General features: G+C 38.8%; 2 protein-coding genes and 3 long non-coding RNA genes across 7 annotated transcripts in view; 4 read left to right on the forward strand and 1 right to left on the reverse strand.

Annotated features, from left to right (window-relative positions):
• Positions 1-16,043: 16,043 nt before the first annotated feature.
• On the forward strand, positions 16,044-17,977 carry LOC125475112. 2 transcript variants are annotated; one of them, XM_048579476.1, is made up of 4 exons: positions 16,044-16,303; positions 16,764-16,875; positions 17,362-17,433; positions 17,722-17,858. In XM_048579476.1, the coding sequence occupies exons 1-4, from the start codon at positions 16,170-16,172 to the stop codon at positions 17,830-17,832; spliced, it is 429 nt and encodes a 142-aa protein (XP_048435433.1). In that variant the 5' UTR covers positions 16,044-16,169; the 3' UTR covers positions 17,833-17,858. The 2 variants fall into 2 exon arrangements, with proteins under 2 accessions (XP_048435433.1, XP_048435434.1); XM_048579477.1 differs by having other exon boundaries at positions 16,048-16,303; positions 17,817-17,977.
• Positions 17,978-22,289: 4,312 nt separating this feature from the next.
• Positions 22,290-22,829, forward strand: LOC125475108. Of its 2 annotated transcripts, none has more exons than XR_007256428.1 (3): positions 22,290-22,431; positions 22,526-22,669; positions 22,770-22,829. It is a non-coding gene; the product is annotated as an uncharacterized LOC125475108 (long non-coding RNA). The 2 variants fall into 2 exon arrangements; XR_007256429.1 differs by having other exon boundaries at positions 22,526-22,665.
• A 220-nt stretch (positions 22,830-23,049) lies between these two features.
• Positions 23,050-24,418, forward strand: LOC125475109. Its single transcript, XR_007256430.1, has 2 exons — positions 23,050-23,107; positions 24,148-24,418. It is a non-coding gene; the product is annotated as an uncharacterized LOC125475109 (long non-coding RNA).
• Positions 24,419-51,644: 27,226 nt separating this feature from the next.
• On the forward strand, positions 51,645-53,483 carry LOC103962542 (ubiquitin-like protein 5). The gene is made up of 2 exons (XM_009375257.3): positions 51,645-51,964; positions 53,223-53,483. Exon 1 carries the CDS (start codon positions 51,741-51,743, stop codon positions 51,960-51,962), a length of 222 nt encoding a protein of 73 aa, XP_009373532.1. The 5' UTR covers positions 51,645-51,740; the 3' UTR covers positions 51,963-51,964; positions 53,223-53,483.
• Positions 53,484-64,959: 11,476 nt separating this feature from the next.
• Positions 64,960-72,089, reverse strand: part of LOC125475110 — a 7,184-nt gene continuing 54 nt past the window's right edge. The window contains exons 1-3 of the long non-coding RNA XR_007256431.1: positions 71,882-72,089; positions 70,279-70,349; positions 64,960-65,519 (exon numbers count right to left, since the gene is read on the reverse strand). The exon at positions 71,882-72,089 is cut by the window's right edge and continues 54 nt beyond it. This is a non-coding gene — a long non-coding RNA (uncharacterized LOC125475110). The remainder of the gene's footprint in view (positions 65,520-70,278; positions 70,350-71,881) is intronic.

Below are 72,089 nucleotides of genomic sequence, written 5' to 3' on the forward strand. Positions count from 1 at the left end.
GATTTGGGTTATACAAATCCTTTTCTGAAATTAATTGGGCCAAACCCCCTCCTAAGTGGATTTAATGACTTGTGCCGAAACCTAGGGCCTTAATCCTTAAAATATGCTAAGTTGTAACACTAATTTAATTAACCCTAGGGTTGGCCGAACCTATATATTGATATTTTTAGCCATAATTTCGGGTGAACCCTCATGCCATTCAAAAAAACCCTTGCCGCAAGCCCTAGACACCATTCTACATCATTCATTCAATCCATTCACATCCATCTACAACCTACCGCAACTTTCCACCCTAATCAGCCATTATTCATCATCCTAAGCAAGAATACACCATTCATCACCCCTAAAACCACCAACCACACTTTGTGCCGCAGCAAGGAAGAAGGAGGAGAGCCCTTAGACATGCATGTCATTCGAATTAGAGTTGCTGGAACGTTTTAGGTGTAATCTTTCTTGTGTTTTCAATGTTTAAATTCAATAATCTTTGTTTTGTGAGTATGAGGAACTAATCCCCTCTTAGCTAGGGGGAATTTCGAAACCATGGCTATAATTGCAATATGATTTGATTACTTCCAATTGTGAATTCAATTTACTTATCTGTTTGAATTAAAACTTGTTTGTGTATGTGGGTTGAGAGTGCACACTTAATTTGCAAGCATAAATTTGATGCTAGGATATAAGGGAGCTTCACCTAATCGTTGTAAACTTATATTCATAAGTAGTAAAGGTTGTTAGTCACAATCATGTTAAGTAAATTCCTGGCATAAGTATCATGCGCTTTCATAGTTACGAACGCCTTGTCAACACTTATGATTTTCATAGACATGTTAAGTAAATTCCTGGCATAAGTATCATGCGCTTTCATAGTTACGAACGCCTTGTCAACACTTATGATTTTCATAGAATTTAATGATCTTTGATTGCTTCTTTATTATGCGCTTTCATGTAGAGATATTTTGAGGAATAATTTGATTGCGATGCGCTAATTCCATTCCATTCAATGACTTAAGGAAAATCTGAGGGTTAATTTAAGCGTACCTAATTAACGTGGGGTGTTGAGGTTCATAGTTCATTGAAAAAGCAACTGGAGATTGTTTTGTATGCAAGTATGTCATGTGTGGAGAAAGACCTCCTAGCTAGCCCATCATCTATCTATTTCCACCAAATTCGTGCAAATCTGCCTAGTTTTAGTTCTTGTTTTGATTACTTTATTTTCGTCCAAAACCAAATTCCCCTTTATTTTAGAGTGTCTAACTAGTTAGGATCTGTTTTAGATTGTGTTTCCAAGTGTTTTGTGTCAAGTTAAAACCAAAATTCGTCCAAAATTGTGTTTAGAGTCAAATCTGCCCAGTTTGTGTTTTTAGGCAGTTTTGAGTGTTTTTAGCTTATTTTGAGTCTTGTGAACTTGTTTTGAGTCTTCTAAGTTTAGTTAAGTGTTCTAAAGCTTAGTTTTATCTATTTGTGTCAGTTTAAAGTGTTTTAGCAATCCCTCATAATCCCCGGTTTAAGAACGATCCCTATTTACATATATACTACAATTGTCAAAAAAAGGTTTAATTTGTGTGTTAAGTTAATTTTCGCATCAGTGGAGTTGGAACAAAACAAGAAGTCCCAATCCAGGTATGATTTTGACTCGATCCGAAGGAGGATTTGGTGCTATAAATACAAGACATCTGCGACAATCAGGACCTCCAATTCAACACACAATGGCCCTGCGCAACGCTCTCAAACAACTTGAGATTTTTCATTTTCTTTTTCCGCCAACACATATTCAGTTTGGATAAACAGCACTGTGAAGGCAACTGGTGAGCATCTTCAATTTGGATAAACAGCACTGTCGCCGTAGAATCAGCAGACTGCGAGGCACCTTTATTTTGGATAAACAGCACTGCGTCAAGGCCGACTAATCACCTATCCAAGTCTTGGTCGAGAAGGGTTTTCAAATCCTGCAAAGGTCATCTTATTAGCCTTCTTGGCAAAGCAAGGTGTTACGAGTTACGACATTTGGCGCATTGAACTCCGAGTGATTTTATGATTGGATACTCACAAGTGAGTTTCAGAGTTCGGTATTCTGACGGCCGAACCATATTACCATATTTACCATCAAGACATACATCACCTTTGAATATTTGTGTCCATATAGTCTGGTGTCGATTCGACGTGCTTATACTCTCACGAATATAATCATTGTGATCGAATCCGGCGATTCATGAACTTCATAGAACTAGCAGCCTTGTCTTCAGGCTCGAGAATCCAATGGCCAAGATTTGTTCCTTCTTGAGCTGCAGTCGCAAGATAAAGAAGTCAGCAATGCGCTCAACACAACATCAGCAAATTTTACTCCTAAGTCGACGAGTTAGCACGCCCCACATTCAACCGAATGACGTAGTTAGCTTATTAGTTACTCAACCTGCGCACCATGTAGGTTTTGTAATTTTTAGGGTCAACATTTTGGCACGCCCAGTGGGACCTTGTGCTAGACCTTTGGAGTTCATGACCATTGAGACACGGTCCGTAAAGAAGAAAATAATCATGGGAAAGTCAACAATCGACTTACCGGTACAAGGTCCTGGACAAGATTTGTCTCAGGTGCAAAATCCCCACATTGTTGTGCCATCCAAGGCTACAAGTGCGATACACCGAGAGAAGGAAATTTGTCTCGGCAAACAGCCTCGCAACCTAGAAATTCCTAACCAAACGGCAGGTATTTTCGTCGAAGGAATAGTGGAAGATTACGACGAAGATGGTGGGGAAGGTTTTGATCTGCCAACTAGGTCGTTTCTTCGAAGACGACTTGATGAACAATCTCGGCAGGTCGAGCAGTCGATTGGCCAGAAAATGAATGATTTGCTTGATGCAATACGAAGCAATAGTGATACACAGACCAGGATGCTTGAACTATTAGTCAGTAAAGCCTTCGAAGATGGCCACGTCGGCCAACTTCAACAGCCTCTCTTTAAGAATGTTCCATTACGAGCCGAGAAAGGATCCGCTCGGCTCCAACCAATTGACTTGGAAAAAAGAGGCGGATCAAGCAGTAGATCTGATGGGCCTGACCAGGGAGTAGAAGCAGCATCCGTCAATACAACCGAGGTCCAAAGAATGATCAACTCGGCCTTAAAAAAGGGCCGAAGTTCCCAAAGTTCATCCACCCGTACCCGGCTTATGTGGAAAAGTACGAATACACTAAAGGCTTTAAGATCCCCGACTTAGGTCTTTTCGTCGGAGAGTCATCCTTATCTTCGTTAGAACATGTAGCTCGTTTCACTACGCAATGTGGAGACGTTAATATCGACTTCCATAAACTACGGTTATTCAAATTTTCACTAACAGGTTCAACCTTTGCTTGGTACATCAACCTCCCACCGAACTCCGTCCAGAGTTGGGAGGAATTGGTTGAGATATTCCATGAACAATTCTATCGACCAAAGATGGAAATGTCCATTTCATCGTTGGCTAGGATGGCTCAAGCTTCAGATGAATCGCCAATAGAATACTTAACAAGGTTCAAGTCAGCTAGGAATTGGTGCCAAGTACCTCTCCTTGAAGTTGAATTCATCAGAATTGCTCTAAACGGCCTGGACGTGGAATACAAAAAGAAATTCCTAGGGGCAAATATCAGAGATATGTACAAACTTGCTCAACACGTTGAGCAGTATGATTATTTGCTCCGAAAGGAAAAAATATCAAAGTCCCCATCCCAAGGAACGATATACAAGAATCCCACGGTCAGCTACGCATTGGCCGAAAGCGAGGATCCCCAATACGCCAATGTGGATGCGGTTGAAATAGTGATAGATAAATCATACGTTTGCAAGGCATTAGCTCAAATCAGTCTCAAAGATGCCAAAACCTGCTCGGCTTCTGAAGAGATGATTAAAACATCAAAAGTTTACACTTTTGATATCAATAGGGCCGATGTAATTTTCGACCAGTTGTTGGTAGCAAAGATCTTAAAACTTCAACCAGGACACAACATTCCTAAGGCCGAAGAATTGAAAGGCAAAACATATTGCAAGTACCATAATTTAAGCAAGCATGTTACCAATAATTGCGTCGTGTTCCGTGATGCGATTCAAAGTTGGATTGAGAAAGGTAAGTTAAAATTTCCTGAGAAATAGATGGCGGTTAATGTTAATCCCTTCCCCTTGATGACAATTGGTATGGTGGATGCTTATCTCCATAAAAACAAAGGAAAAGGGAGGGCCGAATTCGTCCCGGTACAGCATGTCCGTAAGCAGGGTGGTCAGCCGAGACTCAAGATTGATCTATTTTCAAATGCACCACCCACGACGTCTTCAGGGCCAACCATCGTTAAACCCATATCAAGTTTTAGTTCAGAAGAAACTGATGAATCAATGGTTTTGTGCGGCCGCTGTAAAACACGAATTGAACCTCAAAAGAGAACACCTCCGGCTCCAACTTCATGTTCGCCGTCCACGGCCGCAGAAAAACTGCTGAGGAAACTCGGTGCCGGCCAACGACGGCAAGTGTTTGAGAGACTCGGCCCACAGGTACAAGCAAAAGACCCAACCCCAATCAGACGACGTCTTGACTTTGACGCGCCATTCTATAATGAGGATTATTACTCATGTAACTCCAGCAGGTCGAGTTCATCGGTGGGTCGAAAAACCTTCAAGTCACCTAAGCCACGTGATTAACATTGGTACAGTTACAATTCTCCGACCGGTATGTATACGGCGTTATCCAAGTCTCAAAAACGTCGTCGGCAGGGAATAGACTGCATGGCCTGACGACAAGAAGCACAAGCTAATTCGACTACCCGGTGGCAGCCAAAAGAGACCGTAGAAAGTGGCGACGACCGACCTACCTCGACCATTATGGCGAATTATTTTAGGAAAAAAAGGCAGTTAATCGCGACTTTGAAACCACCATTGAAGAGTTTGAGAAATGCATCAAGCTCCTTCTTTGGCCCGGAGAGATAAAAACCCATCTTGAGCATTTTAGACAAGAAGCCGAAAGTAAGCTTCCCCCGTTACCACCGCAGGAACCGTTAATAAAAGTACGGCGCAATCTGCAGCCTCCATTCCTCGGTGAATCCTTGGAGTACATGCGAGAATTTCATAAGAAATATTACGCCAATGACTTGTACGGACTGCCTGAGGCATGTCAGGAAGCCCTCGACCTAGCATTAACTTGCCTTGATGCTGAACAGATTATTCAGAAAACCACCGATCTGGCAATAAAAGCTAGGTTCCAGCATATACGTGAGGCTTGGGTCTTCGGCTTTGAGGTCGAACCATACACAGATATAGACACCGCCGAGCTACCTTTTTCACTTGAAAACCTTCAACACCTGTGATATCATTTTGAAGTCTTCTTAGCTATGTCTCTTTTCAGCCTTACAGCTGATAAGGAGAATCGTGTGGCACGTTTAGATGTATACCTAGACACAAGGAATGCCCGAATCACCTATGAAGAAAACCCCATAAAGCATTACAAGAACAAAATCATTCTTCGGCAATAAACAGGCTCAAGGACAAAAACCAGAATGGAGTAGGTTCAGTCAACACGCCCCAAGAACAGGTACATAACAAAGACTGATACCACACCCATTAATCTGGAAGACGACAACCAAGACCCGATGGGTCCTTCGGTCCTCGAGCATATGGAAATCAGCATGGTCCATGTCCTACCGACTGAATTTCAACCAAGAACCCACTAGTCAAATTTTTTGGATGGGGACGTGGTTGCTGAAGAAGCAACATAAGTTGATTTCATTACTACTAAGGAAGATGAGGAAATCAATAACGGCGACAAACTTAGGGCAGCTTTGGCCGAATTGTTTACCCGCTCTCCTTCTGTTAATCTCCAACACCTAAAGTTGTTATACATCACGGCTTATATTGAAGGATACCCTATTTCCAAGGTGTTTGTCGATTGTGGAGCCATAGTCAACATCATGCCGATTTCCATCATGAAGGCATTATGCTGTTCCACTAACGAGCTTATACCGTCAAGAATAACGATGAACAGCTTCATCGGCGACAAATCTCAAACCAAAGGAGTGCTACCGTTAGAAGTAAGCGTTGCAGGTCGAAACCACATGACTGCATTCTTTATAATTGACTCAAAAACTGACTATAATGCATTGCTCGGCCGCGATTGGATCCATCAAACAAGTTGCATTCCTTCATCGATATACCAAGTTCTCATCTTTTGGGATGGCAAGTCGGTAATAGTTCATCTAGTTGATAATCAACCGTTCGAGACCAACATGATTCAGGCTCGCTATTATGATGATCATGTCGACTACATCACCCTATAGAGTTTTAACGAGGACAGACAGTCGACTCGAGTCTCAGTTCAGAAAGCCATCGAGGTAGGTACCGAAACTGTACAAGAGGATTCGGCGAGACTCGGCTTGGCAGATCTAATTACCAACACCGATGACTGACACCACCAAACAAGAAAGGCATCAAGCCGCTATTTCATCCACCATGGAACGTCTGCTGACTCATTGGTATGCTATTGCCAAGTAACCACACTCGGGTATAAACTTAATCGAATTTTTGGCCGAGGGAGATAATGGCCCCGTTTTATCGTTGGACAAAGTTTAGGCCGCATCGGCCGAACTCGAAGACAATTGACCCCAAGTCAAAGACCCATTGGAAGAAATAAATGTTGGCACAGCCGATGAGCCTCAGGCGTTGTTAATTAGTGTGTTGTTGCCGCCCCCCATGAAGGTCGAGCTTTGTACACTACTCTATGAGTTTAAAGATTGTTTCGCGTGGAATTATCATGAGATGCCAGGCCTTAACCGAAACCTCGTTGAACATGAGTTACGCATCAAAGTTGGTTGTAACCCTTTCCAACAACCCCCCCTCGGCCAGTTCTCGACAGAAGTACAGCTCGGCATAAAGGACGAATTAGTTCGGCTTTTGAAAGCTGGCTTTATTCGAACCGTTCGGTACGTCGAATGGTTGGCCAATATTAAAGAAAAATAAAGCCCTATGCATCTGCATCAATTTCCGTAATTTGAATATAGCAACTCCTAAGGATGAATACACGATGCCAATCTCAGATTTATTAATTGATACAGCAGCCAATCATGAAATGTTATCCTTCATGGACAACCATGTTGGCTACAACCAGATCTTTATCACTGAAGCTGATGTTCACAAGACCGCATTTCGTTGCCCAGGGGCACTCGACACATACAAATGGGTCATCATGCCATTCGACCTCAAGAACCCTGGTGCCATATACCAACGAACTATGAATACGATATTCCATGATTTGATCAGAACGATCGTAGAAGTCTATATCGATGATGTGGTTGTGAAATCGAAAAGTCGTCAAACGCATCTAGATGATCTTCGGCAAGCATTCCTTCATATGCGTCAACATAATCTAAAAATGAACCTGGCCAAATGTGTTTTCGGTGTATCGGCCGGTAACTTCCTGTGCAATCATTAACGCTCCACCCCCGACGACCAAGAAGCAACTCCAGTCGTTACTCGGGAAGATAAATTTTCTCTGCTGTTTCATAGCTAATTCGATAGGTAAAATGAAAGCATTCTCTACACTCCTGAAACTTAAGGACTCCGATAAGTTTGAGTGGTGCGAAGAACATCAAGCGGCTTTCATGCAAATCAAGATCTCCCTTACCACGCCACCAGTACTAGTATCGCTTCGCCGCGGTAAGCCTCTCAAACTGTACATTTCGGCAGCCGACGAGTCCATCGATTGCCTCCTCGCCCAAGATAACGATGTTGGGCGTGAACAAGCTATCTTTTCTCTCAGCCGGAATCTGAATTCGCCTGAGATCAATTATTCACCTGTCGAGAAACTTTGCTTAGCTTTGTTTTTTGCCGCATCAAAACTTCGGCATTACATGCTCCCATCAGTTACCCAGGTTATCGCCCAAACAGATGTTATTCGTTACATGCTTACTCGGCCTATCGTAAAGTGCTGAATTGGGAAATAGACAATGGCATTATCAGAGTTCAATTTGCAGTACGTACCCCAAAAGGCCGTCAAAGGACAAGCTCTAGCCGATTTTTTAGCCCAACACCCATCTCCTTATGGATTTGGGGGCAGCAAAGTTGACATCAGTTTAGTGCAAACATGAGACAACTACTGGACGATGCATTTTGATGGTTCTAGCACCTCCACCTCGGCTGGTGTTGGCATCGTTATTCAATCTCCTGACCACTACCGTTGGTATTTCCCTCTCAAGTTGGACTTCAGCTATATAAATAATTAAGCCAAATATGAAGCTCTCGTCATCGGCCTTCACGTCCTCCACAACTTACGAGCAACCCGTGTTCTCATCCTTGGTGATTCTGAACTAGTGATTAACTAACTAAATGGCATTTTTCGTTGCATGAGTTGTACTTTGGTGCCCTATCACATGGTTGCCACCTATTTGGCCGAGTCATTTGAGAGAATTACATTTGAGCACATTTCGCGTGTTCGAAACATTGACGCAGACGAACTCGCCCAAATAGCCTCCGGAGCATAACTCACTAGGGGCAAGTTAGGCCGAGTAACACCCACAGAACTGCGATCTTACCCAGCCTTGGTCAATCAGCAAGTCCACCAACGCAATCACGTCATACACACGAGAGTGATGTCTTTACCATCATTACTAGAGCAAGGAGACCCCGTAGAAGTTTGTGTTGTCGAGACACTACCAGACAATTGGAGAAAGGCGATTTTACGATATCTTGATAACCCCAACGATAAACACGACTGGAGGACGAGGGTCCACACCACGAATTACGTGTCGTACCAGAATGAAGTATATTGAAAGGGTGAGGATGGGTTACTATTATTGTGCCTCAGCCCACAGGAGGCTGGCCAAGCAATGGCCAAGGTGCACGAAGGGATCTGTGGAGCTCACCAATCCGGGCGTAAGATGCGTTGGTTGCTTCATCGACATGGCTATTTCTGGCTGAGTATATTGAAGGATTGCATCGAATACGCCCAAGGATGCATACAGTGTTAAATTCATGAGCCTACATAGAAAGTCCAAGCTGAATTACTCCATTCGGCTACCAAACCATGGTCGTTTAGAGGATGGGCAATGAACGTAATTTGCAAAATCACGCCATCTTCTGGAGCAGCAACACACGCATGGATATTAATGGCAACCGATTACTTCACAAAACGGGTCGAAACAATATCATACGCCGAATTAACGTCCAAAGAAGTCTGCAATTTCGTAGAAGAAAATATTGTGACTCGATTCGGCATACCAGAAATGATCATAACTGACAATGGCACAATCTTTACGGCCGATAGATTTAAAGAGTATACGGGGAACCTAAAAATTTGACTCAAGCAGTCTACGCCGTATTATCCGCAGGCGAATGGGCATAAAGTTTTGATTGGTATTCTTGAAAAAATGGAAAGAGTGAGACCGGGGATGTGGTATGTAAAGCTAAATGAAGCATTATGGGCCTATCAAACTTCACTCTGATCAGCCACCGGAACAACTCCATATGCCTTAACCTATGGACACAACGCAATATTACCGGTTGAGCTTAGTATAAATTCATTGTGAGTAATTGAACAGAGTAGTTTGATCAATGCCGAATACAGTCAGGCCATGAGGCAGGATTTAGAAGATTTGGATGAGGCGCGACTTGACGCTTATAACTTACAAGTGGCACAGAAAAAGATTGATAAGCGAGCCTATAATCAATGGGCTAGATAGAAAACGTTCGACGAAGGAGAATTAGTTTGGCAAACTGTGGTGCCCATAGGAATTAAAGACCCAGGTTCGGTAAATGGTCGCCGAATTAGGAAGGGTCATTCGTCGTACATAAAGTTCTCGGCAAGGGGGTATATCATCTTAGAGACCGGACCGATTTAATTCACAAATTACCAATCAATGAGAAATTTTTAAAGAAATATTATCCAGTCACATGGGAAATGCAGGAATAGAAGTTCATTTCATTAAGATCATAAAAGAGTATACAAATTGAGTTGGTCGATCAATTTACATCCAAATGAATTTAGGGTGATGAAGGAAGAAGAGTTTCAAGAACGACCTTCAACTCCAGCCACCTCACTTCGCCCATTATGATTTCGGCTTGCTGGTTCCTCTTATCCATCTTTAGCTGCTCGATCCGCTTCATGCTTGCTGCGTATTCAGTTAAGCAAGATTTTCCGCTCAATTCAAAGTCCTTTGCAAGTTCAGAAACAACTGCCGACTTTCGATGTTGGAGTTCAGCAATTTGACGGTCAAGGTCGACCAGTGTTGCTTTCTTTACTTTCAAAGCTTCGACTTTCTGGTGAAGAGCTTCTCGAGCGACAGTTGCAACTTTGAGGTCGTTTTTGATTTGAATAGCTCTCTCAAAAATACCAAAATATTCTTGAGTTTGTTCCAGGGTGGAAGATGCTCAAGTGACAGCTTCGGTGCTCAATTGACCCTCAGCAGCAAGGTCGTTCAGGCATTCCCCTATTGAGTTGAGGCCGTTGCATTTGAGGACTCATGAAGCTGAGAGAGACAGGAGCTCCTACAGTTTGACCTGGACGTTCGACTCAATCGTTGATACAGAGGGCTCGGTTGAAGCTGCCGAATGACCCGCTGCTCCTGAAGTGTTCAAAATAAGAGCGTCGAATTCGACCTCCCATGAAGGCTGCACATAAAAATAATTTAGGCAAAGGAGAGTCGGAAAAAAGAATATAACAGAGAATTTCCCTGCTAAAATGAGACTTCGACTATATCTCCTGGTTCATTGCTCGAACCTAGAGAGCCTAATGATCGAGCCCAGTGTTTTAGGCTGCTTCTCAATTCACCGTCATTGGGGTGGCCATGAAATATAGATAACACCTTTTGGCGCCTAGAATTTTAGGTCGAATGAATTTTCAGGCACCTGACATTTAATGTTGTTCGGTTCAGATTCGTTATAACAAATTCAGCAAGAAAGTAATTTGAGTCTTACAAAAGCCGAAGTCACTTCTTGAGGAGGGAGGCTGAGGTCTTGGTCTTGCGGATGGATCGGTGTCTCCGCTGTTGCATCAAGGTCGACAGCAAGCCGTTTTTCGCGATCAGCTGTAGGTGGATCGATCTAGTTCATCGGCCCAACCACAGGAGGATTGATGGAAGGAAGATTAGTTGGTCGAGGGCGACACTCGAGTGGAATCTCATCACTCTCATCATCCTGGCATTAAGATGGTTAGCAATGTTGAATTTATTGAAAGAAGAAAATTACCAACCACATAATTATACCTCTTCCAGGATGATTGCCGACTATTTTAGATTTTTGGAGGAAGTTTTCTTCACCGATGGAGCCATATCCTCCAAGATAGGGGCAACGACCAGCTCCGGAGCTGCCGCTTCCTCGATTGGCAGAGCAGTGGCTGGTTCGGCCGGCTCCGGAGCTGCCGTTTCTTCAACCAGCGGGGCAACTGCTGGTTCGATCATGACTAGAGGGACGGGTCAAGCTTCGGGTACCTGGCCAGTCGGAGCTGGTTGCACGACCGTTGAAGTGCGTACAGCAGGAACAAAATAAGAAGCATTAGGAGTGTTCGTTCTTGTCGACTGGCTAGAGATGACATGGATTTCCCGTTTCACTTTCTTTTCCAATTTCTTGACGTGTTTTGAAGGATGAGGGGCTGAACCTGCCGTTTCAGTCTCTTGGTGAGTTCATTTGCTTGTCTTGGAAAAAAGAATCATTTTTTTCTTGATCACGGCTGAAGCCACCGCTTCTACCCTTTTCGACGCTCGACTGCCTGCGAAAGTGAAACCAAGTCGATAAAAATTCAAATGACGTTTTACAGAGAGAAGGTAAAGGTAGCCATATACCTTGAGTCATCTCTGGGAAGCAGTAGCCCGATTCAGTCAGTCACCGCAATCCCTGAAGATCTTGTTGATGACCTCTTCGACCGAAGCGCTAAAAACGTTCTGGGTATACTCTTCCCACCAATCACCAAAAGTGTCAGTACTGACGATTTCTAGAATAGTTGGTCGAAGGCAAAACTTTTGGCATCGTTCCTGAAACTCCTTCTTGGCGTTTGTGCATTCTCTCTCTGAAGAACTAGATAGGCGTCCTCGGCTTAAGAGAGAACGAGAGGATAGAAGAGGTACCGGGCAACCCTGGAGGTAGCCGAGCTGTCGAGCGGTGAAGTGGGGGTGGTATACTCCCAACTTGATCGGTGAGCATCGCAGCCGAGAGGAAGGTTGCGGGTAAGCACGAACGATCCCTAGGATTGACGGAGATCAGCATCTTCGTCTACATTCCATGTAGATGTGGGGAGGTTGATTGACGAAAGATATTCTCGACGACGGCAGATCAAGAACTCGTCATTGAAAAGAACGTCGAGGCTGAAGAAGTATATGAACACTTCTTCAGCCTGGTGAGGAGATATTGGTCGATAGGCCAGCTGAAGATCGAGGGTTTCAATGGGCGAGAAATTGGCAATCTCTGGCCGAAGGAGGGCAAAGTAGACCTGCAACCAGAGTTGGAAGACCCAGAGGGGGCCGTTTTGGTGTGGGTCGATCTTGTGGAGGGTCATCTCGGCCAGGCAGCTCAAGAGATTAGCAAGAATGGCCGAGCTAAGCGCCAGGGTATGACTGCTAGCCAGGGTTTCGACTACCGCCATGTTTTCGACCAAACATTTATTGGACTTGGTACAACAAATAAATTTATTGTACCAATAGAAAAGGAAGGTTTCATGTTCTCCCTCTTATAGGTTTTCCTCTCCTCGGCCGGCGAAGTGAAGATAAAGGGTGTTGTAGTTGAAGAAGGTTTTTGTGTAGTTTCTGAACTTCTTCCTTTGAGGGTGTTTGACCTTCTCCGCTCCGCGTTTCGAGGGCCCGTTTATCAAAGAGTACCTTCAGGTCAAGATTCGACGGATACCTAGAGAGGGCGGCATCGACTGGTATGCCAAAAGAGGAAGTCCCCAAGATGGCGGTAACGTCAAGAATAGTAAAACTAATAGGGCCAAAAGGGAGGACCATGGTATTGGTGGCCGAGCAGCAGAAGCTTGAGGCCACTATAAGAAACTCTTTGTCCATGATAATTTCCATGGATGAAAGGCGAATGGCGTCGTAAATGCCAAGAGCCTTCCATTATTCGCCGAAGATCCTCTCCATTCGTGCAACCCAAGTTGCCTAAGTTGCAGTGGTTGAAGGCCAGGAACCTTGGGGTTTTGCTGAATCCCACTTCGACCATTCAAACCCTTGTAGTAAGGGTGTTATGCATTCATCCTTGAAAAGTCCGGTGATGGATGGTGGTACTGCATCTTTGAAAAGTGGACCAAGGATCTGGGGAGTGGTGCTCATATCACTTTCAAAGCGTATAGTCTTGATTGAGCATCAATCAATAATCTTCTCGCATTTGTTGCATTTCTTAGAGAGTTTGGAAACGAAGGAGGCCATTGGAGATAGTTTTGAAGGTTTTCTGAGTAGAGCTTGAGGGTTTCTGGTTTTCTCGAGTAAAAGAGGAATTTCAGAAGGATTTGAAGGCGTCAAGCACAAGGGAAAGAATTTTGGTATTTATAGACTTGTGGGAAGGAAGACTGATGATTTGAAATTCGAAATGAAGGGTAAAATTGACCGGAGAATTCCTTAATCATTACGAATATTCAAAAAATCCAGGTGAAATGACCGAGGATCTCGTGGTTTGAGGATGCACGATTGCATGTGGCGGCGGATTTAATGCATTGATGAGGAAAAGACGCTTCGATGGGCGTATGTTTTCGAGGGCCATGGTTAAAAGCTGCTGGGTTTATCAGAGAATCGACACGTGGCAGGACACAGGGACGATCAAAGATCGTGCAATCGCATTTCATAAATGCGCATAGTGATGATTATCGAGATGGTTAAGTCAAAATGGCAAAGGATGTTTTCGCTTTTTCAAGGTCGATACTCAATCGAGGATTAACGATTGACGACCTCAGAAGCGAGGGGGAAATGTTTAGGCCCAAAATAATATTATTGGGCCGAGTGTGGGTTTATGTTCGGCCTAAAGTTTTTCAATATACTATGGGCTGCCTGGTGGTCCCAAGTCATTCAGCAAGAATGGTCGAATCCTATCTCAAAAAGGAGTAGTTTGGGTAAGCGAAGGGGTCGAAGAAGTTCTGATACGATAAAGGGTCTTAGTGCAATTTGGATTCTCAACTAGCAATGAATATGGCCTCAAAAAGGGGGTGAGTTCAAAGTCCTAATAGGAGTAGGATTGGTCGAAGTAGAGTTGGAACAGGACAAGAAGTCCCAATCTAGGTATGATTTTGACTTGATCCCAAGGGGAACTTGGTGCTATAAATACAAGACATCATGCAACAATCAGGACCTCCAATTCAACACACAATTGCCATGCGCAACGCTTTCAAACAACTTGAGATTTTTCATTTTCTTTTTCCGCCAACACATCTTTAGTTTGGATAAACAGCACTGTCGCCATAGAATCAGCCGACCACGAGGCACCTTCAGTTTGGATAAACAGCACTGCGTCGAGGCCGACTGATTACCTATCCAAGTCTCGGTTGAGAAGGGTTTTCGAATCCTGCAGAGGTCATCTTATTAGCCTTCTCCGCGAAGCAAGGTGTTACGAGTTACGACATTCGGCGCATTGAACGCCAAGTGATTTTATGATTGGATACTCACAAGTGAGTTTTAGAGTTCGGCATTCTGATGGCCGAACCTTATTTACCATCAAGACATACATCACCTTTGAATATTTGTGTCCATATAGTCTGGTGTCGATTCGACGTGTTTATACTGTCACGAATATAATCATTGTGACCAAATCTGGCGCCGACGATTCGTGAACTTCGTAGAACCAGTAGTCTTGTCTTCAGGCTCGAGAATCCAAAAGCCGAGATTTGTTCCTTCCTCGGCTACAGTCGAAAGATAAAGAATTCAGCAACGCGCTCAACGCAACATCAGCAAATTTTACTCCTCGGCCGACGAGTTGGCACACCCCACATTTAACCGAATGACGTAGTTAGCTTATTAGTTACTCGGCCTGCGCGCCACGTAGGTTTTGTAATTTTTAGGGTCAATAATCTCTCACCCACTTAGGATTAGGAAACTGGAGACTCGACTAGGATTACGAAACATTTATATATTCGAAGAATGTAGTAATCTAATCTAAACAGGAAATGTGAAAAAAAAAAAAAAAAAAAAAAAAAAAAAAATCCGATTTGTAGGGGGAGAACGTTTAACCCTTGGTGATCTCTCACCCACTTCTTTAGGTTCAGAAGTCAACGGAATCTGATTTGATTTGTGGTGACGTTACGGCCGTTGGATCAGGGAGCCAGGTATGATCGGATTATAGGCAGATTGAAAGTCAAGCTTCTCCAACTACTAGGATCTAGGAAGACGAGGGATGACGGCGTACGTGTTGTTGTTGGAGTCTTTTGCTCACGTATTACAATCAGTGCAGGGAGACTCACTTAGAACCGGTTTATTGTTACTATGGCATCCGGTCTAATTATATACAAGGTAATAATTAAATTTCTCTTCAAATACATTGCATCATTGAATAAAAGACGTCATCTGATGGTGAACTTGTTCTATTTAAGTTACTCTTTTATTACTAGAGGGGAGAAATTATATTCATCACCCACGTGAGGCTAATGTAGCCTCTTACCCTTCTTACATTGAACCCTACTTATATTTACAAACAGTGCTTTCGGTGTGGCACGCTCTAATCAACTTGTACCTTAAACTTTTGTGTACTTAAAAACTGTTTCTTAATTTTCAATATTCAATGAAAAATGCCAACACTCTATCTAAACGGAGAGTGAATAAACCACAATTTCAATTTTATTATGTACACTTAAATTATGCACCAAAGGCGAGTTTGATTTCATCCTTTCCCTAGTATCATTTGTATAGGTTTTTTTTTTTATGAACAAACAACATTATCTAAACTATGAAGAGTGAGCTTATCTTTACAATAGATTAGCAATAATAAGGTTTAAATTCATTTTTAACGAAAATATAACCTAAAATATCTTGCTTACAAGTAAAAATGACCACTAAACTGCGCAAATAAGAAAAATCCTAATTAAAAGTTTAGGCCGAAAGAAGTAGCATAAAGTCGAATTTATGTTGTTGGATCCACTGTGAAGTAATTGAGGCCCGGGTTCTTAACCGACCCGTTAGATCGCCTTTGATGGCCGAAGCCTGTAGAGAAGTTGCAGAAGCTTGAGCAACTGAGAGCGAGAATAAAATTAAAAAAAAAATGGGGGGTGGTAGTAGAGGGAGCAAGAAAATACTGGTGGGTTTGGTGCTGGTCATGTTTCTAGGAATCGCCGTCTACTTGCGGCTCTGGACCATCGACTACTCCATTTCTTCCGATGAATCCGAGCTCCTCAGGTTTGCTGTTTGCTTCCCATCTCATCTTTTTCTACTGCAAATCTCAAATTTGTTCTCAAGGGTTCATAGTTTTGCGGATTCCATGAATGATGGAATGATTGAATGAATGAATGAATGAATGAATGAATGAATGAATTCCCATTAGATATACCTCGATTAAATTAAGCCCAAGTTCTTAGATTTTATTTTCCATTAGTGATTGATGAGAAATTCCAACTTTGTGTTTTGGCTCATATGGTTCATACTCGGTCTTATTGTTATATGATCTCACATGTACACTTTAATTTTCAGAGCTTCATATGGCAGGAATGTTAATATGTTTCCATGGAATGAACTGGGTTTATTTTTATTTCTATGGGATTTTGGGGTTTAGTTGTATGTGGGAGTTTACTTGTTATTTCTGTTTCTAATTTTGTTTTAGAGAGTTTGTTTATATGCTCTTTCTATCGAAATCTTGTAGGCGGCAGTTTGACCTTGCGAATAGGGAAGCAATGGATGAATCTGCTGAGTGGAGGCTGAAATACGATGAAGAAGCCGAAAAGGCTACCAAGTGTATGAATCAACTCAAACAGGTTCGCGTCATATTCTTCCTTTCTTTAAATTTATTTGCATAACTCTTTCAACAATTAGAGTTTTCATTTGTGTGTTTAATGCTGGTATTGATTGTACGTTGTCATTGTTATACACTAATCTGATTGGAGTTAATATAAACTCATTGTTGTGGGAAATTAGTTTTCGTATTATTTTTGGAGAGTGTGATTGCACGCTTAGAATAGTAAGGATTGTCAAAGCAAGATTAGTCTTTGAAAATGATCTCTGCATCGAAAGATAATTAAAACCACTTTGGAAAAACTAAACTATGGGTGCTATCACTCTATTTCCCTATATTCCTGTCAAAGTGGGTTTGGGTTCAATCTTTGGAAGGGCATCCTTGAGTTAAATGACTTTTTTATAAAATGATCAGTCTAACGACATAATCTTGGGATGTAACTAAGAAGTTTATGTGCCTGTCATGATCATCCCTCTGCAGATCAATTAATTGTTTGTCTTCCTTACAGATAACGGGATCATTTGGGGAGGGTGATGGAAATGCCGCTACTGTCAACCAGAAATTGTGGAAACTACAAAAGGTGACCCCTTTCTTTTCAGTAAAAGACTTGTACAAAAGTTCTTGTAATGTTTCATAACTTCATTCTTTTTCCACTCAAACGTTTATCTTCTTTCAATGTCATCTACTTTTATGCACCCTTTAGTAAACCATGTTAAGGAGCTCATTAGAAACCATGCTGAGGATGGCTTGCTCGTATTATTAAATACCGATTGTTAGAAATCAAATATGATCTGAACCCAAATAATGTGTATAAACTGCGGATTTTGACGTTACATCAAAGTTTTGTCTCTCTCTTTTCCCTTATCAGTTCAGATGGACAATGATGTGCTGGTGTAGTGTGTTTGAAAGTTCCCTTAGGTTTGAATCCTTCCTTTTCTTAAAAGTCCTGAAAATATTTCCCAGGAAAATATGGCCTTAGTCGAACGGATGAAAGCCTTGAAACAGGAGCTTGAGGCTGAGAAGCTGAAGTGCAGCGTTCAATAGGTTATTATATCATCAAGGGTCAAATGATTCAAAATAATCAAAGTCACCGCATTTTTCATTTTGTCCAATTCATGTACTCTCGGTCTCAACACACCCCTTAAGCACACCGGTTGGAAAGTTTTTAGCTTCAGTGGTTGCTTAAACCATCAAACACATATTTTTGGACGAGATGCGTGTGCCCCCTTACAGATCTTAATCCATGCTGCTTTCCGGGAAACTGAGGTATTCGGGTAATGACTGCGTTTCTTCTACTAAATATACAATGATTTTTCCAGTTTGCACCTTACTTATCTTCATGCTCAGGAACCATTGTAAATTGTTCAACCTCAAATGTACCATTTTCCTTTCCTCGTAAAATTCCTTCTTGTTATAGATCCCATGGTTTTTCAGAGCCTGTAATTCATTTGATTGAAAGCGTGAAATATCAGATGTCCGATTGTCTTTGTTCGTATGGCTTTTTATTTCAAATTTCTGTTATTGTTATATACTAATAGTAATTTTCCCCTTTCTTTTTGTTGGTAAAGAGAATAAAAACTGGATAAAGAGTTTGTGTGGACAGGCATTACATGATTACCATGCTGACCTATCTAGTCAAGCATTCACGCAACAGTAATTAGCCACTAAATACAATTACTACTTAAGATGATCGTACCCCTCCTGCAATCTTTCCCTACAGGAAGAGAACTAGTTTCGATCTCCGGGGGTTGTGGAGCCGTCGGGTTCTGCAGGGTTAGTTCTCAGGTCATGGAGAAATCTTGTAATTGTCCGCAGAAACACTTCATTGTCCTCCTGTTGACTTTCTGGGGCAGGAGCAGTTGTAGAATCTTTCATGTATAAATGCAAAGAGAAACAAGAATTTAATTGCATTGCATATTTAGCATGCACATAATTAAGTAAGATTTAAACAATGAACTAATCGAAATTAGCTAATAAGTGATCTTGCTGGAGAGACCTTTCGTCGCTTAGACAGTCTGCTTCTGGTGTCCATCATCTGAATCAGTTCATCAAACCGAAAAACAGAGATTAAACCGAGTATTAAGGATGCTCGAAGCGGTAATTATCTGGCTAATACCGATTTACGAAGAAGGTTAAATATAGATTAGGGATTTAAGATGCGTTGCATACTCTTACCTGTTTTACTATTTTTCCATTAAGTCCTTGCACAATGAGATAGCCTTCTTTCCTCCTCAGCTTCCTTATTAGACATAGTGCTCCAACCCTCAAGCTCTCAAACCCTTACCTCTCTTTGGGACAAATTGTTCAAGAAAACAGCAAGGGTTGATACCTATATATAGCAATGGTCAAGGTGCTCAAAGAGCATGCTAGTCGTGGTTTCTCAAACCTTACACCGCCGTTACCAACTGTCATGATTATTGCTCTATGCCGTTATATTGCTTGCCATTTCTTCTCTCTTACACTTAAAACACTATTCTCGTGTTAATCACACGCACAAATGGAGATATAGTCTAACATAAGAGTTAAACGCTTACCAAAAAGAAGATATGAATCGTAGAAAAATGCACTCCATTACCGATTATAATTATATTCCTTAAACAACTCAATGTACGATGTTCTTATTCATCAACCGTTGTCCATGAAATTTTTTCATTGCACAACTTGCCGTACGGTGTCGAAATCTAATATATATGTTTGGGCTTAATTTACTTCTTTTAAGAATAATTGAGGAGATGGAAGCATAATTATTTGGTCACTTACCTAAAAAATGCTTCCATAAACCGTGAAAAATTGGTTTCAACGTGGAATTCATGGATTGTAATTACTTTATCCCCTTGAAGAAAAAGCTACTGATTGTCTTTTGCCAATCGACTGGTCTTTCTTTCATACCTATTGCATTTCAAACCACAATTCCTTGAGCAAAGACCAACCCTTTTGTCATTTTTTAACACTAATCATAGATGCTTTACGGATTACATGATTATCCGCATCAAAACTCTTCCTAAAGTAGTTCTAAAGAAATTTTCATGCAAAGGAGATTATCCATTATCTGTGAGAAAAAGCAGAGGAAAGGACAAAAAGGGGTATATCCGCGTCGCGGATAAGTTATTTTAGTTCTAGAGTTTAGCGTCAGCGTTTATGATAATAACACAGCAACTATGAAATCAGTAACTATGGCACTTGAAGAAAGTAACATGAATGGCTATATCCTTTCATCTGCTATTTCTCACAAATAACGTATATCCTTGTTGTATGAACGTTTCTTTGGAACTACTTTAGTGAGAGTTTGATGCAGATAATTATGTATTCAGTTAAATCAATTAAAGCGTTTATCATAATATTAAAAAATGAAAAGTAGTTTTTTTTTTCATGGAATTGAGGGTTGAAATGTAATAGGTGTGAAAGAAGACAAGTCGATTGGCAAAATGCAACTATTCGCTTTTGTTTCAAAAGGATAAAGTAATCATAGCTCATGAATTCCATGTTAAAACCAATTTCCATTGTTTATGAAAGCATTTTTTAGGTTAATAGAGTACATGAAGCCCATACATATATATTTGATTTCTACACCGTGAGAATTAAGTTGTGCAATGAAAAAATGGTTGACAAATAATAAAGACGCACGTTAAGTCCAAAATATATAATTGTAACCGGCAACGAAGTGCATTTTTCTAAGAACATCTATATCGTTTTTTATTTTTTATTTTTTTTATTTGTAAGTGCTTAACTCTTATGCTAGCCTATATCTCCATTTTTAGGTGTGATTAACACAAGATTAACATTTGAAAATGGAAGAGAAAAGAAACGGCAGACCAAATAACGGTATATATCTTCACCCTTTTTGAGAATGGCGGCATCGAACAATAGTAAAGAGAGTTGATAACGGCCGTAGAAGATTTATGAAACCATGACTAACTGACCGAGAGTCCCTCAAATACTTCAAAAGCACTCGAAAGATCTTGATAATTCACACTAGGGATGTCATATTCCTTTTCTGGAACGAGAAGAACACAATATGTCTACAGGGATAAAAGCGAGGGTGTAATCTAACTACTTATAAGCTCATATAATATAAGATTCATTCTCAAACAGTTTGCATTCTTTCTCTAAGTTTGCCACTGATGAGTCCATATTATACCATATATTTTACCCTATTCTTAGTATTAATTTATTGGTTATACAGGTAGAATTTTGATACTTTAAATTATATTTCTAATGTAGGACATTCGACTTTCTCTTGAGCATAAAGTAATCAAATGGACGAATTTTGGAGTGATTCCATTTGGAGGATGTTCATGAGTCTTTCAAGATGATTTTGTCAAAGTTTCAGATTTTTCTACCTAGCCGTTTGACCATGGCAAAGAAATAAATGCCCAGCACGCAACTTTCCCAGATTAACGTTTTTAGACATTTTGGGTCTTTTGGAGGTCAAGATGGAATATTTTGAGGAACATTCTTCTGAGGATTTGTAGGGACATCTCCAGCTTTCAATGGAGACCTTGAATGTGTTGGTTAAAAGTTTGATTTTCTAAGAAGTTCGAATTTCAGTTCAAATAGGAAACCTTTTATTTTATTTTTATTATGTTTCCTAGATTTATTCTAAGACCTTTTAGGGTTTTAATTTGGGAGTAGTATAAATAAAGATATTTAGCCATTAGGGTTTGAGAGAAAGAGAGGGGGAAAACACATGCACTACTTTGGAAGATTCAAGTTTATTTCAAGATGTTTTCTATCCATATTTTTAATAATATTTTGTTTTATGATTGTTAGTAACTAATTTTCGTTTGCTAGGACGAGGCATGAGCCTTAGCAAGAATATGTAGTTTCTTTTCAATTTACTTATGATATTATGCATGCAAGTTTTAAATTATTAATCACTGTTTTAAACTATCTAAGTGTCTTAGTGATTCGCGACCATTAGGATATTTAGAAAAGTAATTTGATGCAATTTTGGTCTGAAGGTTCCCTGAAATTAGTGCTAGCTTCTTGTGGATAATAATTGTAATTTCACTTAGGATGAACACCACGTCTTAAGGGTTGCATGATTTTTCAAATGATTTTCATAAAGCATAATGAGTCTTTCATGTTCATATTTGATCCGAAGGTCCAGACGAGTTGCATGTTAGATATACGTTATATGTTGGAGGTTCCAAGTAGGATATATATTAGGAAAGCGTAACCTTCAAAATATGCATGGGTAATTCATAAATAATTGAAAGAACTACGTAGGATTTTTAAGGTGAAGGATGAGTGTCACAACCCGTCCCGGAATTTTAATTCTGAGGACGTGAAGTTATGAAAATGCCCTTAAACGGGACTAAGGGGCGTAAAATATGTTATAACTTGATGATTTGGGGATTGGGTAGGATCCCACATCCCTCAAATCCCTCCCCCATTTTTGCATCTTGTCTCTCTCTCTCTCCTCCCTCACAAATCTCTCATTCTCTGTCAGTTCTCCCTCTCTCCTTCGAACTCACACAGACCACCCACAAAACCACCCTAAAACTATACCAACGAAGGATCTAAGACCACCATCGTACCCCTGAGGACCACACGAACACGATGGTACCAATTTCAGGTGAGTTTCACTTCGGAAAACATGGATTTCGATTTCACTGTGCGTGTGCACTGTTCATGCACACGTAAAACTTAATGTTTTTGGGATTTTGAAGCTTGTAGGAAGCTTGGTGAGGTCCTAAGGAAGCTCGGAGTGCTTCGTTGGACAAATTTGGACGTCGAGAAAGCTTAGTTCAAGTTTGGCCGAAGCTTTCGAGACTTTTTCCGGCGAATCCACGCCGAGTTAGGGGTCATGGTAGGTATGGATGTGTTCGTCTCGTCAATACCTTCATTTTGATATAAAGCACGTCGAAAATGGTTAAGAAATGAAGAAGTTATGACACTTTGAAGTTTACCCAGAAATTCCGGCAAAACACCCACCTCCGGCGAAACCAGTCCGGCGACGCGAGGAAGAAGATGCGCGCGTGGGCAGCGCGTACACTGGGCGCGTGAGGGCGCGTGGGACCTCCAAATTGAGTTCTGAAAATTGTCACGCGTTCGTGACGTCGTGTAGATCACCGTGGTATATTCACACAACCAAATCGAGCAACGTATGAGAAAGTTATTGACGATTGTTTGGTGTATGTGCGTTAAATAACGTCAAGTTGGTTACTTTTTGTATAGGTGAAAATTATACAAAAGAAGAATGTAACCAATCTAGGGGAGGCTCAGGGACCTTCGAGACGTCGATGTGATCTGTGAGTGGGCAGTTTTGTTTTTCGTATATATATATGTATGCTTGACGTATTTCCCAGAAAACGTATTTTAAAAGAAATACGAATTAAATATCCTGTCATACATGCATCATACTTTAATATGTGCATTACCATAATTATGCATACTGTTGCATGGTGCTGAGGAGGCCCAGGTAAGATACATTCGATATACGTATGAAATACATTTGATATACGTATGAAATACGTTTGGAATACGATTGAAATACTATGGAAATATGATGAATTATACGATTAAGATATGTTGGTGATATGATTGAGATATAATTGAAATATGATTGAGAAGTAGCTTGAGATGTTTAGAGAGCTCATAACCTGATCCCCGGTGTTAGTGCTCGCCCTGAGCAGGGCCAGTCCTTCACGTGATGTTCACCTCCCTGCACCTTATGCTCAGCTTGGATCCAAGCTAGGTGCATAGCCTGTCGTACATACCACATTTGGTAGTTCCGACTCGTAGGTGACGTGCGATTATTCGCCCAGTCTTCACGTGATCGTAGCACTAGAACGTATATATACGTAACACCCAGGCCTGTCGTACAGACCACATTAGGTGGTTCCGACTCGTGGGCAGGTTCAGTTGTTTAGTTATTGTGAATGAGATTTGAGCTCTATATGCAGCCGTACAGGTCACGTTAAGTGACTCTGGCTGCCAGATGTTATGCTGTTGTTGTGATGAGTTGATTATGAGCTATATATGCAGCCGAGGGCTGAGTTGATTAGAATGAAAGAGTATGAACTATGTTTATGGCCGAATGTTGAATTGATTATATGTTATTCCATCATATTCACATAGAGATGATGAGCATTCTGTTATGATACTTGGCATGACATACATTCATATTGTCTAGCATAATTTGAGATATATTACGTATATGAGTATATACTTTATTCTGGGAAAGTATACAAGTTTTACGGAGAGGGGTTACAAAGTTTTTGAGAAGTGTTTGGATCTGAAAAAGATTTGTTTTACTGACCCACTCAATTTTGGTTTTGCACCCCTCCAGGTTCAAGAATTGCAAAGGTGTGGTGACTACGAGGAATTTCAACGGTGTTCTGACAGAATGGACCAAATGAGGACTCACCTTCGGGTGGTTCATCTTAGAAGTTGTGTATTTTAAAGCTTCCGAACTGTGTAAATGGTTACGTCACTCTCACGTGACGGCCAGCATGCCCTCCTTCGGGACGGGGTGTGTCAATGAGGATTTTTTAAGGTGAAGGATGAACCCTAGGGCTTTTACAAATTGATTTTCTTTAAATTAGTTTTTAGTTGACTTATTTAATTGTTTTTAGTTTAAATTCGTTTTTATTATTTTAAATTCTAAAATCAATATTTTCCAAACTTTGTTTTAAATAAATAATTAAGAGTTGGTTTTAAACACAAATTATTCATTCAATCCTTGTGGAAAATGACGTTGCTTGAGCTATACTACGACAACTTTATACTCTTACAAGTATTTTTAAGTGTTTTTATCCCTACTTTTATAGGTGGAAAAAATTCCTTTAAGCTACAATTACCAATTGAGAGGGAAGTAGAATAATTTGGTCCATAACCTGAAAAATGCTTTCATAAACCATGTAAATTCGGCTTCAACATGTAATTCATGAATTAGATTACGTTATCAATTGAAACAAAAGCTAATGATTGTATTTTGCCAACTTGACTTCTATCACACCTGTTGCATTTCAACCCTTAATTCCATGAGAAAACGTGAAAATAAAAACACTACTCTTAATCCAGTTTCCAACACCAATCATAGAAGCTTTAGCTAATTACATAATTATCCGCACAACTTTTATATAAAAATTTGGGTAATGTTAGGGAGACTAAATTTGTAAACTAAATGACGTGTCACTAATAAGAATAAGTACGTTTATCAATATTTAAGTAATAAAACAATCATCAACTTCCATGTCCTTTAATTTGTAAAATTTTGTCTATAAATTTAGGAACTGGATCCTCTCCGGATCCCTTCCTCCTAATCCACTAAGTCTAGGGATCCGTGCTGTTGAAATTTGATCCAACGGCTACGAACATGTTCCTCTCAATTGGTTTGCAATTTGGTTTAAAAAATTTGGTCTCCATAGCATTACTCTAAATTCTAAATTTAGCCTCCCTAACATTACTATAAATATCTCTTCCTTTCTCAGACATCAAAAATGAGGAAAAGAAGCGGGAAGGAAGAAAAGAGGTGTATCCCATTGCATGCGAGTCATTTTCGTTCATCATGGAACGCACCAGGGGATCTCGATCTTGCCCGCAGATTTTCAAATGTTGCTTTCAGTGCTTATATAGAGCCCTAGGAAGTTTTAAAGCAAGTTTAAGGTAAATGGATCACATAGGCAACATTTTGTATCTCTCAGGCACTTGCTAGGCAATGAGTGAAAGAATTGTATGTTTTATGGACGTTTACAAACCATACAATTGTAAAACGCATTACAAGAAACCAACAATGCCGAAAAAACATTTAATAGTAAAAAAAAATATCCAAAATTTGTACACATCTTCATGTTAAAGGCTATTATCATCTCAATAATACTCTGCCAAAATATTTCTATGTACAAAATAAGGGCAATCCAACAATTAACCTGTAGAAGCACAATCATCGCTCTTTGGTTTGAATAAAAAGGCCTAAAAGCTTTCTGGTTTTTGGCAGAGATGTCTCCACACCAAAGAGGCCAAAAGTTGAGAACATAAGAAGGCTCTAATCACTGATGAATATTCTTCCCTATCAGTGTTTCACCGTGAAGCAAGCGACCAGAAGTTTAACGAAACGATGGTGACACGGCAAACCAGCTGATAAAAGCCATAGCTGTGGCAGTCTCATACCTTTTGCAATGGTTGAAACCACATTTGTTACGATCATTGGCAATGAGAATGGTAATTCCAGCAGAAGCTCACGCAGCAGCAGATGTAAGAGAAAATGTGATCGGTACGAAAAGAAACACCCGTATATCTGTAAGCTTGTGAATGGACAGTTTTAGGTCTGGAACGATGGGACTCAATGCACTCTGATGCAATAAATATACTTTTCTACTTCCAAACATTTACACAGGTACATATTCACAAAGCATTTCGTGAACAAATGAATGAAAAACAGATATATATCTATCCTGGAAATGAAGGCAGCGTCTCAAATGGCAAAAAAGGACACTAATTTTTTTGTGCATAATGATAGGAGCATATTTATGCTACTTAGTTATGTTGTTTCCTTGCATTTAGTGACTTAATTACTATTTATTTTAGTGTTTTAAGCTATTTTCGTATGTTTTTAGGTCCTAATGGCAAAAGGAGCAAGAAAGGGCATTTTGAAGCTAAATGGAGCAGTTTTGGGCATGGATTGGATAGCTTAACCATGGAGCAAAGAGGATGGACGAAATTGAAGTCAAGAAAGGGCTAGGAAAGGCTAAAAATCTGGAGAAAGGAGTGCAAATGCAAAGAAGATAAGGAAATAGCAAGAAATAAGGAACCTTATCCAACCTTACCTTATCCTATCCTAACCAACCTTATCTTTTCCTAACTCTAACATTATCCTATCTTATCCTATCCAAATCAGGTTGTGCCTTAAATATAGCTATTTAGGAGGGATTAGTTATGCATTTAAACACTTAAACTCAGATTCTAGAAGCATAAACCCTTTGTATGTCGCATATAGGCCATTCCTTGGAGGTTTAGGAGTTGTAATCCCTTTCCTACACCTATGCCATGAGTCCTTATCCATTTAGGTCCAGAAATTTGCCCTTTATCCCTTCTAGAAGTCTAAATTTTGCCAAAAAATACCTAGTTTCTAGAAGCCCTTAATTTCTGGCAAAAATTCCCTATCCCTTTCCCTTTTGGTTTCTACAAAGACTTAACCCTTTTCCCATTGGATTGTGCAATCCTTTTCCTTCAGAAATTGTGCATAAATTAGCCTATAAATACAACCCTATGTCGCACCATTCAATCCATCCATTCACTCATTCATACTTTCAGCCATCAAACACCACAATTCACCCTACACCACCCTAGTGCCGCAAGCAAGGAAGGAAGGAGAAGAAGACTTGTGCAATCTGCCATCCAAGGAGGGTTCGAAATCTGCCATTGGAGTGTGGAGCATTTCTAGGTGTATTCTATCTTAGTTTTAGTTCAATGTTTATATTAATTTGGTTTTCAATTATAATGAACATGTGGAACTAATTTCTTTTTAGTTAGAGGTGAATTTGAAGCCATGATTATATGTTTTATATGAATTGATTATATCCAGTTATTGTTTCTTAAGGCATGAATGTGATTTGCTTATCTAAGTTATTAAAACTTGTTTATGTATGTGGGTTGGTGGTCGACACTTAATTTGCATGCATGAATTTGATGCTAGAGTATATGGGGGTCTCACGTAATAGTTATTCACTTATATTCACAAGTAGTGGAGGTTGCTAGTCACAATCGTGTTAAGTAAATCCTTGGTATGAGTCTCATGCGTTTCATAGTGATGAATGCCTTGTCAATGCTTATGGTTTTCACAAAACTTAATGACTTTTGATATGTATCTTTATTATGCGTTTCATATAAAGGACTTGAGAAAGATAATTTGGTTGCGATGCGTATTCCATCTAATTCAATGAAATAAGGAAAATTTGATGGTTAGTTGTGCGATGCAACTAACTTGGGGTGTTGTCATTCATAGTCTCAAGGAATAATAACTAGAAATTGGTTTATATGCATATCATGAGTGGAGAAGGACCCTCTAACTAGCCTTTCACCCATTTAATTCACCTAATTTCGTTTTTACAAAGTGTTTTCTACAAAGTTTTTGTTTTAAGTTTTAAATTCATCAAAAAAAATCCCCCTTTCATTTAGTCTTGTTGTTTGAGTCAAAATCTGTTTTCTTTTAGTCTTTTGAGTCAAGTTGAGTCTTATTTTCATCAAAATCACTTGCTGGGTCTAGAATTGAGTCTTTTTGAGTGTTTGTTGCTGTTTTAAGTGTCTAAAGTTAGTTTAGAGTCTATAGAGTCTAGTTTAGTGTTTTTGAGTCTTATTTGTATTGATTAGCATCCCTAGTTAATCCCCGGTCTAGAACGATCCCTACTTACATATCTACTACAATTGTCACAAATAGGGTTTAATTTGTGTGTCAAGTTAATTTTCACATCAAATTTTGGCGCCGTTGCCGAGGATTAGTAAAATTGCTAATCCCTCTGTTTGTTTGTTTGTTTTTCTTTTGATATTTGATTTAGTTTTATTTCTTTGATTTTAGGTACTAGAGAAGCAAGACATGGCAATTGCTAATCTTCAAGCTCAAATAGCGAATCTTACTTGTCAGTTATCACAGTATGCTGAAGGGTTCACAATGCAAAGTGTCCCTACATTTGGTGCTTCTTATAGGCAAGAATATCAAGCAACTCAATGTGCACAAAGAGATTGGAGTGAACATTCAAACTCTATGTGGTAGGAATTTCAACAAGTTGAACACAAAGGATATTGGCAGCCATACGAGGAGTTATATTCAACGCCTATGCAGCCACCACAACCTCATATACAATATGCCCAACCAAACTCAGGTTCGTCAATAGATTATAATCAAATTCTTAATGAATTAATTTCTTTGGTGCAGGGCTCACAAAATCAAGTCAAGGAGGCTCAACAAGGAGAATATTGGCAGCCATATGAGGAGTTCTATACAACACCTATGCAGCCACCACAACATGCCCAAACAAATTCAGGTACTTCTTTGTATAATGATATGCTTATTAAGTTACTCACCAATTTGTCTTAGTGGCAAGAAAATAAAAACAAAGCAATGCAAAATCAAGACAAAAGGTTGGACGACTTGGAAAAGCAAATTGGGCAGATAGCAGAGTTCGTAGGACAATTTCGAGACCAATGCAAACTCCCTTGTTCAACCATTGCAAATCCAAAGGGAGGATTTGAAATTGCCAAGGAAATCATCTTGAGAAGTAGCAAGGAGGTTGGAACAGACCCTAAACCATCAAAATCAAATTACAAGGAAGATGAAAGATTGCAATTTGAGGAAAAGGAACACACCCAACCCACGGCAAGGGTGGAAACACCTTTGCCGCAGGCACCTATTGCTCCTACGCCATCCAATTCAGGTAAGGTTGTTCCAAATTTAATTATTTCTAACCCTGTTCCACCAAATGTCCTTATTCCTTGCAAGATCATGCAATCCAAGGATGAAGAGGGTGAGAAAGGCATCTTCGAATCCTTTCCAAAGAATCAAGAGCAAGAAGTGGCTGGGGAATGTCTAGAATTCATTAAAGAGGATATACTTTAGACAACAATTCCCAAAAAAGCTGGATTTTATGACACGGGACAAGTCATAACTCTCAAAACAACAAATCTAGTTGAATTTTCTAGTCCTACAACTTTCGAAGAGGTGTTTATTCTTGAGTTCATGTCGGAGCACACAGGTAAGCCACCTCCCCGAATTTCAATTTTGTTTTATACTAATATGTTGTTAATGATTCAGGCACCCACTCTAGAATTTAAACCATTACCGGATCATCTCAAGTATCACCTCCCATTCAAAGATCAATTCCATGCCGTGGGCCCAAATGAAGCTTAAAAGGAAGGATTGTCCGGCTGGAAGACGTTAAAGCAAGCGCTTTTTATGAGGCAACCCATGCATTCAAATAAAGAAGACCTAGGAATCTCCAACACTCCATAACCAGATTTGCATTCCTAAACCCTACTCTTTATTGCTTTTACTTTGCCATGATTGTCATGTTTGTTAGTTGTGTTATTTGTTTGTTTGTTTGTTTGTGAGTCTATGCTTAAAACATTGAGGACAATGTTTGGTTTAAGTGCTTTTGGGGGGGGGGGGGTAAACAAGCTGTTTTTGCATGATTTTCGTGGGATTTTATCACCTATCACTTCTAAAGTTGTTATTCACTGTTTGTAAGTGTTTTTAGTGTGTTTTGAAGTATTTTTATGTGTCTTAAACAGAAAATCCGAAAATTTGAAAAAAAAAATTGAAAAAGAGTGTTTTAAAAACCCAAAAAAGAGTTGTTTTTAGAGTCGTTTTTTTTTTATGTTTGTTTGTGTCTTAGGATACCTTCCAACACAATGATGAGGATTTGGTTTTTAATTGCATGACTATTAAAGAAAGTTACAAACATGGATGGAAGTTTGATATGCTCTTTGGTTTATGCTTAGTTGTAGTTGACATTTACGAATTCACATGTAATCATAAAGGAAAAAAATCAGTTTTTGTAACATGCTTGAAGGAAGAAACTCAAACTAACGCTACAACCCTGGGAGACTTGAGCCTAAACATTTTTTGGAGAGTTATTAATCTTGATTTCTTGTTTTCTAAAGTCGTTGCATGATCTCATCATTCTTTGCTTGGTTACTACTTATAATGCGTTTCATCACTATAGTTCCAAATACTAGAACTCATGGCCATTACATTCAAAGCATAAAATTGAGTGCGTAACATAAAACAAGATGAAGTTGTTTAGTTAAAACCAGAGCCAAAAAGCCTTACCCTTTGCATATGTATTGTATGTTAACCCCTTTGAGCCTTTGTTAGCCTATTGTCTTTGTTAGCCCACATAATCCTTACCTAGCCTAGATTAGGACTATCCATACCCTTATTCTTAAAGGATAGGAAAGCATGACTTAGAGAGAATTCCTTTTGATCTACAATTTGCGGAAAAACAAGTGTGGGGGAAGGGATTTTCGTTGGGAATCCATGAAGTTGTATGGTTGGTGTGCCAAAGAAAAAGATTAGGGCACGGGGAAAAAAAAAAAACCATGAAAAAGAAGAAAAAGAAGAAAAAAAGAAAGAAAAAAGAGTTGAAAATAAGTGAGAATGAACTCACAAGTGTTGATTGTTGAAGAAAGGGTCCAAAAGTTTGAATTTGACCCTAAGTTTTGTGTGAATCGTTCCTTTGGTGTTCAAAGTTGATTTCTGCATTCAAAAGTGAATTCTAAGTGTTTATTTCATTACTTTGCTTATTATTGCTTTAAGAACTTTTTTTTATCCTTACCTTTCTTTGTTAACCAATATCTTAGCCCCGTTACAACCCTAAGACTTCGATCTTGATTGTTATGTGTTTCAATATGTGGAGTTTAAAATTGGTTTGAGCATATGGTATCCCTGGTTCTCGCGTCTAAGTAGTGGCATTCCATTCATGAGATCATATACATGTTAATAATTCCGGAAATTGCCTTCTTTGTTATGACATATGTGAGTATTAGTTTACATATTTACATCAATCTTCTCACATATACCTAGTGTAGGGAGTGTAGTCAGAAAATCTGTGTGAAAATAGAGTGTATCTAGTGAGGAATTGGGGGATTCTCTAAGGCATGTTACTACATTCAAAATCATGTTTTAATTGATTAAATGGGAGCTAGTGTGTGGTAACTATGGTTAAGTATATGCTCAAGGGTAAGGATAACTAAAATCTATGTATGTGGTGTTCTTTAATGTTCATTGGAAATCCCTAAGGTACATATTGGAAGGTCTAGATTGTGTTTTGTTTGTTTTGTTTATTTCGTTTTGCTCGAGGACTAGCAAAAGCTAAGTGTGGGGGAATTTGATAGGAGCATATTTATGCTACTTAGTTATGTTGCTTCCTTGCATTTAGTGAGTTAATTACTATTTATTTTAGTCTTTTAAGCTATTTTCGTATGTTTTTAGGTCCTAATGGCAAAAGGAGCAAGAAAGGGCATTTTGAAGCTCAATGGAGCAGTTTTGGGCATGGATTGGATAGCTTAACCATGGAGCAAAGAGGATGAACGAAATTGAAGTCAACCAACGCTAGGAAAGGCTAAAAATCTGGTAAAAGGAGTCCAAATGCAAAGAAGATAAGGAAACAGCAAGAAATAAGGAACCTTATCCAACCTTATCTTATCCTATCCTAACCAACCTTATCCTTTCCTAACTCTAACATTATCCTATCTTATCCTATCCAAATCAAGTTGTGCCTTAAATATAGCTATTTAGGAGGGATTAGTTATGCATTTAAACACTTAAACTCAGATTCTAGAAGCATAAACCCTTTGTATGTCGCATATAGGCCATTCCTTGGAGGTTTAGGAGTTGTAATCCCTTTCCTACACCTATGCCATGAGTCCTTATCCATTTAGGTCCAGAAATCTACCTTTTATCCCTTCTAGAAGTCTAAATTCTGCCAAAAAATACCTAGTTTCTAGAAGCCCTTAATTTCTGGCGAAAATTCCATATCCCTTTCCCTTTTGGTTTCTACAAAGACTTAACCCTTTTCCCATTGGATTGTGCAATCCTTTTCCTTCAGAAATTGTGCATAAATTAGCCTATAAATACAACCTTATGCCGCACCATTCAATCCATCCATTCACTCATTCATTCATTCATACTTTCAGCCATCAAACACCACAATTCACCCTACACCACCCTAGTGCCGCAAGCAAGGAAGGAAGGAGAAGAAGACTTGTGCAATCTGCCATCCAAGGAGGGTTCGAAATCTGCCATTGGAGTGTGGAGTGTTTCTAGGTGTATTCTATCCTTAGTTTTAGTTCAATGTTTATATTAATTTGGTTTTCAATTATAATGAACATGTGGAACTAATTTCTTTTTAGTTAGAGGTGAATTTGAAGCCATGATTCAATGTTTTATATGAATTGATTATATCCAGTTATTGTTTCTTAAGGCATGAATGTGATTTGCTTATCTAAGTTATTAAAACTTGTTTATGTATGTGGGTTGGTGGTCGACACTTAATTTGCATGCATGAATTTGATGCTAGAGTATAAGGGGGTCTCACGCAATAGTTATTCACTTATATTCACAAGTAGTGGAGGTTGCTAGTCACAATTGTGTTAAGTAAATCCTTGGTATGAGTCTCATGCGTTTCATAGTGATGACTGCCTTGTCAATGCTTATGGTTTTCACAAAACTTAATGACTTTTGATATGTATCTTTATTATGCGTTTCATATAAAGGACTTGAGAAAGATAATTTGGTTGCGATGCGTATTCCATCTAATTCAATGAAATAAGGAAAATTTGATGGTTAGTTGTGCGATGCAACTAACTTGGGGCGTTGTCATTCATAGTCTAAAGGAACAATAACTGGAAATTGGTTTATATGCATATGTCATGTGTGGAGAAGGACCCTCTAACTAGCCTTTCACCCATTTAATTCACCTAATTTCGTTTTTACGAAGTGTTTTCTACAAAGTTTTTGTTTTAAGTTTTAAATTCGTCAAAAACAATCCCCCTTTCATTTAGTTTTGTTATTTGAGTCAAAATTTGTTTTCTTTTAGTCTTTTGAGTCAAGTTGAGTCTTATTTTCGTCAAAATCACTTGATGGGTCTAGAATTGAGTCTTTTTTAGTGTTTGTTGTTGTTTTAAGTGTCTAAAGTTAGTTTAGAGTCTATAGAGTCTAGTTTAGTGTTTTTGAGTCTTATTTGTATTGATTAGCATCCCTAGTTAATCCCCGGTCTAGAATGATCCCTACTTACATATCTACTACAATTGTCACAAATAGGGTTTAATTTGTGTGTCAAGTTAATTTTCACATCACATAAAAATGAGTGTCCCTGGATAGGTGTCTTTTTTTGCATGCATGTGTTGTTGTGATGTATTTGAAGTGTGCGATTTCTCTAAATTTGTTGACCCGCCACATGTTTTATACAAAATTTTGGTGTCAGAGGGCGGCAGGTAGGGATCGGTAAACCAGAGTCTCTGGTGTTAATGCACAAATTGAGGCTGTGAAACTTGTTTGAGATTAAGTTCGGGTGGTATCAAGAAGTTCCGCATCCAAAAGTATATCAAGTGATCCAGAAAGGTCAAGAATATCAAGTGATCCAAAATTATATCAAGAGTTTCCATCATTTGAACTTCCCATACCTTTTTTTTCTCTTTCTTTGACTAGTCACAAATTGGCTGCTTTGTTGGCTTTGCTGGTACCCACTGGAGAAACATCATTTTGCAACTCCAATATCACTTGGCTTTGCTCCTCTATCATTTCAGCAGGGGCCTCGGCAACATTATTTGTAGCACGATCCTTTCTAAATATATATATATATGCAAATCTATCAGTGGAAAAAGTTTGCTTCTCCATCCCTAATATTAAAATTTAGCATATGTCAAAAATATCTCCACAAGAATATAACTAATTGGTAAATAATATAGGATATGAACATGCATATAAGTTTGCCATGCTTCATCACTGTTAACTTCAATGCACTTTTTGACATCATTCTATGCAAATCCACTTGTGTTCATCAAGTCAAGGACTAAACTATAAGTTTTTTCTCCATTTCTTCAACTTTGACTCAATATGTGAACTTGCATTTATATTCGCATTAGGATATAAAACATTGACAGCTTTCGCAACTTCACTCAAAGTACCTTATTTAAAAGCATAGGTTGTGTAACACCAGTGCTTCCTAGTAACAAAATCCTCAAGAACGGATAACAATGCTTCTTCCTCAAATACTTCCCATTTACGCCTCTTTCCTTTCGACTCTTGAGCAATATTCAGATTATTGTCACTACCCATACCTAAACAACAAATATTTGAAAGTACTAAAGCACAATAATACGAATCAATTTGCATAAGGTCCAATCAATACAAACAAATTACATTCAATGATTTGTAATCCAATCATTTTGCATAATATTCAATCACTAAAATGAATTACATTCAATATTTTGCAATCAAATCATTTTGCATAATATCAAGCATATGCATAAAAATAGGATAACTAAAATAAAAAGTTATCATTAACACATTTCCTAAGCCATGACATTCGTCTTTGCAATCCACTGGTCAGATGCTCCAACAGTACCAATATATTCACCTTTTTCCGTGTTTTGGCCATCTTCTATTATTGGCAAATTCTCCATTAGATCTATAAACATCTATTGCCTAATAAGATTGTGTAGTTGTTGACCCTAAAACTACCAAGCCTACGTGGTGCGTAGGCCAAGTAACTAATGAGCTAACTACGTCCTTCAATTGATGTGGGGCGTGCCAACTTGTTGGCCGAGCTCGGTCCAGGAGTAAAATGTGTTGATGTTGCGTTGAGTGCGTTGCTGACTTCTTGATCTTGCAACTGCAGCCGAGGAAGGAACAGATCTTGGCCTTCAGGTTCTAGAGCTTGAAGACAAGGCTGTTAGTCTTGCGAAGTTCACGGATCGTCGGCGCTGGGTTCGGTTACAGTGATTATATTCGTAAAAGTATAAGCACGCCAAACCGGTACCAAACTATATGGACATAAGTACTCAAAAGAGATGTATGTCTTGATGGTGAATGTGGTTTGGCTGTCAGAATGCCGAACTTTAAAACTTACTTGTGAATACCCAATCATAAAACAACTCGGCGTTCAATGTGCCGAGCCTAGTAATCTGTAACACCTCACTTCGCCGAGAAGGCTAATGAGATGACCTCCGCCAATAAGGATTTGAAAATCCTTCTCGACCGAGACTTGGATAGGTAATCAGTCGATCTCGACGCAGTACTGTTTATCCAAACTAAAGGTGCTTCGCGGTCGACTGATTCTACGGCAACAATGCCTTCACAGTGCTGTTTATCCAAACTAAAGATGTGTTGGCAAAAAAAGAAAACAAAAATCTCAAGGTTGTTGAGAGGTTTCACGTAAAGCAAAGGTTTGCGTAGGGCAATTTGTGTGTTGAATTGGAGAGCACTCATGAGTCCTTCATGCTTCTATATTTATAGAACATATTTACCTTGGCATAGCTTGATGATTACGTAGAGTTCCTGTGCAACTCAAACTAGTGAAGCTGATCCGTGCCATAGGCTAACACCTATCCCTATATCCGAAACTTACCACGTCACCACAAGTTTATCTCCGTGCAATCACCTCACCAATCAAATCCATCATGTATATTTCCCCTGACGAATACTACATGCATGCATGATGATTCCTTCACCAACTTAAACTCTGAAAAGTAATTATAATTGATGAAATATAATCACCAAATCCCAAGACAAAGCCACGTGCCACAACCCCGTCCATTAATTCCAAGTCAATTTGAATTATACCACCCATTAATGAAACTGCATCATCTCAGACCTAGACTCCTATGTCTGCATGCAATTCCATCCCTTGACTCCATATTCTCATCTTTATTTTCCTTATTCCCTTATCTAACAAATATTCCACGTCTGCATGCAAATTGTTGTTTTGGTTAGATGAGAAAATAAAAATAATATTCTTTCATTCTTATTCTTATCTCTTCAACAACCGTCTGATCACACCCCATCGCCATTTCAATTATCTTCTAGAAAAATATGAAACCCGACGGTCTAGAACCCACTAATCTAACGGTCTCGATTGCTCGAGCCGATATTGTAAATTTGGGTCCAAACTGGAGTATACAACAAGTTGTAGTTATTCGACCATGTGTCCTTATCGGATAGAAATAAAGACTCCTTAATGTCGCCCACCTTCCTTTTATCAAGCCAACGTTAAATTACATTCCTCACCTTAGAATGCTTCATGTTTGTCCCTTCCATTTATCAAGACATACACTTCATTATTGGAAGGTGTTTGTCCCTTCCATTCAGATAAATGATAAGGTATTCCTCTATATGGTGCAAGGAATCCTTCAGCATTTGTGTAACCACCATCTACAAGGTTATAAATTAATAATAACCTAATAACCAAAAGAAACAGACCCTATTAGTATTTTATAGTTCACAAACTAAACGAGACCTAACTTATAAATTTGAGACTAACTAATAGTCTTACCCGTTGGTATCTTTAACTCATTGGGCCTAGTAATTGCATCATGTAGCACTCTAGGGTCTAATGTGAAGCCCTCCCACCCCGGAAACACATATATGAACTACATATCCACTCAACACACTTAACACATCAGTTGTGACTCGATCATTTCTTGTTCGGTATCTTGGTTTGTCAATTTCAAGTACATGCACATCAACGTGCGTTCCATCTAGTGCTCCCAAGCAATTTTAAACAAAAAATAAGCTTTTGTTAATTTATACAAAGGGAACATCTAGTTAGAGTTTAGGGAAAATGAAAAAAATTATCAACTTACCTTAAAACATCGCCTTTTATGATCTGTAGAATCACTAGGCACAGGTTGAAGGGCTTTTGGTACAATACCTTGTAATCACAAAATTCATTTTAACACACTATTGAAATACCTACTTATAGCCTCTTCCGACTTCTAAAATCAATATTACAATTCTTAATATGATGTGCTAGTATTTTGATCACCTTTGACCTCGATTGAGTTGTTATTGTCTATTGCACATGCGTGGTAATCCTGATGTGCCTCAAGGGTAATTTTATCTTTTTACCCCAAAAGTCTACGTGTCGCCTCCATAATTTTCTTGATTATTTTTGGCTCCATAACTGCCTCCACACCTGTTGGGTTGCTAGATCTTCTTTTGTTTTAGGAAACATAAGATTGTTTCCTATTTTGATGTAGGAAATTAGATCCTTCTAGGAAAGGAAAATAAATTAATTCTAAAGTCTATTTATGTCTACCTTAAGTAGATGATTAAATTAACTTTAAAGAGCAATTTATTCTACCCTACAAGAGAGAGAGAAAGCTAGACGATATTTGTTTCCCCTCCCCTAGCAATTTTCTACACTTGTCGTGCAAATCATCGTCTTTTGTTACTTTCTTTGTCTTCTCCATGCCGCACCGAGGTAAGAAAAATTGATTTTCCTTGTCATCTTGTTGGATAGTGCTGTCGCGAGGCAACCGTCGGGGTGGTGTGGCACGTCAGCTGGCAGGGGCCAAGAGTCGGCTCGGCATGGGCCGATGAGGTGTTGTGGCAAGGACCAATACTTAGGCTGCTCTGCTTGGCTAAAGCCAAGGGCAGCTATGCGGTTGGGGCCACATATTGAGGTGTTGGGGCGTAATGCTAGACGAGTCATATGGTTCATGTCCTTTAGGTTCTTGGACCTGACGCGAGCCTGGTCGACAATTGAGAGAAATGAGAAGGTCGCAGACTTCATGGGCTGCTGGAATATTGGGCATGCTAGCCTCCTACCTACTAGACTGAGAGAAAAAAATAAGGGAAAAACCATCATGGGTTGAACTCCCTTGCCGAGTACAGTGAATGGCGTTGGCTAGTGAGTCATTTTTGCCAGGAGAAAGGTGGGCTGCTCCTGAGAGAGGAGATGAAGAGGATCGAGGCGGATGCATTAGCTTGTCTGATTGCTTTCGTGGAACCTGCTCCAAATGAAGGTGGAAAAAAGAGATCTTCCCCACCTGCTCAAGAGATGCTGACTGAGAAAAAGCTAAAGACTTCATCTACTACTTGTAAGGGGTTCGTTTGTTACTGATAAGCATGTGATTGACTTGACTTCTTCTAAGGGGGATCTGAGCCAGTGATGTCTGTCGTGCCAAAGGTGGCTTGTACGATTACTGATTGGACTCAGCGTAAAAGTTCCGTCGTGCCCCTAGTGCCGAAATTTATGCCAAAACGTTCGTCGGGGGCTAAGTCTTGCTCACCTTTGGAGAGAAATTAGTTTACCTTCTCGTACTGGAGAGCAATTAGTTTATCTTCTCGCATTGGAGAGCATACCCAAATAAGTGTCGGGGAATTGGTTTACCCTATCGCACTGGAGAACATGGTTAGTCCCTAGGGGGTGCAATTCTTGGGAAAATTCCCTAAGAAGGGCGTGATCTTCTTTTAAAATGCATGAGTGATTAGTTATTGTAAGCATGCAGTCGAGCCAAGTTGTAGATTACTTCTGAATTCCTTATTGAAAAATGAGTGAAACGAACGAAAACTTAGCTATAAGGTAAGAACTACATAACAATTGGATAGTCGTCAGCTTACGAGGTGATGCCTGTTGAGCTACCTGAGTCTTTGGGCTTTGATGTAGCAGGGCCATGCATGGTGTTTTCTCAGATTGTAGGCGTTTCACTATTTTTCGATCTTTTTGTCATTCAAGGTGGCGAATGTGTAACTATCCTTACCGCCTACTCTACTGATCTTGTACAAACCATCCCAGATAAGATCCATATTTTTGGAGCCTTCTTTACGGGCAGTGATAAAGGCTTTTCTTAAGACTAGATCTCCAAGTTAGAACTGCCGGATCTTAGCCATTTTGTTGTAGTTTGAGAGGAGCCGCTGCTGGTAGGCTGTGATGAGATGATGACTTTCTCGCATTTCTCCTCTGCTAGATCTAAGTTTGTGGCCATCTCCTTTTTGTTCTGCTCGATGCTTGGCAATAGAGTGTTAATACTTGGCACGATGACATTGGGATGAATGATTGCTTCTGAACCAAATGCCAAAGAGAAAAGAGTCTCACCGGTTGCTCGTCATTTGGTTGTGCGATACGCCCATAGACATCCGGGAAGTTCGTCTGGCCATTTTCCCTTCTTATCAAAGAGGGATTTCTTAAGGTAGTCGAGAATCGTCTTGTTAGATGCTTCTGCTTGCCCATTGCCTTGGGATACCTTGGTGTGGACATGTACTGCTTGATGCCATATTTTTGGAAGAACATCACCAAATCTTTGCCTACAAATTGAGGGATGTTGTCTATGACGATGGATTGAGGGATGCCAAATCGATAAATGATGTTCCTCTATATGAAGCATTCTCTGTTTATCTGAGTTTGATCATCATGCATTTGTCCCTAGTAGTGAACGGCATTGGCCCTACCAAATCGATTGCCCACTACATGAATGGCCAATGACTCGTCTGCAGGTGTAGTTCACTGGCAGGTAGTGCTAGTATAGGCTTGTAGCATTGGCAGCAATCGCACTTTTGTTCTAACTCGTTAGCATCTTGATGCATAGTAGGCCAGTAGTAGCTTGCATTAAGAGCCTTTTACGTTAAGAATCGGCCTTCAGAATGATTTCCACAAACGCCTTCGTGGATTGAGCTTAGAACCTTTAGGTTGTCGGGATACGTTAGGCAGCAGAGATGTGGTCCAACGTAGGATCTTCGGACGAGAATGCCTTTCCACATGTAGTAGCGTGCCGCTATTGTTTGAAGCTTTCTAGACTCCAATCTTTCCATAGGGAGTGTACCATTGACCAAGTAGTCTATAATGGAATCTTGCCAGTTTGGAGTTATACTAATCTGTGACACCTTGGCTGCTGGCTCGGCCTCTATGCTTGGCTTGTCTAGATACTTCATCGAAAAAGAGCGTTTAAGTTAGTGATTGACGGAGAAGCCTAGGCCGGCTAGCATGTCTGCGTAGGCATTGTCTGCCAGCGAAACTTAAATGAGGGTGTAAGTCTGAAACGCCTCAATTTGCTTTTATACCTTCTTTAGGTATTACGCCATCTTCGGATATTTTGTCGTGTACTCCTTAGTAGTCTGACTGGTGATTAGCTGGGAATCAAAATGGATTGTAAGCTTTTTCACCGCCAAGTTTTTTGCTATTCGATAACCTGCTAGTAGGGCCCCGTGCTCTGCATCGTTGTTGGATGCTTTGAAGCCTTAAGTGATTGCCTGCTCAAGCATCGAACCATTTGGGGTGACAAGAACCATGTCTGCTCCCGAGCCCTTGTAGATGGATGTGTCGTCAATGTGCAAATGCCAAAAGTTTCCATCGGGTGAAGCAGGAGTGGCTAGGGCGTGCTTGGTTGCCTTCGAGACGTCATTAGGTCGCTCTATTGTGTCACTAGGCTAAGCGTGAAGGTGCAATAGGGAGTCATAGAGCTGGGGCTATGTTACACGTAGCAAGAGATGCTCAATTATCGGTATTGGGCCACTCTAGAGTTTATTTATGGACTGAGGGTCGGTTGGGGCCATGTGACCGTAGCAAAAGGTGATGCTCAACTGCCGGTACATGTTGCTCTTATGTAGAATCTTTTGGGGTAACAAGGACAAAACTTGTTTCCAAGTGTGTCATTCTAGTGTTTGTCTGCCCTTGGTGCACCTTTTGGGCTGAGTTATTGCATTCGTCAGAAAACATTTTATCCGCCAGTGTCTGCGTCTTTATCATCGTGCATTTGGTTTGGGCGGAGTAGTTTATCATGATGATGACTACTTGAGTCTAAAGGTATAACTTGAGCTTATGGGTTGTAACAATTGTTGCCAAAGTTAGCTTTTGAATTTCTGGTAGCTGGTTTCCTCATCGAGAAGAGCTTTTTAATTGTGGAATACAAGTAGTCAGGCCTTCAGCTCTTCTCGTGTGAGGGTAGAGCTTATTACTGCTTCAAGTACTATAAAGCATGTAAATAAGTCATCCGCTGCTTTCGGCTTTGATAGTAGGGAGGTGATGTTAGGTACTTCTTCAAGTCTTTGAATGTTTTCTCGCACTCGTCATTTTATTTGTCTTGTTGTGCTTTTTTTTATTGAGTTGAAAAAAAGGCTCACGTTGATCAGTGAACCACAAGGGTAAGCGGTTGAGTACGACTGCTCGCCTGGTCAGACCTTGAATTTCCTTCAAAGTAGTGGAAGACTTTATATTCAAGATCGCTCGAATTTGCCTTAAATGTGCATCGGCGAGCCTCGTCCCAAAGTGCATGCTTCTTTGCCAAAGCAAAATAGTCTGCCAAAGTAAGATCTTCTTTCATGATCAATTTTTCGAACAACAGGTGGTCTGCTAAGAGTCATTTTTGGAAGGCTGTAATAGCTATCGAGTCGTTGCATCCGACTATCTTTGCCTTCTCTATTTTGAACCTCTTCACATAGTCTTGAAGCGACTCCTTTAGGTTCGTCTTCCTGTTGAACAAGTGGTCGAACTTCTACTATCGAGTGGTAGGATGAATACTCCTTGGTGAAAACCAAAGAAAGATTATTGAAACTCTAGATGGATTATGGCAGCAGGGTGTAGAATCAATCTTGCGCATCGCCTTGTAAAGTGATGGTGAACATCTTGCACATAAGAGCATCTTGTTCCGATAAAGGACCATTATGCTTCGGTAGTGCTTCAAGTGTCTCTTTGGGTTTCAATCTCCTTTGAAAGATATGAAATATGGCATGATGAACTTGCGTGGAGACTCTGCCTGCTCGATCTTATCCGTGAAGGGTGACATACTTATGTTGGTCATGACCTGTCATAGTGCCTCGTCAATGACCTCGTTGCGTTGAAAATCGCACAATTGCTAGGTTAGAAACCTCTCTACTTCTTCCTGAATTTTCCTTTGTTGGGGTAGCGGATCTTTTGGCTACCGCCAGTCGTGACCTACTAGTCTAGGCTGCTCTTCTATGTGCTCGACTCGTCTATGTCGCAATGGCGGTGTATGTGGTTCGTTCCTAGCAGACAAGGAAATTCCTTGCAAACTACTAGTTGAACTTGAGCCAGACTGAGTAACTGTTTTTCTCCATCCGTTGTGCTGCCTGCTTCAATGTGAGGTGGATGATATTCCTTGCGGACCTAGCCGTAAATGAACACTTCGCTTGGAAGGTTACTCAAGTTGGTTATCAAAATATGGTCCTAACTGTGAGTGTATGCTCGTCCGTGGGCCTAACTGAAAGTGCACACTCCTCCAAGCGTTAAGAATAGTGTACACTGCCAGAAAGCTCGATTGGTGGCTGCTTGCTAAGACATTATTTAAAAGGTTCTTTGTCTGCCCTTGTCCTACTCCAAGACACCTCATTTGGGGCACGTTGTATCTCATTGTGCTGCAAAACTTGATTCACCAAGGTCGTCCGCTGTGCAAGGGCGCTTGTCAACTCTATGACTTGTCGAGACAAATGTTGTTCTTCATTTGGGTTGGAAGAGCTTGGACAGAATGTGTCTCCATGAGTAGTGGAATGGTAGTAGACTTCGGGTGCGAGATTTGAATTGTGAAATGTCAAATCTACTAAGAAATGGGGTAAAAATACCTTTGGTTCAATTGTCAACCCATGAATTTGGAGTCGGGACAGTTGAACCGATCTTGGACTAGTTTGGGCTGCTTGGGACACCACGGGAGTGGGCTGGATCTCAAATTGGGTGGTGAGAGCGGGTCGGATCATTGAAGTGGGTTAGATAGCTGGCGTGGGTTGGGCCATGTGCGATGAGTGTAGGCGTTAGGCTTGCTTCCTTTTCGTGAGTTGTAGGCCTGCCAAAAGTGGCCATGATGGTTGTTGCTGTGGTGGCCATCATGGTGGCTGCTACAGTGGTGCCCTATGGGGGTGGTGCCACTCCACTCGTCGTCACATTAAGCCTCGTGGATCGCCGTGGTCCAAATTCTTGAACATTGGAATTTCCGTTCGTTGTGGTTTCTGAATTTCTTGTCATTGTACTTTTCTTTTACGTTTATTTAAAGAATTTTTGTATAAAAAATTCTAGAAATAAAAAGGTACGAAAAATCTACGAATGAACAAAAAATTAGAAACCTTAAATGCGAGAGTCTTTTACAAGTGTGTAAATCAAGACTCTCAATGAAAGCACCAATTTGTGGATGCAAATTTCCGCCTTCTTCTTCTTGGACGAAAATGCACCTGCAAAAAAATTAACACCTAAGGTCAAGGCCAAAAGCCTCATGCGTCCACGATGAATAGGAAGGCTTTGGCCGAAAAACCTCCGATGCCAAAGTTAAAATTTGAGAGAGAAGGTGTTTAGAGAATTTTAGGCGAAGAATGGACTTAGGTTTTGGAAAAAATGAGTGGCTATATATAGGGGTGTGGCCGGCCCTATTAGGAGAATTGGGACCGGCCACATTTGGTTGTTTTGTGGGATTGATTACAAGATATTATGTGAAATAATATTAATCAATTAATTAGGAAATTAATCAATTAATTTTGGCACATCAAGGGTAATTTTGTCTTTTTACCCCCAAATGTCCACGTGTCGCCTCCATAATTTTCTTGATTATTTTTGGCTCTACAAGTAGCATTTCCAATTTGGAAAAAAAATAATAAAAAAACAACCACTAGAGACTTAAGCTTTTAGAAAATAAAACGAGCCAGATGCAGAGGCAACAACAACAGGGAACCAATAAGAACATGCTCCATTAAAGCCAAGGAAAAGGAGAGAACATAGCATGACTATAAGCGAAGCTGAAGTCGAATCTGAAACTTAACCCTACCTCAGCCGATCAGGGAAAGTTAAGGGGGCAAGGGATCTCGTCTTTTGAAATTTATATCAAATCCACTTGATAGGAGCATATTTATGCGCCTTAGTTAGCTAGTTCTTATGCATTTTTGTTATGTTTTCTTCGTTAAAGTAGTCTTTTAAGCTACTTTCATGTGTTTTCAGGTTTAAAGGACATATTACATGAAATGATGCAATTTGGAGCTTTTGGAGCAAAACTGAGCTGGAATGTGGTGTATGCAAATGGAGCACGAGGAATGGACGTGGTTGAAGGTCAAAGGAGTTCAAGAAATGAAGAAATGAAAGTGAAGAGCAAAGAAGTTGGAATTGGCAACCAAAGTTTCTAAAGTTGGAAGTTTCTATTCTTGGAGGTTTCCATTGTCGTGAGTTTCTATTCTTGGTTTTGGGCTTTTAGATGACTTAAACCCTAACTCCTTGTGGACCCTAAGCCTATGCCGCACCTAAACCCTAATCTTAGCCCACTTAATCAGCCGCCCTAAGGCCTAATCCTTCAATCCGCAAGCTTCCCATTCATTCACCCTAAATTCTGATTCATTCACCCCTAATTACATATACAAACACACACCATTTTCACCCTAATTTTTTATTGACCTAAGCCGTGGCCTCCCACTGAATTATCACCCTAATTCCTCCATTCTCTCCCTTTCGTGCATTCTACCATAACCCTAATACAATAATCCCACCATTCCATTTCAGCCGTGCCCCCCCCATTTCCCATTTATTCCATGTTTATTAATCAGCCACCATCCCATTATTCATTCCAATGCCGTGCATTCAACACCCTAATATATTTTCTATTCAGCCATAAACCAGAAAATCAACACAAAAACCCGTGCATTACCTCCACCATTCCAAAAGCCGCTGCACCATATTCATTCCATAACCTAAAGACCTAACATTCACTCCATTCTTTCCCATATTCTAATCCTAAGCCGCAACTCCCAGCCATTCATTCCATTACCTTTCATCCCATTATTCCTTCCCATAAACCGTGCATTTGATGCACCCTAATTCCCACCAGCCGCACCTTTTCCCTTCCACCACAAACACCTTAAACAAACATCCATTCACATCTCCACTCCTCCTATAAATACCCTTGCATTCCATTCACCAAGGCATCTCATATTTTTCATACACAACACAAACACAAAAACAGCAACCTTGTTGTTGCCGTGAGTTCCCCTTCTACATTTCCTCCATTTCCACTCCATTCCACACTTCCATCCCCCCAACCAACCTATCCTTAAACCTTGTGCTACAACAACGAGGAAGAGAAGAGTGCCTAAACGTTCATACAATTCAAGTTTTGAGTTGTTGGAATGTTTAGGTGTTTCTTTGATTTCAAAGTTTCATTTTAATTCTCTTTGTTTTGTACGTATGAGAAATGGAAGAAAAGAGTGCTTAAACGTTCATACAATTCAAGTTTTGAGTTGTTGGAATGTTTAGGTGTTTCTTTGATTTCAAAGTTATGAGGAACTAAACCCCCTTTAGCTAGGGGGTGATTCGAAACTATGTTTATATTTGCAATATGAATTGATTAACTTTCGTTGGAATTTCATAAGTTTTGGATTCAATTTGTTTAACCGTTTGATTGATAACTTATTTATGAATGTTTATTAAGAATGCGCGCTTAATTTTCATGCATAAATATGACGCTAGAATATAAGTGAATTTCACCTAATCGTTATGAACTTATATTCACAAGTAGTGGAGGTTGCTTATAAACAATCGCGTTAAATGAATTCTTGGCACGAGTTTCATGCTCATCATAGTAACGAATGCCTCGTCAACACTTATAGTTTTCATAATGCTTAATGATCTTTGATTGTACCTTTATTGTGCTGTTCACGTAAAGGACTTTTGGAGAATGTTGTGAATTGCGTTGCGCAAACCCATCCAATTCATTAACTTAAGGAAAACTTGACGGTTAATTTAAGCGGACCTAATTAATCCGGAGTGTTGAGTTTCATAATTTATCGAAAGACCAACTGAGAATCAATCTTGTATGCAAGTATAACATGTGTGAAGAAGAACCCCTTAGCTAGCCTTCATTCCATTCATTCCATCACAAATTCATATTTACATTCCGCTTAGTTTATTAACTTGTTTTGTTATTTCAATTTTCGTCAAATCAAAACTTTTCCCCCCCCTTTACTTTCTTGTTCTTTAGTGCTTAGAATCTGTTTAGTTTATGTTTTAAAGTATTTTGAATCAAGCCATAATCTTAAATTCGTCCAAAATTAGTTTTCAGTCTTTTGGTTTGTCTTAATGTTTTAAATTTTAGTTTTGCATTCTTTGAGTCTAGTTTAGTGTTTTATATTGTTTTTACGTTTTTAAGTCAATTTAGAAGGTTTTAGCAAGCCCTCCTAATCCCCGGTCTAGAACGATCCCTCACTTATCCATTCTACTACAATTGTCAAACGAGGGTTTAATTTGAGTGTCAAGTAAATCTCGCATCACCACTTCATGACAAATATTAGAGACCAGGAGGTAGACCTGTAAACGGGTCGGGTTTATTGGGTTTCGATCGAGTTGAACTCGACCCGTTAATTTAACGGGTCACCCGAACCCAACCCGTTAAGCTAACGGATCACCTGAACCCAACCTGTTAAGCCTAATAAGTCACCCGTTAACAATTTTTTTTGTTTTTTTTTTTATACATTTTGCATTCCAATACAAATTACACATCTTTTACCCAAAATTACAAACATTATATATATATATATATATATATCCGTAGGGATTGAAGTACATACACTCTGCAAATGTTTTGCACTGTGACCTGAAACCAAGTAACCTGCTTCTCAATGCAAATTGTGACCTTAAGATTTGTGACTTTGGGCTGGCAAGAACTACATCAGAGACATATTTCATGACAGAATATGTTGTAACTCGTTGGTATCGAGCCCTAGAGTTACTACTTAACTGTTCAGAATACATCTCAGTTAAGACTATGTTCAACAGTTGAGTCTCATAACTAAGGTATATACATCACCAAGATGCATTTTACATAAATATATATATATATATATATCTATCTCAAACTACAATCAACTAATTAATAGAACTCCATAAGGGTTTTACAAAATGTGAAGCATAGCTATACGTCATGGGGCAATGCCGTAATCAACAGCACCAAGATTTACTACACGAATCCATATGATTCAACAGGTTTTTCGTCCCACAGTTACTATCACATATGTAAACTATCCCACAATTTCTACATTTCGCCTGTTGTTTATTATCAGGACCAATAGGCAATTCTTCAAACAAAGTCCAAACACAAGATCTCTTTTGACGTATCTTACCTACTCGTATACCTTTAGCCTTTCTCTTTGAAGGACTTGGTGCACTTGTTGTACCTTGCGTATCTGTTAGATTGACTATTGACATTTCCATAGCCTGAGTGTTCTCTTCATCATTATCCATCTACATTAACCATAAACGAAAACTGATGATAAATAACAATAAGTATAAGAAAATGGGTTAAAAAGTAAGGAACACCCATACACGAACACCTCTTAACCTAGAGTGAATTAATGATTGACTTCATAGAAATATAGCACTAACACTTCCAAAAATTTCATACATTTCTAAACAATAAGCAATAAATAAAGGAACTAAAAAGGGAAAGCAAAAGAGAAAAGCAATGACCTTTTCTCCCCTCTCAATGCGAAAACAGAACACGTATTTTAATCAAAACCCAATTATAATCAAAACCCATTTCATTGAAGGGCTTGGCCGCCGCCTGCTTCTCCTCCTCAATCGCCATCAAACCCATGATAGAAGAATAATGTATGTGTGTGTGTGTGTGTGTATGAATCGAGTGTGTGATGGGATGGAGAAGTGGGAAGATCTCTCTCTATCTAACTTGCGAAGGAAGAGAACAAAAGCACAATCACACACAGAAAGCACCATTTGCACAACAAAAGCACAATCGCAATCGAAATCATCAAACACAAATCAACTAATTCCAAATTAATTCGAAGCTCATCTGAAGAGTACCACCTCAAACCAAACTCAAGCAAAAACTGAGAAAATTAAACAAAAAATATAATCTGCAAAAACGAAAATTAATCGCCACGGAAGAAGAGGTGAAAGGGAATCGGAACTTACCGGAGAGGGTGGCAGAACTTAGTGAACGGCAGCCAACTTTGAGGAAGAATATGAGGGAGAGAACGGCAGCCACTTGATGCGAGAATTATACGCACACCAATTAAACCCTCTTTTTGACAATTGTAGTATAGAATGTAAGTAGGGATCGTTCAGGACCGGGGATTAGGAGGGATTGTTAACCTCTTGGATTTGACTCAAAAACGTAAAAACACAATATAAAACACTATACTAGATTCAAAGAATGTAACACTCAAAATAAGATAGATTAAGACTAAGACTAAACAAAGTATGGGGGGGGATTGAGTTCGGACGAAATTAAACTAAAATGGATAGATTGCAAAGAAAACAAATTGTAAATACGGATTTGACGAAAATGAATGGATGGGAAGCTAGCTAAGGGGTTCATCTCCACACATGTTATACTTGCATACAAAACGATTTCTAATTGCTTTTCAATAAACCATGAATTCTCAACGCCCCGGGTTAATTAGGTCCGCTTAAATTAACCGTCAAGTTTTCCTTAAGTTAATGAATTGGATGATTACATACGACAACCCAAAGCATTCCTCACAAGTTCCCTACATGAATTGCATAATAGAGATACAAGCAAGAATCATTAAGCAACATGAAAACTATAAGTGTTGACGAGGCATTCGTTACTATGATTGCATGAAACTTATGCCAAGAATTTGTTTAACGCGATTGTTTATAAGCAACCTCCACTACTTGTGAATATAAGTTCATAACTATTACGTGAAACTCACTTATATTCTAGCATCATATTCATGCATGAAAATTAAGCGTTCATTCTCAATAAACATACATAAATAGGTTATCAATCAAACAGTTAAACAAATTGAATTCACAACTTATGAAACGTAATTAGAAGTAATCAAATCATATTGCAAGCATAAACATATATTTCGAATCACCCCCTAGCTAAGGGGGGTTTAGTTCCTCATACTTACAAAACAAAGAGAATTGAAATTAAACATTGAAATCAAAGAAACACCTAAACATTCCAACAACTCAAACTTGAATTGTATGAACGTTTAGGCCCTCTTCTCTTCCTCTTCGTTGTGGCACAAGGTCTAAGGAGATGTTTAGGGCTTTAGGTGTATGTGGAATGGAGTGGGGAATGATTGGAGTGGCTGCAATGGAGGAGAAGAAATGGTGCAGAAATGGAAGGTGATGCACGGCACAAGGTTGTGTTTGTGTTGTGTGTTGTGTTGTGAATGGAATTATGAATTTGTATGAATGGGAATGAATGCTTATTTATAGGAGAAATGGGGGGGGGGGGACATGACAGCTAGGAGGGAATGTGGCTGCATGTTTGAATGATTAAAGGATGCATGTGGGTTGGAAATGCATGTGCAAGCATGTGTTGGCTGAATTAAAGAATGTGAGGGAATGATGAAAGGGGAAACATGACAGCTAGGTTGGTTGGTGTATGGAATGGCTGAATGTGGTGCAATGATAATGTCTTGTGGCTGAATGGATTAAAGAATGGGAGTGCATGTGTTGAATGATTGCACGGCATGGGTATTTTCTGGAATGTTGAATGTGAAAGCATGTGCAATGAATATGTGGCTGCATGTGTGGTGCAATGATGAAGGAATAATCTGAAAATGCAAGGTGAAATGAAGTGGAATGACAATGGCATGTGGAATGGCTGGAAAGTGTATGAAACTCACGGCAATGATGGTGATTTTCTGGTGGTGAATGGTAATGCAATGTGTTTGCATGTGAATTAAAGCTATGTGAATGATTAGGGTGAATGTGCATGTGCTTTGACAGCTAGGATGAATTAATTAAAGGGAGTGCATGTGGCTTGGCTGGAATGAATGGAATGCAATCTGAAATGGGAGATGGAATGGGATGCACGGCAATGATGGTGTTTGTGTGAATGATGGCAGATTGTGTGGGTGAGTGATTAGGTTGGAAATGCATGTGAATGCAAGGTGTGAATGATTATGAGTGCATGTGGGTGAATTAAAGGATGGAATGCATGTGGATTAGGTTGGAAATCTGATGGGAACTCACGGCATTAAGTGGAGTGAAATGATTGAATGTTTAATGGTTGCATGTGGCTGAAATGAAGTGTGTATGCATGTGCACGGCACAAAGGGAAATGGTTTTGGTGAATGGCTGATTAGAATCTAGGGTGAATGGTGTGTACGATTTTTGGGAGAGAAAGTGTGTTGGATGATTTATGGAGATGCATGTGGATTAAAGGAATGCATGTGCAATGGATATAGGAAAGGTTTAAATGTCCTAGAACTAAAGGGAACAAGGTTCCAACACTTTGGTCTTCAATTAGGTCTTCAATTTCGTCCAACACTTTGGCTCCAAGCATAAGTTATCCATCCTTAGCCCAAAAGTGCTCCAAAAGTCTCCAAAATGCATCTTTTTGCTCCTTTAGCCCTTTGGACCTACAAACACACGAAAATAGCTTAAAGTACTAAAATAACTAAAGAAACATAACGTAAATGCACGAGAACAAGCCATTTAAGTCCCATGAATATGCTCCTATCACCACTCAGTCCGGGTTTGAACGTGAGAGAACAGAGAGAGCTAGGTTTTCTATTCCAACTATGAAATTACACAAAAGTCCTCTTAACGGATGTTAACGGGTGCTAACGGGTTTCGCGAGTTGACCCAAAATGACCCGTTACTTAACGGGTGACTAACAGGTTAACCCGTTAACAACCCAACCCGTTAAGCACTCACCCAAATACTAGTTTTAACGGGTCGGGTTCAAAATGCCAGCCCTACCAGGAGGTGTTGATCATATGAAGAAACAATAGATAGAATGTAGAAAAGTAGAAATTTAAAAACCCCAAATTCTAATCTCAATTTGAACATAAAAATAAAAACCCTAATTTTTTCAAGTGCAGAGGTCTATTATTGAAAATTTCTCGAGCCCAAAACAACGAAATTGAACAAAGCCCAGTAATATTACGATTTGCAAAACAAAATCAAAGAAATAAATCATCGGATAAGAAATTTACCAGACGAGGAGCAGATGAGGGCGAGCAGGACGCAAATGAGGGTGAGGAGGACGATGATAAAGGAGTAGGGCGAGGAGCGAACAAGATGTGCTACAACACTCTATCTCTCTCTCTCTCTCGCAAGATGAGCAACGATTCTCTCTCTCGCGGGAGGGTCTTAAGAGTGGTGAAATTTGGGGATTCTCGCTAAGAACTCCTAGCAAAGGAGATAATTCAAGCGAACTCTTTGTAATCTCATTAAACTTAATCCTTGTGATACCAAACATAGGACCACATTAGTAAATTAGCTCCATCCCACCTACGAAGGTGAAACAAACGGCCCAAGAAAGACTAGGATTTGTAAAGAAAAGTAAACTCGTAGACTTTTGTTGACGGCGAGGCATGAAGATAATAAAAAGACCAAAAAGGCCCTGTAAGCAAATATCTATCAGAATCCCTCCGTTATTCGCTGTAAGTCTCCCAAATTTCTCGCTGCACGATCGATCAGGGTTTTTGATTTGGGCAATCAATTGAAATTCGAAGAGTAGAAGATGATCGAGGTGGTACTAAACGACCGTCTGGGAAAGAAGGTGAAGGTGAAGTGCAACGAGGATGACACCATCGGCGACCTGAAGAAGCTGGTGGCGGCTCAGACGGGCACCCGCTCCGACAAGATTCGGATCCAGAAGTGGTACAACGTCTACAAGGATCACATCACTCTCAAGGACTACGAGATTCATGACGGCATGGGCCTCGAGCTCTACTACAACTGAAGGTTGGGAATTGAAATCTCTCTGCAATTTCAGATATGTGGGGGAAATTGTGTTAGTTTTCACGGTTTGTGATTTGTTGGGTTAATTGGGTTAAGTTTTAGGGTTTATTATATGAGTTAGTTTCCTTGTCGAATTTCAATTATTAGAACTAAGGGCTTGGGTATAATCTTTGAAATTTCATCTTTTATTATGCTATAAGTTATTAATTTTACTCAATTTGGGGCAATTCGATTGTTTGTTAGGGTTTTAGAATTGTTGGATGAATTGAATTTTTTGAGTTTTAGGGGTCTCTTGTGTTGGTTAATATCCTCGTCGATTTTCAATTGGTACTAGTTTATAACTTTCTATGGCTCTGACATAGTGAAGTGATGCCCTGTAGGGGTTTTGTTTTTTTTTTTTTTTTTTTTTTGAACTCTTAGCTAGTAGGACAAAGGCGGGAATTAGGTTTGTGCCTCTTTGGGCATGACTAGCCCTGCAAATCCAGTTCGTTCCTATATAAAACCAGCAGACAGACCTTAATAGGACCAAAGAGCGAGGCTTGGTTGGGGCTTCTGTTGTGTTCAACTGTTAATTAAATGGAAGAATGAAATAGGCTTGATCCGTAGATGGACTTAGTTAAGAGTGCCGGTTTTCTGTCATTTACATGTTGGAAATCAACCAACCTTCGATGAATATCGGCTTGTGGCATGCATTCCATGCAATGCTGGAGTCTTGTTTTGCGGGTATCTCAAACAAACTTAAGTGTCCATGTGAAACAGTACCCACTGAGTCAATATCCATGTCTAGCAGCACTGACCCATTTTTGGCCAATTTGATGGAACTTATACCATCTCTTTTAATTGGAAAATAGAGAATCCTCAAGTGGTATCTTAGTGCCTGGTTGAGAATGCTTTTGCAGAAAGCACTTATGAGGCTTCTCACAAGTGTTTTTTTCTTTCTTTAATTTTCTACAAGCACAACATGTTTATTAAAATCCAAGTGCTTTCTTGGTGCCTCTTCAGGAGGCACTAAACAGGGGTTTTTGTGATCCAGAAACGCTATTCAGTTGTTCTTCAAGTGTTTTTGGTTATCTTAAACCAAGTGAAAAGCCTACATCACTTAGCAGTTGTTAATGAATAATGCATATATACTATTTGGTAGATAATTTTCCATCATACCATCAAGGCAGCTTCTGCCATTGATGAATGTGCATACCAAGTTTTCTTCTCCCTGATTTGGAAGTTTCAGAACATTAACATAGAAGTTTGTGTGTGCTTTCAGGTGTTCTGGTCTTATTACAACGCACTGGCGGTGGGATTGGCGTTTAGTCTCTATAAGAAGTGGCTGTATGTATTTCAAAGTGTAGAATGGTGTAGAGTCTTGTGTTTCCTAAAGCTATTTGGCTACATACATACAAGTATTAACTGCATATACATTTGTGTAACTGTGTTGCCATACATTCAGTCTCAGTAATCAGTAATGATGGTTTGCGATTGTGATACTGTGAACCAGTATATATATATATAAATATTTATGGGTGAACTGTCAATTTAGTCTCTAAATTATCACTTGAGTGAAAATTAGGTTTCTAAACCATTTTTTTCAAAAAAATCAGCCCATGAATTATAAAAATCTGTTAATTACATCCTTAATATTATATTCAAAGCTATTATATTCAATTTTTCATCAATTTAAATCATATTATTTGCAGGTGATACACATTAGAGGGTAGATTGGTAATTTTACATGAAGAAACAGTGTATGGGGTCAACTTTGGAGGGTAATTAGATGTTAGATTTGCAAACCTATATGAAATGTTAAGGGTTTATAGGCAAGAAAAAAATAGTATTACACTCTAAAGTGTGTCAAGTGACTTAAGTCTACGAAAAATTAAATAAAATAGCTTTGAATGTAATAGTGGGGATGAAATTAGCAATTTTAATGAATTTAGAGACTTAATTACCGAAAAAATAATTTAGAGTAGGGGTGAGCAAACAAGTCTAGGAACTGCAGGTCAGGCCGGGTACGAGCCGAGTTTAATTTTTTTAAGGAAAAAACAGGATAAGGCAAGTCCAAATCTATAGAAGCATGAGGCCTTGGCTTGGCCCGTTTCTAAAATAGAATGAATGGAATTTAGATGGGATTTGTTTCTCTTCTTCAATTGAACTAGCGATCCTAGCCTTCTTTCCCACTCAACTCATATTTTCCCACTTTTATCTCTCTCGCCGACATCATCAAACGCAGACCACCACCAATTCTGCACCATCGTCACCCATCACTGCTGTCGCGACCATCACTACCCGATCACCATCACAGACCCTATTAACTATTAGTTTTACCCTAGGTCTCCTCTCTGTCTGTTACTCGAGTCCTTGATATATTCTCTCTCATGTGCGTCGTCTCTTCCACAGTTCTTCCACCCACACTCCGTCACTTTTTGTCAGTCATTTCCTCCACCACCCCCAACATCACCCGCCGTGGCGAGTTTGGGCCTTGGCGACCAGTTCAATGCCTTCTCCAAAAGCTTTGACATCTCAAGCTTGAAGAATTGATCAATGATTTTTACTTTCACTTGGTTTGAAACTTTAACTTCTATTTGGATTGTTAACTTCTATTTGTTTTGATTCGTAACTTCTATTTGGATTGTAAGCTTAATTTTCATCATGAATCTTGATGCATCGTTTGAATTATTGTGTGTGTGAACAGTGAATGATAAATAATAGATGAATTTAGGCTACAATGTATGAGATAAAGGTACAAAAAAAAAGGATTTTCCCTTGAATTGGATTAAAAAAATAAAAACGGATTTTTGTCCCAAAACAAAGTCACAATTACCATTGTCATACCATGCCAACCAAACTATTTGGTAATACCAAACTTCGGTATACCAAAAGTTTCATATGGTAATGGTAATAGATTTTGCCAAACCGAAAGCTTGATACGGTAATTGGTACAAGGGTTTTGATATGGTAATTGTACCGAACCCAACCCTACATGTTGCCTCCAAAATCATATCGGCCTTCTTTGGTCTTCAAAATTGGATTGGCTTGGATAACTCCCAAGTTCAAGATACACATTTACATATTTAGTGGACAAGGAATGATTTTTTATTTGGAGGGAAAGTCATTCTTAATTGATCTTACTATTGTGGAGGGAATTGGAATGGATAAGTTTTCTTTGTGACGCATGAGTAATTCAATCTTCTTAATCAGTCTTCGCTCTATTTGATGCCTCTCGTGACTCTTATCCCAATGCGGGAAATTCGTAAAATGAAAATGCGAAATGGAAATGATGTAAAAGTTTAAAACAGAGATGACGAAGTCTATTGCTTTTTAATTTTAATTTCGTTACGTTTAAAAACATATTTGGTGTTCCTTCTTCTGTTTGTCTATCGTTTTCTTCTCTTAGAATACATCTTTTCCAAAAAGTTGAGAAGGAAATGAAAAACCAAAAGACCCCCAAAAATTAAAATTTGTTTTGACAAAAAAAAAAGTTTGCTTGTAGGGGCCACTCAATATTACGGACTAGTGGTAGTTCTCTTTATTTGTAAATGAGAGGTCTTAAATTCGAATCTCATAAATAGCGAATTCGTACCAAATTAGGTTGTATATTGTTTGGTTTATCCGAACTTTCTCTCCCCTTAATGTAAAATATATTGTACTTAAAAAAAAAAAAAAAAAAAAAAAACTAATGATAAGGGCTTGAAAATTTGAATGTTAACCAAAAGTCATATACTAACTTTATTTAATGGTTAGAACAAAGTCCAATATTAAATCAATTCAATTAAAATGGCCCAAACAATAGTTTCCAGCTTTTCTAACAGCAACTCACACACACGCACGTAGAGTTAGAGAGAGAAAAGCTGTCAAAACCTAAGGTCGCAACCATGTCTCTCATCACAATTCGCAGATGAAGAGTTGCAGCATATTATGCGTGTGTTGAATACCAACGTAGATAGAAAGTAGAAGATCATGTTTCGCCATTACCTCCATCAAGGGTATTGGTAAATGTTTTCGTCGACATCATCTACAAGAAGGTCGATGTTGACATGAACAAAAAGGCTGGTGAGCTATCTGCTACTGAGCTTGACAATCTGTTGACTATTATGGCAACCCCCCCTTCAGTTGAAGATCTGTGACCAGTTCTTCAACAGAAAGGACTACAAGGATGGTAAATATTCCCAGGTGGTCTACAATGATGGATATTATGGTGTTCAACATTTCCAATTTACTCTCTTTATTCCCATTCTTGGTTGCAATTACTATTATTATCTGGGGAAATTTGGACCGGATGATAGAGGGCCTTATGATGGTTATAGCTTCTCTAGTTCCCAATTTCCTAATGGGTATTATAACATTTAAGCATCCTGATGATGACCTCGGGTTTCTTCCGCTTGCTACCAGATTTTCCTAGGCCATTTGGCATACCAGTAGACCACTCCGAGTGGTGGGACTTGGCTGTTATTCCCATGTGGTCTTCGACAGTACTTAGGCCTTTGTGTGTGTGGACAGAGATTTGTTGGCCCTTGAAGAAGCGACATTGTGGAGAGGAGAAAGAAAGGAATGATACACCTTAAGTTTCATAAACAGTTTGTGAGATTTTTATTAATTTTTTAATATTAAAATTATGTCTTTTTCATTAAAATTTAAGTCTTTTGTCATTTTTATTACAATTTAAGTTTTTTTTAATTAAATAAAGTTATAGCATGGTTTTTTATTAAAATAAACTTAGCTCTAGCCCTTTTCATGAAAGTTTCCCAAAAAAAATTGGGTAAATTACATTTTACCCCCCCAAGTTTGAAGTCGATTTCAATTCCTTACAACATCTTTAAAACATTCCAATTTCATACATTTACTTATCATTTTATTTCAATTTCATACCTCCATTAGAAAATATGTTAAGTAAACCGTTAAGTGAGGATGTGGCAAATATAGGGTCCCCATTTATGCTGAAGTCTTGCCACATTTCTGCCACGTGGCTAAAAACATAATAAAATATTTAAAATATTAAAATGATTATTTAAAGAAAAGTTCAAAAAAAAAAAAAAAAAAAAAAAAAAAAAACCAGATGCCCTTCTTCCCCATCCCCCATCACCCAATCGGAGTTCTGGTGTAACAGATCTTGAGCAGAGACGATGTCACATCCTAGCCCGGGGTCCACCATATCACGGGCCCGCTCCACCACCGTAGCACGATATTGTCCATTGTGGGCCCCGACCACGCCCTCATGGTTTTGTTTCTGGGAACTCACACGAGAACTTCCCAGTGGGTCGCCTATCATGGGATTGCTCTCGCGCGTTACTCGCTTAACTTCGGAGTTCCCATGGAACCCGAAGCCAATGAGCTTCCAAAAGGCCTCGTGTTAGGTAGGAATGGGAATATACATATAAGGAGCACTCCCCTGGGCAATGTGGGATCTTACAATCCACCCCCCTTAGGGGCCCGACGTCATTGTCGGCACACATCCGGCTAGGGATTGGCTCTGATACCAAATTGTCACATCTCTGCCCAAGCCCCCTTCACATCCTGGGCCCGTTCCACCACCGTAGCACAATATCGTTCGCTTTGGGCTCTGACCATGCCCTCACAGTTTTGTTTCTGGGAACTCACACGAGAACTTCCCAGTGGATCACCCATCATGGGATTGCTCTTGCACGCTACTCGCTTAACTTCGGAATTCTCATGGAACCCAAAGCCAGTGAGCTCCCAAAAGGCCTCATGCTAGGTAGAGATGGGAATATACATATAAGGATCACTCCCCTGGGCGATGTGGAATCTTACAGACAACGTCCATGTCTCTGTTAAGGGCAGGGTAGAGGTTCTAGATGACCTGGATTGTCCAATCGGGGTTATCGGGCGGGAGTCAGAAGACTTCGAGAGCACATTCGTGCTCGTGGCCGATGCAGAAGGGGCACTGTTGTTGTTGGTCGGAGTTGGGGTTGATGGGGGACTTGGATTTGAAGTCGGAAAGTCGTTTGGCTTTGGCGGGTGAGAATATCACCCACCGTTTCGTCACCGAGTCTTTCCTCAGTTGCAGGGTTCGAGCTACTGAATCTGATGCCATTGCCTTCCCTTCATGTCAGTTAGATGCCATTGCGAGTGATAGGGGATGGGGAATGGGGGAAGGGGTGGGTGATGGGGGGTGGAATGGTGGGCATTGGTGGGGATCTAGGGAAGAAGGGGATTTGTCTTTTTTTTTTTTTTAACTTTTCTTTAAATAATTATTTTAATATTTTAAATATTTTATTAAGTTTTTAGCCACGTGACACAAATGTGACAACCATATCAGCATAAATACGGACCTCATATTTGCCACGTCATCACTTAACGGTTTACTTAACAGATTTTCTAACGGATGTATGAAATTGAAATAAAATGATAAGTAAATGTATAAAATTGAAATGTTTTAAAAATGTTGTAAGGAATTGAAATCAACTTCAAACCTAAGGGGGTAAAATGTAATTTACCCAAAAAAATTGGTTGCAGCAAAAAGGATGTAGGAATTCAAATGGTTGGGCCACGTTTCAAGTACATTGGCCCAACAAGCTACAATCATCTATCCAACCTCATATATCCAAATATACTAGCCCAGAAGGCAAACATTCCGAACGTAAAACGACACGTCGCTATCACCGCGAGCACGTGTACGTTTGGATGTCGGCCAAGAGTCGAAACGCTCGATGATTTGGCAACCAACCATGAAACGCAAGGTGGCCAAAGACTGTGGGACCATCCACACGGGCGTGGATTCGTATGCCACGTCATCAGAATATCTGTCGTTTTTGGAGGAAGAGACTTTCCTTCTGGTCTGGTGATAATAAGACAACACGGACACGATAGGGACCATAACCACAAACTCCAGAAGGAGTAGATGGAAGAGGAGAAAATTTCAGGTATGGCGGGCCCATAACTTACACTGTAAGATCAACTTCAACCAAAAAAAAGTTAAATATAATCCCATCTAGAATATAACTGTACAAAAAATTATTTTTATATAAATAATGTCAAGTCATATCGTATACTATCTCCAACTGAAGAGACTAAACAAAACTTCCTCAAGAATTTATTAGTTTTAAGTTTATATTTTTAATTTGTTGGCTAATTAAGTTAAAAGTAACATTCGGATGCTTTCAAATCTATTCATTTTATTTGAATTAATTATTACGACTAAAGAGTTATGTAAAAAAAAAAAAAAAAAAAAAAAAAGGGACTAAGAGGTGGCTTTAATGGGTTAGCCGCCTAACACTCATTTGACTAAATAATAACATGATGGACTCCATAAAATTGTCGTTTGAGTATAGACTTTGACAATTGTGGTACTATATTGCTGATGATGATGTCCAAGTTCTGGTGAGAAGACCCTAAACCCTCATCTTTTTTATTTTGATTGAGTTGCACGCCTATGTTTTATCCAGAACGTCAAATTAATTACTTGCACTAGCCACCGCTCTAGATAAAATAACAAAATTTTCAAACCCATTAATCATCTGAACGGAAACAACAACTTAGATATTTTTATTTTCTTTGCAGTTGGTGGGATGTTGAATTCTCTACTTATTACTACATGAAATTGTTGTGCATTTTACTCGAGTTCATGTATATTATTCATTCATTCATTCACAAGAATCATTAACAGATTAGTTGCCAATTGTCGTTTATTAGTTTTTCTTTCAATGTCACTATATTTTTTTGACTTACGTACTCTTTTGTCAAATCCAAATTACTAGAATAAATTTTAAATACGTGCAATTACTTGAAGACTAAGAACGTCAACCTTTGTGCTAGTCAAATTAATAGAAAAGAAAATGAATCGGGTAAACTGCAAAAGCAAAAGTCTATATCGAAGAAAGGGGTGGTGAAAGCTGCTAAACAAAACCCTAAACAGGAAAGGAGGTGGATAATTAATAAAATCAGAAAAAGGAGGAAGGGGCTAAACATTAGTATATTGTGTTACAATCAGTCGCCTCCGCATGATGCTAATTAGACGGAAATTGGGTCCAAGCATGCTGCGGCTTTGCCCAAAGCGAGGGTGTTTCAAATGCCCCCTTAGCCCCATCCCCTTCTCTTTTGTTTTGGGTTTTAGTTTTACTTGCAGGAGCTTGTGTTCGTGGTTTAGATATGTTGGCTCTTCTCCACTAGTGTAGCGGTTTTGGTGGCAAATTTTGGTTTGGGCTTTTTCCTTGTTGCAAGTTTGTTTTGTTTTGCGTTGCGATACCTTCATCGAATTCAACGCGGAGTTGGGTTTCTTCGAACGACTATTTATGTGGTCGTTGGCGAGGTGATGGGTTGAGGATTAGGGCATTTTTATTTCCGCATTTTTGCTAATTGAAGTTTAGCTATCATCACCTTATTAGGCTAATTTGATGTACTTGTACTGGCATTCCTCTTTCATTGAAATTGCTTGGTTTATTTTCAACCAAAAAAAAAGAGAAAAGGGTAGTTATAGGATGCAACAATCCCAAACATTAGTACATTGTCACAATCAGACGCTCCCACACTTTTACAAATTTTAACGTTTATAAGATGAACTCGTATATGTATGCGTGGTAGAATGACCGTAATAATAAATTAAATATTATTATATAATAAGAGAGACTTGAGGCAGCATAGTTTCCGTTCCTTGGATCTCTCAAAAGAAAACCCACTTTTGAATTCTTTCTGCAATATTTCTGTCCGCTCCCTCAACGTAATAGTCTTGTAATCCCTAGGACGAGAATTCATTTCTTATCATCACATATCTCATATCTCTCAATATCTCATGGCACGTGAAATAATTAATTAATTGTTTATGAAATTAATGATGACTGTGATTTTGTTAGTTTAAGTAATCTAACTTTTTTTTTTTTTTTTTGAAAAAGATAAACTTTATTAAATATTCCGAACCAAAAGCATCCCACCAAAAAATAGCACCATGCAAAACAGCATGTGAAGCAACAGCGTGAGCAGCCACCATGGATGGTGATAGGAAAGCGGGTAAATTTTAATTTAAACGCTTACATCTTCAACTAGAATATTAAAAAATACTCAGAAACAAAAACATCCCACCAAAATATATCACCATGCAAAACGGCGCGTGAAGCAACAGCGTGAGCAGCCACCATGGATGGTGATGGAAAGCGGGTTCTCAGAACAAAGAGAGTTAAGCATGCATGATGCATGCACAAAATAAAATAAAACAAACAATGCTGCTGCTTTTCTTTTCTCTCGGTTCGTGCTTTGACTACCGGTTTTTTTGACTATTTGCATTGCTTTCCCCCTATGGTAATATGATACATTAGGCATTAGCCCTAGGATTTTGACATTTAGTGCCCATAACAATGGGCTAAAAACATTTAAACATGTAACACAATGAGTTCATGAAAAATACTACAAGAATATTTTCAAAGAAGATGTCTAAATAAACATTAACAGTTAAAAAATACAGCAACAGTGTTTTTCAACTAAAAAAAAACAAATCTAGTGTGGCATAACATAATTGACAACCTTCATCCTTACTAGAAAATTTGACAGGAGCTTCAAATCGAATATGTCAATTTAATAGTTTAATTTGACATATTGGATATAAAGCAAAACTTCAAAAAACATCAAAGTGCTACATAGGTTGTGAAATTTAAATCTGATGTTTAAAATTTGACATCTTTTTAGAGATTATCTAACCACCATAGCAATTCATCACTTGAATGATCTATTTTTTGCTATTTAACTTTGATCTATAAACTTATTACACTTATTTTTTTTAAATAAAAATACATATATATATATATATGACTTATCTGTACTTATTATATTAATCTTTTATTATAGTAATATGTAGCCTTTTTATTTTCTTTTTATAATAAACAAACTTATAAATGAAACACTATTACGTTAGTTGATAACTTTTACTTGAAATCAATATCTATTTGTGGCAATTTATTAATTTTTTCAGATCGCTAATAACAACTCTCTTTATCTCGACTTTAAGATGTCAAAAGGCCCAATCGGTAAAAAGTGAGATATTTTATGAGCAATTTGGATTAGGGAAGTTTTGATGCAGAAGCCAGCTTTTAAAATTTTGAGATTAAACATTCATGCATTTTAGAATTTTAATTAAACATCTTCCTACAATTTAGGTGTCACATGCATTAGAAGTAGTCTTTTTTATAATGTAAAATTACTCAACTTGCTATATATAAATATATACCTTTTAATTCATAGATAATACATCAAAACTCCTAAAATCTTGTAGATAAATATTGTAGAATTTAATTTCAATAAAAAGTCTTTCAAATTACACATGAACACAACTTGCCATTATATTTAATATAGAAAAAAAATTACATATAAAGTATACTTTTAACACTTAATTATATATTAAGACAACACGTTTTAAACATTTCAAAGAAATACACAAGTTAATAAACGTAGAAGATGATATCATTGACATTTTTTCTTTTCAGTTTAAGTGACCAAAATATCCTTTATAATGGAAAAGTCTTTTCACACTTCTATCTCCTTCATCTCTTGCTCTATTCTCTCTCTTTCCATAAATACTGTCCGATTTTTCCTTCTCTCTCTACTCATCTGCTAGACTACTTTTACGTTTTATCACCAGCAAATATTTTTCAAAAATTTATGCTTTGGCAAATAACAGTTCATATTTTTTTAGAAAACATTAATAACCTGATCGTGTTGAGGAATTTACGGTTGGACCGCTGCTTCTTCTTTTTATGGGACACGCGCTGCAACAGCAACATCCACCTTTTGCTATTACTTCTGCAGCTTCTATCATTCTTTTGTCTTGTATCGCATTCTTCATTCTTCTTTTTTCTTTTTATTTTTTTAAAGATAAACAAAAAAAAGAAATGATTTGTCTGATTGAATATAGAAAATAAGCCGTCCATTTTTCAGATATTTAATTTTCAAATAAATAGTTTTCATTTCATGGAAGTAGATTTGTGTAACATCTCACATCGTCCAGGGGAGTGATTCTTAAATGTATATTCTCATCCCTACCTAGCACGAGGCCTTTTGGGAGCTCACTGGCTTCGGGTTCCGTAGGAACTTCGAAGTTAAGCGAGTAGCGCGCGAGAGCAATCCCATGATAGGTGACCCACTGGGAAGTTGCTCGTGAGTTCCCAAAAACAAAACCATGAGGGAATGGTAAGCCCAAAACGGACAATATCGTGCTACGGTGGTAGAGCGAGCCCGAGAAGTGGCCCGTCCCGGGCCGAGATGTGACAATTTGTTTGAAATTATCATTAATTCTTTAATTAGTGTAGAGAAATTTGAAAGTAAATTACCCAAGAAAAACATTTGTAGTTTTTTTTCTATAAAGTTGTTTAATTCGTTTTAAGTCAGAATAAATTGCAGCTCATTTTTAGTTTATAGCATGAGTCCGTAGTTTTCTTGTGTTGTGAAAGTATAATTTGATTGATGACGGGTTGGACTAATATCATATATGTAGTTTTGTTGAAAATACACAAACTGATTCTACTACAACTATACCAAATGATTCTACGAAAAAAAGTATACAAAACTGATTATAAATGTATTTGAAATTGATTATGCAAAAATGGTTGTAAATAGGTTGAATTGATTCTACAACAATGATCGCAAACGGGTTGAATTGATTCTGCAGAAATGATCAAAGATGTAAAAATGGTTGAGCATGGGTTGAACTGATTTTGCAAAAATGGTCTAAGAAGGGTTGAACTGATTCTGCAACAATGGTCGAAGACGAGTTGAACTGATTCTGAAAAAATGATCAAAGACAGGTTGAACTGATTCGTTTAACTGATTCTGCAAAAATGATCAAAGATGGGTTGAACTAATTCTACAAAAATTGTTGAAAACGAAAAAATGGTCGATGATAGGTTGAACTGATTTTGCAAAAATTATCAAGGATGGGTTGAACTTATTCTACAACAATCGTAGACGACAGGTTGAACTGATTCTGCAAAAAAATGGTTGAAGACGGGTTGAACTGATTCTACAAAAATGGTCGAGGACATGTTGAACTAATTATGTAAAAAAGGTCGAAGACGGGGTTAAACTAAGTCCGCAAAAATAGTCGAAGATAGGTTGAACTGATTTTGCAAAAATGGTCGAATACGGGTTAAACTGATTCTGCAAAAATAGGCGAGGACATGTTGATTTATTCTAGTAAGAAATAATACAAACTGACTCTCCATATAGTTTCAAAACAGATTCTGCAGAAATAGTTGAGGATGGGTTGAGTTTATGAGACACATTAATTTTGTTGGAGTTATGAGGGTTAGGTTGCATTAACAGTCCTAATGCCTTAGAGGTATAGCTGATATTTTAAAATATTATTTCCATGTTTTTAGGCTGGGCTTTAATTGTTTTTATATTTTTGTCTCTCCTTGATATGTTTAAAAACTAATGGAGTTCCTTGAAATATAGTGAAAGTTTTGGTCTCTATATATAATGACACACCCCTACCCTGAATGTCTTCCTGGACTCCGAATCAAGTTGTGCTAGCCGATACTAAGAGAGTGACAAAACCATAAAGTATAGTGATGTGGAAAATGTAAGTAAATTTAAACCTAAAAGTGCTTAAGTTTAAGAGTGCGCTTGTCAAGCGGGAATGAACCAATTTCACACGTGATGTCAAAGTATAAGTAAGGCACAGTATAGTGGATTGAGAATTATAGCATCGAAGGTAATCTCCAATACCAAGATTTGCCCAAATCATCATTGACACGAAAGCTCAGCTACTAAAACCAAGAGGGGCGAAAAAAAAGGGTGAGTGAGTTCAAAAATAAAGCTTTGTAAAAACCTTTTCGAAAACATAATAACCCCTCGCTGTAAAACAAGTATAGTTTCCAAAATATGCATACTACGTATAGTAAGAAAATAGTTACTGTTGCCTGCAATATCTCAAGAATTCATTACGGCATAATATCTCGTAAATAAGTGCATGACGTCCATAATCATATAATCTCGCATAAGCAAACATATCATATCGAGTGCTCATCAACATATGCTGACACACAAGTTCATGTAGAGGCATTCTAACATGAACAGAACTGGGTGTAACAATGATATACGCTCTAGTACTACAATCATGTGAAAACTGGTGCTATGCACATCACAAACGAGTCCTAATTGCCTACAACAATCTAGGACAGGACTGGCACCTACAATGAATCCAAAGTGAGCGTACAGTGCAATATGCACATGCACGTGCAAGACTAGCCTTGGCCTGAGCGAGTACTAACACCAATGTAGCAAACGATGAGCAGATAACATAAATATAGTCATGCCACAGTAATTCGATAATTCATATTGACATAATAGTAATAAATACGATATTATTCATGGCCGTCATTAAAACCCCATAAAGTATGCACACTTGTGTATCCCGTAGGATTTCTGATAATTTCATAATTTTTCGTTATTTTGCTAATTCTTATAAGCATTAGTCTAATCTAGGCATGCGTAGGAAATTCATTTTCAAATGTATAATTGGAAACTAAATAAATATATAATATTTAAAAGTAAAGACCCACTCACAAATCATGTCATCGCGTCAAACCCGCCTTGTAGCATCGAGAGTCCTTGCGATGCGTTTAGCCTAGAAAAGAAACCATTTTTGTAAATACATAACATACTAATGTATAAATTCATTTTCGTACAAAGTATGGCTAATAAAAAAAACTATTTTAAAACTATCGAATTTTGAAAAACAGAGGGCAGATTCGGGTCTAGCACATCGAGAAACCTAAGAACCTCCAAATCTGCTTCTGCTTACACCTACGCGTTTGTAACGTCAAGTACTTCGAGAATATGATAAAATAATAGCTCATACGTGTCATGTAATGGCAGTCAACAAAAGTCAACAATCTTACCACTGGGGCGTTTTCATCAATTCACATTTTTTTTTAAATTTATAAAATCGTAGAATTAGGGACAGGTTGTCACAATCTACCCACCTTAAAAAATTTTCTTCCCCAAAATTTGAAATCCTTTGCTATACATAAAATAGTAAAAAGATAGAAGAAAAATATACGCAAAGAAGATATCCAGTTAGAGCAGTTGCATAAAAGAGAATGCCATTCCGTCGTGATCGAATTGCAATGATTCCTCTTTCTTGCCTCAGAACTCATACTTTCCTGCCATTCCGTCGTGATCGGATTGCAATGATTCCTCTTTCTTGCCTCAGAACTCATACTTTCCTTCTCCTTCAATACAATACTATAATATAATACTTCTTATAAAAACATAGAGTCAAAAGTATTATATATGTACACTAACTTCCTGTCAAAATAAATATATAATTTCATAAAGTTAAAATAATTGTATTGAAATTAAAACTGAACATAGAATATTTTTCACCTACGCACTCGTTGCGTCACGTACTCCGAAGATAAGTGTGTAATATCTTTAGGTTAAGCCCAAACCATAAATAAATAAAAATACTAGCTTAACGGACTTACTTGCCCACTTGCTTAACGAATCCAATGAATAAGTTATCGATATTACGGTCTGCAGCCCGTAATACCAACAATGCATTGTTGTCTCGATTATCACAAATTCACGAGGGTGCAATATCACCATATTGCCCCTCAACATACATATAAATCGTCTGATTAGCACCTTGACCGCGCTCAAGTACTACCTTCTCGGGCGACAACGCAACTAGCACACAATTTCCTAAATTGTAATCTCGATTATTCAAATACTTGTCCGTAATACTCCTCAGTCAATCATGTGCTATGCATGAAATCTTCATACAATGTCTCAAACAGTGTCATAACCAAAGTTGAAAATTGTAACCGTGGTTACACGCAACTCTAACAGAGATAGGTGTCAGTCATAATCATACTAAAACTGTAGAACGAATAAACGCAACATATCCACCAAGGTCTAGATAATTCGTTCTGACTGGCCGTTAGTCTGAGGGTGAAAAAGTGGTATTGAACATAAACTTAGTACACATAGTCTTCAAGAAGACTTCCCCAAACTTGGAAGTGAAACGCGCATCACAGTGAGATACAATAGTGACATGCACACCATGTAGCTGAACAATATGGTTCGCAACATCTCAATGAGTAGATTCATAGTGAATTTCTCTCGAATTTAACGAAAATTATGTCAAGAAGGCTAAAATAACACTGAAGAATTTGAGAGTCAAACAAGTCCATCAAATCTAGAATGCGAGGTAACTGGAGTGAATGCATGACATCTTGCTACAATAGTAGCTTCCAGAAGATTTAATCACCAATGGTAAATTTATTTAGTAGAGCATTTGTTGGTTGACTGAAGCGTTAATGTTCAAAACTAAAATTAGATGTCCAAGCAATTTTCCTAAATGATTTGTTTGCTTCAGAAGCAATACGAAGTTCAGTAGGGTATACATGTACTCAAGGTTGACTAGAATGCCTTCCGACATAGAGGGGGTGAATATGGAATCACAATCAGAGTAGATGCCGATCGAAACGTCAAAAAATCTAATAATTTCAAGAATGAGGAATTTTACCAAGTGGTCTAAACGTAGTCCCTCTGGACCAACAGAAGGTGAGTTGACTTGTCAAGTCGGTCAGTAATCATCGAACATTATCATATTCTTCACATGTACGAGATGCCTCGTACTAGAAGCTTATGGTGATATTTCCCCATCTCCATTTGAATGCAAGAAGTGATCATAACCACTCAAACGATTCTTGATCATTTGTAAGTAACGTCAAATCGATACTTGTGAATCCCAACTAGAATGGGATAGGACAACGTAAAGATGTTCAAGGGTAGATATGTCTTTTCCTGTTGTAATAGTAATTACGTCTGCACAACCGGAGTAATACATGATAGTGCAAGTGTAGACGTTGATCTGGTTCTTCCATCATCATTGTAAAAAATTTTGCTTATTTCAAATGAAGATGTATTTAAGAAAGTTAAGATTGGTAAAGATTTTTGAACACGTTTCTCCACAAAGGAATGTCATCCGGTTTTCAATTGAAGGTGACAACTGTTGACTCTAGGTCATGAATAAGATGGTTCATTTCAAACGGTTCTAAACGTTTATAAATATAAGCGATACTCCGTCATGCTACCTTTACACAGCCGAAACATCCAAAGAACACGAATCACAACTAAATTAACTTTCCTCGATCGACAAGTAAGGAAAAACGCTATAGCTGAGAAATCGTTAACAAACTGTCAATAAAATCGACAAGACCAAAGATATCTCGAATTTCACAACACTTTAAGAGAATTCCAACTTTCTTCTGCTATAACCTTTTGAGAAAACGAAAAGAATATTGTCTACTGAGATCACGTCTCCCAAGAAGAGTACCATTCTAAACAAAGGTAATATTTGAGGAATTTGGTATAAAGCTGACTAGCAATGTTTAGAAAATTTGCTCTTGTTGCTAGGGTAAGTGAGTAAGTCATTGGTTAGACCACTACGATTTCGACAGGCTACGGAAGAAAACTCGAGTTCCAAAAGTTGGTCAGGTAGACCATCAATTTGAAGTATGGGTTAATGGTTTTAATCATCACCTGATTGAGTTACTAAAATCTAAGCACGATCCTAACGTTTAATCTTTCGTCTTCGCGAACAGGTTTTGAGGTTCCCTAGATAAGGTGTTTGGTTGAATAAATTCTAATCGGTAAGCTTTTGTAACTAAGTTCTCTCAATGATGTAGAAGTTGTTCGAAAAGACACAAGGAAAATTGGTGTAGCACGAGAAAGTGGATTGATAGTGTATTTCACTTCACCATTTGGTAATATCCTAGGTCAAATTTGAGAATTGATGCCAAAGGTATACGTCTTCGGAACATACAATACTGCTTCCTTTCTCTACAATACACACTAATAAGTCTTCATGGCTTTCTCGATACTCAAATTGCTCTTACAATGGAAAATTAACTCGTGCTTCAATTCTAATGTTTGTCGGTGGAAGTGACCATAAAGATGAACAGTCGAGAATGTTCTTGTTGCCTAGATGGTAAAATAATTAATACAACTGCGAGTTTACTGTCCTCCTAAAAGGCTTGCTCCTAAGTTTCCATGATTTAAATTTCTTCGACTCAGGTAGTTGCTGTTAATCAGTCTATCAGTCGCGTTGCTAATTAACGCATTTATGATACTTTTAATATTTTGATATTGTTCGTTACCCTGAAACTGTAAACCGGCGTTCTGGCATAAAGGTATCACTCTCAAATACTAGTACTTGTGTCCAGTATCAGAAATCATATCGTCTGAATACTGGTTGACAGCTTTTGGATATCGGACATTGTCGTCAATTAGTAGCGCCACTACAGGCTGATTACAGGTTAGAGCCCACTCGGGTGGATGGTTTCGGATGATTGGTAATGATTTGGTCCTATGAGTTGGTTTTGTTGATTCTAGGGAAAATTAGTTACTGCTTCTGGGATTTCTGCTACCCGAAGGTATAACAACCCATACTCATCAAAATGACGAGTACAACATTGAAAGGAATTTGGGAACTAGTGTTGGTTGAAGTGTTCTAAGGTATGAATGGAAATTGCTAATAATTTACTTCGAAATGAAATTTAACGGAGTAGAATTTTCCTCCTAAAGATCCGAAATTATACTTATGCTCGAAGGATTAATATAGTCGGGAACCAAAGGTGATTGTTCCCTATATGTTCTTCCATCGAGTGCTAGCACTTTAGCACCACATTATCAATTAAGACATTTCTAGAAATTTTGACGGAAGTAAAATTTCGTAGGAATTCTAATAGGTGATATACTAATGGGTACTGCCAATGAATCAAAACTAATTGTAGCTTCCTATCTCGAAAGGTTTGTTAATGATATGGCGGAAGAATAGTGATGGGATTGATAGGTAAATCTTCGATGGTGCACAATTACCAATACATTAGCCCTGTGTCAAAGCCAACAACTCATTTCAAATTGAACTTTCCTTGGTAGGCGATTTCTTCATTCAATGTCTAAAGGCATCCGCCAAAACAATGTTTTAGAATGTCAATAAGTCCCCTAAATTACTCAAAACTTAGAAAAAGATAACACATTTTTCATGCTTGACGAGGTGGCAAGGTTCAAAAATTAGGCTTAAGAACTGAGAATGCTATCACGCGTGTGATGAACGCAACACTGCCCAAACTTATGCTCTGATACCAAACTGACATATCCCAACCCGGAATGTCCACCTCGACTCCGAATCAAGTTGTGCTGGCCGACACCAAAAAGGTGACGAAGCCATAAAGTGTAGTGATGTGAAAAATGTAAGTAAATTTAAACCTAAAAGTGCCTAAGTATAAGAGTGCGCTTGTGAGCAGGAATGAACACATTTCACACGTGATGTCAAAGCATAAGTAAAGTACAGTATAATGCATTGAGAATTATACCATTGAAGGTAATCTCCAATATCAAGATTTTCCACGAATCCTCGTCAATACGAAAGCTCAGCTACTGAAACCTGGAGGGGCGAAAAACAAGGGTGAATAGGCCTAAAAATAAAGCTTTGTAAAAGCCTTTTCGAAAACATAATAATCCCTCGCTGTAAAACAAGTATAGTTTCCAAAAATATACATACAACGTATGGTAAGAAAATACTTACCTTAGCCTGCAATATCTCAAGAATTCATTACGACACAATATCTCATAAATAAGCTCATGACGTCCATAATCACATAATCTCACATAGGCAAACATTTCATATCGAGTGCTCATCGACACATTCTGACACACGAGTTCATACAAAGGTATTCTGACATGAACATGACTGGGTGTAACAATGATATATGCTCTAGTACTATAATCACATAAAGACTAGCGCTATGCGCATCACATATGAGTTATAATTGCCTACATCAATCTAGGATAGGACTGTCACCTACAATGAATCCAAAGTGAGCGTACGGTACGATGTGCACATACACGTGAAAGACTAGTCCTGGCTCAGGCAAGTACTAACACCGGTGCAGTAAACGATAAGCAGATAACATAAATATGGTCGTGCCACAATAATTCAATAATTCACATCGACATAATAGTAATAAATAAGATATTACTCATGGCCGTAATTAAAACCACATAAAAGTATGCATACCTATGCATCTCGTGGGATTTTTGATAATTTTGTAATTTTCCGTTATTTCACTAATTTTTATAAGCATTAGTCTAATCTAGGAATGCGTAGGAAATTCATTGTAAAATATATAATTGGAAACTAAATAATATGTAATATTTAAAATTAAAGACCAACTCATAGATCATGTGTTTGAGTCGAACCCGCCTCGTAACATCAAGAGTCCTTGTGATGCATTTCGCCTAGAAACAAAACCATTTTTGTAAATACGTAACATACTAACATATAAACGCGTTTTTGTACAAAATACGGCTAGTAAAGAAACTATTTAAAATGGTTGAATTTCAGAAAACGAAGGGCGGATTCGGGTCTGGCACTTCGAGAAACCTAAAGAGGGACCTTAGGCTCCTCCACACACCGCCACTACGAGGTGGCTGCATTGGCACCCATGCTGCCACTTGCAGTGGCTCCCTCACATGCGCCCATGCACCTGCGAGTACGATGGTACTTGCCTTCCTCGCGAGGCCAAAATTTTCCCATATTTTCTTCCTAACTTTCAAAGCTAATTTCTAGCTTGATACTTAACCAAATTCTATGATTCAAAATATATTTTGAAGTTAGAAATGTAGAGAAAGCAAATTTCTAGCTCGATAGTTAACCAAATTTGATGGTTCAAAAGTCATTTTCAAGTTAGAAATGTAGAGAACATGCCTATACCTACTGGAAGCTTAATCGTGGTTTGTGTTGACAAAAATTTTGTTTGAAAATGGTCGGATGGCCACGGACCCAAATTTTCTAGAAATCTGGAAAATCATCCTCTATATCTAAACAGCTTCTAACCCTAACAAAAAGCATCCAAACCTTGAGATCGTTCATTGACAATGAGAAGGGTAAGTGGGAAGAGATGTCCTAATGCTTACCTTGGTCAGGATTCATGGAATCTCGTCGGGAATCCATATCCAAAACAGAGCTCCATTTGAGCTCGAAGGCTCGATTCCAGTAACCCAAACTTGGGGTTAAGTTCGTAAGGATGAGCTAATAATAGTCCGGTGGTGTGATGGTCTAGAGTTCGTCGGTATGGCGAAAGGTTTGTGTGGTGGTGGTGTCTCGGTGGTGATTCACCAAGGG

Source organism: the organism of the source record quoted next, unplaced genomic scaffold (assembly GCF_019419815.1).
Source record: "Pyrus x bretschneideri cultivar Hongxiangsu unplaced genomic scaffold, Pyrus_bretschneideri_v1 Contig137, whole genome shotgun sequence".
Classification (NCBI taxonomy): Eukaryota; Viridiplantae; Streptophyta; class Magnoliopsida; order Rosales; family Rosaceae; genus Pyrus; species Pyrus x bretschneideri.

Bases quoted from the DNA above. Each gene is read 5' to 3' on its own strand.
- LOC125475112 (XM_048579476.1), top strand. From the start codon at position 16,170: ATGGGGGGTGGTAGTAGAGGGAGCAAGAAAATACTGGTGGGTTTGGTG. The intron at 16,304-16,763 runs GTTTGCTGTTTG...GAAATCTTGTAG, and splicing joins GATGAATCCGAGCTCCTCAG to GCGGCAGTTTGACCTTGCGA. The intron at 17,434-17,721 runs GTGACCCCTTTC...TTCCCTTATCAG, and splicing joins AATTGTGGAAACTACAAAAG to TTCAGATGGACAATGATGTG.
- LOC103962542 (XM_009375257.3), top strand. From the start codon at position 51,741: ATGATCGAGGTGGTACTAAACGACCGTCTGGGAAAGAAGGTGAAGGTG.